Here is a 72,089-nt window from a genome sequence, read left to right on the forward strand (position 1 = left end):
CGGTCACGGAATCTCGGACCAAAGTAGGACATGCTCTACTTTGGATCAAAATGGAGCAACGGGACCGTCAAAAAAACTGAAGTGTGCATGGCCCCATTGAAATTAATTGGTCAGGGTGCTAGCCGTCAGAAAAACGGCAAGCACCCTGAAGAAAAAGACTGCAGTGAGGATTGTAGACTCATGGTGTCACATTCTAATCAGCTAATCAATATAAAACACCTGCAAATGTTGCTCAGTGGTCCAAAGTCCTGTTTTCAGATGAAAGTAAATTTGAATTTCATTTGGAAATCAAGGTCCCAGAGTCTGAAGGATGAGTGGAGAGGCACTCAATCAAAGTTGCTTGTGGTCCAGTGTGAACACATTGAATCAAGAAATCTCTTCCAAACTATTAATTCCCGTAACCATCATTGCTGGCAAGATGTCCCATCAGGTCTCCGCATATCTGGACTCCAGCTCTGCAGCCAACTTCGTCTGCCAGGACCTTGTGGATCTCCTACAGTTGCCTACTATCCCGCTTGAAAGGCCGCTGATCGTTGCCTCAGTGGATGGACTGCCATTGCCGGACCCAGTTGTGTCCGTAACCAAGCCATTGAGACTCCAAGTGGGAGCCCTTCATGCTGAACTCATCTCCCTGTTTGTTCTGTCCAAGTCTGTCAACCCCGTGCTGCTGGGTTTGCCTTGGCTTCGTCTGCACGCCGCCGTCCTGGATTGGAACTCTGGAGAGGTCCTCCAGTGGAGTCCGAAGTGTCTTGACCGCAGTCTGGGCTATATCCAGTCGCCACAGCCTGCTCCTCTTCAGTCTTTGACAGGGTTGCCTTCTTGTTTCTCCATGTTCTGCGATGTCCTTAATGAAAAGGAGGCTGAGACCTTGCCGCCACACCGGGCATCTGACTGTCCGATCGACCTGGTTCCGGAATCGTCTCCTCCTCGTGGTAGAGTGTACCCTCTCTCCCTGCCAGAGACCCAGTCCATGTCGGCCTACATTAAGGAGAACCTGGAGAGGGGTTTCATTCGTAAATCCTCATCCCCGGCCGGAGCGGGGTTCTTTTTTGTTAAAAAGAAAGATGGATCGTTACGTCCTTGCATTGACTACCGAGGCCTAAACCAGATCACGGTGAAGAACAGATACCTCCTGCCTTTGATTTCTGAACTGTTTGATCGCATACGAGGGGCACATTTTTTTTCTAAACTGAACTTGCGGGGGGCCTACAATCTGATTCGGATTCGTCGAGGTGACGAATGGAAGACTGCCTTTAATACTCTTGATGGGCACTACGAATACTTAATTATTCCCTTCGGCCTGTGTAATGCCCCCGCAGTATTTCAAGAATTTGTCAATTACATTTTTCGTGATCTCCTTTATGTTTGTGTTGTGCTGTATCTCGATGACATTTAGATTTTTTCCCCAGATCCAGTAACTCATCAGTCATGTCCGCCAGGTGTTGCTCCGTCTAAGAGAGAATCGCCTTTATGCCAAGTTAGAGAAGTGTGTTTTTGAGAAGTCTCTATCCTTCCTGGGCTATATTATCTCCGATCAGGGCCTCAAGATGGACCCCCAGAAGGTAAAGGCTGTCCTGGAGTGGCCACGCCCACAAGGTTTAAGGGCCATACAACGCTTCGTAGGATTCGCCAACTTCTACCCACTGTTCATCCCCAACTTCTCATCTTTGACTGCTCCTATCTCCACCCTCACTAAGAAGGCTATGAATGCCAAGATGTGGACTCCGGAGGCTGAAGCCGCATTTGAATCCTTAAAGAAAGCCTTCACGTCTGCCTCCATTCTGCACCATCCTGATGTATCCCTACAGTTTTCTTTAGAGGTGGACGCTTCCTCGGTTGGTGCTGGTGCACTGTTGTTCCAGAAAAGATCGAAAGGCAAGGCTGTGGTATGTGGCTACTATTCCAAGCTGTTTTCTTCCGCAGAGCGCAACTACTCGATTGGGGACCGGGAGTTCTGGCCATCAAGCTGGCTCTGCAGGAGTGGAGACATCTACTGGAGGGCGCGGTTCATCCTATCCTGATCTTCACGGATCACAAGAATTTTACCTACCTACAGACGGCCCAGCGGTTGAATCCTCGTCAAGCCAGGTGGTCATTGTTCTTTGCTCGGTTCCGGTTCGAACTCCACTACCGACCCGCCGACAAAAATGTGAGGGCCGATGCCTTGTCTAGATCTTTTGAAACCGAAGATGCCATGGAATCTCCACAGAATATTATTGACCCATCCTGCATCTTCTCTGTGAATCCCCTGAAAGTTAGAGACATTCCTCCAGGTAGGACTTTTGTACGTCTGGCTGACCGAGGAAGAATTCTTCGCTGGGGTCACAGTTCAAAGCTGGCAGGTCACGCGGGTGCTCGTAAAGACCCAAGATCTAATCACCCGTCAGTTCTGGTGGCCCACGCTGCCCAAAGATATTATGGACTTTGTCTCCTCATGCACCAGACCTGCTGGCCTGCTCCAACCACTGCCTGTGCCCGTTACCCCGTGGCAACATGTCGCTATGGACTTTGTCACGGATCTTCCTTCTTCTGCGAGTTGCAGTGTGATCTGGGTGGTGGTGGATCAATTTACCAAAACGGCTCACTTCATCCCGTTGACCGCCCTGCCGTCTGCTACGCAATTGGCTGACCTCTTCATACAGCACAAGTTTTGGTGAGCACTCTGCGGCCTCCTCGGTGTAAAATTGGACTTCCCCAGTCTAATGGGCAAGTCGAGAGAGTTAACCAGATTATGGAGACCTATCTATGTCACTTTGTTTCCAGGCGCCATGATGATTGGGTGCAGTTCTCTTATAACAACCACACCAGTGAGTCAACCACTTCCAGTCCATTCTTCATCGTCTACGGCCAACATCCTCGGATACCTCTTCCTGTTTCTACTATGTCCTAGGTGCCTGCAGCCGATTCTACCTTCAGGGACTTTCTACAGATATGGCAACAGACCCAATCTTCTATCCTGTTGGCGGTGGACCGCATAAAGTCAAAAGCAGATACAAGAAGACGGGCGCCTCCGCAGTTCCTTCCAGGGACTAAAGTCTGGTTGCCTTCTAGGAATATCCGGCTGAAGGTGCCATCGTGCAAATTTACTCCTAGGTTCCTCGGACCCTTCGAAATCCTGCTACAGATCAACACGGTATCCTACAAGCTGCGGCTCCCCCCTACCCTCAGGATTCCTAACTCCTTTCACGTCTCCTTGCTGAAACCTGTGGTCCTGAACCGCTACTCCAGGACTCCTATCTCCACAGCGGCCCCTGGCGGCTCATCGGGGACTTTCGAAGTAAAGGAGATTCTGGCTACCAAGGACATTATATTTAGTGGATTGGAGGGGGTTCGGCCCAGATGAGAGGTCTTGGGAGCCAGTGGAGAACATCGATGCTCCTGTCTTCGTGAGGAAGTTTCTCTCCCGCTCTGGTCCCAAGATGAGGGGCGTAAGAGGGGGGATTCTGTAACGTCTATGGCCACGGTCCGTCGTTCAGTCGTTAACCTCGACGGCCGTGGCCATGGACATCTTACCTCGCTGCAGTGTCGTCCTCCTGTGAGGCGCCGGCACTCACTTCCGGACCTCGTGTGTCTCCGGCGGGCGCGCGCGCCCGTGCATGGCCTTAAAGGGCCAGTGCACGCATTTTTGCAGGAAGTCTGCAATCCAGCCCAGGATGAGCTGGGCTAAAAAAAGGACTCTGTCCTTTTGCTCTTTGCCAGAGCGTTGTTTGTTACCCTTCGTTTGTCATGCTTATGGTCTCCCAGTGTCTTCCAGTTTCCCAGTGTACCTTGCTCCTGTATCCTCTTTCCGTGCTGTGCTATTGCCGTGCTGTGCTACAGTCTATGCTTGATCTGCTACGCCTCACCTGATGACTTCCCGCCGCCTGGTCCTGGATGTGCCTGCCTCGCTACTGCCTACGATTGCCTCAGGTACCCTCGCTGAACTAATTGAACTCTGTACTTACCTGTTTGCCAGCTGTCATCCCGCTACACGGTACGGCCCAGTTGGTCCACACCCCGCATCGTGACACCTATCTGTAGGCAGCATGTTATAGAGCAGGAAGAGCTGAGCAGATTGCGAAGATGAAAATAAGAAGGAAATAAGATGAGGCCAGACTAGATGGACTATGTGCTCTTTTTATGCTATCAATCTTCAAGGTTTCTAAATGCAAAGGTGCAAATGTGAACATACCATTTATGCTCAGGAAATAAATAGCCTAGTATGTTTAATGTGGGCATCAGTTGCACCTGCACAGTAGGCATTGTTTCCTGGTCACTTGGTATTTGTGTATCTCTTGAGTTCACCAGTTCACATCTATTATTTAGTCTATAAGTAGATATTGTGACAAACTCATTACATATTTATATAAAAACATCATGTGTAAATGAGTAACAAGATACTTTGTTCCTTGTCTTATTTTGGGTAGTAATGAAACTTCTTTATTTCCAACAACTTCAAGACAAGTAGACTTTTATAAAAAAAAAAATAATAATAATAATGTTAAAAAATGTCAGGCCTTAATCTATGGCAGATTGTAATTCCTTTTATGTTTTTTATTAAAATATAATAAACTGCATAATGATCCTGTCAGATGCTTTCCTTACCCTCAACCATGCAAGGAGGTATGGACTTTGCCGGTAAGATTCCAAAGTTACGGTCCCCAGGATAGTCCTCAATAGAAGGTCGGGCTGCAGATGGCTGGTATGAAGTTTTGTGGCTAAACAGGTCCAGGTCAGTAACAGGTAGGAAACGTCAGCTCCAGTAATTAGTATCAGGAAGCAGGGTCAGGCCAGAGTTCGGTACACAGATAAATCGGATCAAGGAGAGTCAAGACAAAGCTGGGTAAAACACAGGGAATGACCAGGAACAACAGGAAAAATGCCAGAACACTTACTACTAGGACTGATAACCAAGCACTGACGGGCATTATTCTGATGCATATGCCTTTTTACGGCGCTGCATCAGGATAAAGTAAACAGAGCAGGGAGCCGTCAAATCTCCCTGCTCTCAGCTGCCAGAGGCAGCTGAGGGCTGGGGGCGTCCCTGCTCTGCCGTGTGAGATCGATATAAGTATCGATCTCACCCGTTTAACCACTCAGATGCGGTGCACAATAGCGAGCACCGCATGTGAGTGGTTTTGGAGAGAGGGAGGGAGCTCCCTCTCTCCCACCGACACCCGGCGATACGATCGCAGAGTGTCTGTGTCTCCAATGGCAGCCGGGGGCCTAATAAAGGCCCCCAGGTCTGCCTGGAGCGAATGCCTGCTAGACCACGTGCTTTTCTGTTTACAAACATCCAAACAGAGTGTCATTAATGATGGCGGCTGCGTGAAAAGCACGCAGCCGCGCACCATATGAACATGACATACAGAGCTGTTAAGTGCCTTTTGCGCACGCAAAACGCTGAATTTTTTGCGTGCGCAAAACGCACACGCTCGTGTACATCCGCCCTGAAGCTGTCATGAAGTGGGTTAGTGGACCCACTAGGCCGTACCGCCGTAGCGCGGAGGCAGCTGGCCAAACAACAGGAAACCCCGGCAATACAATGTCCTGCACAAGGGTAGCTGGATAGTCCAGACAGTGGCCGCAGCTCTGGCACTGATGGAGATGGGTGCAGCAGATAACGCCAAATGTGGCGGATGACACAGGTGCCACAGGTTGCGCCAGACCTGGCGGATTCCTCCGGACGTGGCAGATGACACAGGACGTGGCGGATTCCTCCGGACCTGGCAATTGACAGGACATGGCGGATTCCTCCAGACGTGGCAGATGACACAGGACATGGCCAGACTCGATACTATAGGCACAGCACGGGAAACAGGAACAGGTAACTAGGCACGGGTAACAACTGGTACGGGAAACACTAAGGGACCATTTGCAAGACAGATTGGGAAAACTAACAACGCTCAGGCAAGGATCAGAAGGCCTGGTGCCTTCTTATAGACCAGGAAATCATGGCAGTTGATGATGATGACGATTTCCTTTGTGCGCGCGCTGGCCCTTTAAGGCCGGGCACGAGCGTGCGCACCCTACGGGACACAGCAGACCGGAGCGGAAGTTAACGCTGGCATCTCCTAGGAAGGAGATGGGGACCAGCGCTCACGGATCCATGGCTGCGGGCGTCGGGAGGTGAGTAAACCCAACGGCCCGCGGCCATGGACGGTACAAAAGAATCAAAGTAGTAAAGAATAAGTGTCCTTTAAAATTCAAGAGATACATTTATTTATATAATTTATTAATAATCAAGACATAATATTTTGTAACATGATGTTCCAGAGGCAAATCACTAGCCAAATACATAGTAATATTGTTAGTATGCACTGCAGTGTTGATCCGGAAGAGGGCAAAACAACTCCTATGAGGTAGTTGCCAAATTTCCTCATCTTAAGGAGAAAAAATTCCACCTTGAATCCAAATATGGCAATTAGAATAAAGTCATGGTTGAAGGATTGATCTTAAATAATCTAGTACATATCATTTTTAATATAATTACTTTCAAGAAAGACACTCTTAAACTCTTGAACTAAATGCATGATGACTACATCCTGTGGCAGAGTTCAATAGTCTTACTGCTCTTAGAGTAAAGAAGTCCCTTCTATACTGATGGTGAAACCCTACTTTCCTCTAGATGTAGTGGATGCCCCCTTGTAATAGTTAACTCCTGGGTATAAAAAGATCAATAGACAGCTCTCTGTACTAACCTTTGTTATATTTATACATAATTATTAGATCACGCCTAAGCCAATTTTTTTCCAAAGTAAATAACCCCAATATTGATCTATCTGTACACCGTGGTCCTCCTATTTAATTTAGAACTTTGTTTGCCCGCCTCCAGCTCTGCTAAGTATTGCTTTTACACTATTGCCTAAAACTGCACACAATATTCCTGATTAGTGATTTAAAAGGAGGTAAAAATATGTTCTTGTCATGCGCATTTATACCCTTTATCATGCATCCCATGATTTTATTCAACTGGTCACCAGCTGCCTGGCACTGGCTGCTACAGTTCAGTTTACTGTCAACTAATATCCCTAAGTCCTTTTCTATGTCAGTTATACCCAGTGAAAGTTAGAAGAAGTATGGAGCGGGCTCAGGTGTGGAGCCCGCTTTATACAATGAGTGTGTCAGCTGTATATTAAAGCTGACACATAGTTCTAACAGCCGGGACCGGAGATAACTCTGATCTCGGCTAGTAAACCACTAAGATGCTGCGGTCAGTAGTGATCAAAGATTCTAAGCTATTAGACAGTTGGGGGCTCCCTCTGTCACCCCATCGCCACTCCCCGCGATCGCTCGAAAAGAATGGCTTGTCATGTTAGTTGGGGGCCTAGTGAGGCTGGGCTTAGTAGAAGAATGCAAAAAGCACAATACACTGCAATACATAAATATCAGGTTCCCGACCGCTGGCTGTATTTATACGGCCAGCGGTCAGGGTCTCTGAAGTCCGCCGTATAGATTATTTACGGCGGCCCTTCAAAGACTGTGCACGCGTGATCGCGTGCACACAGCTCTATGCCCTGACTGTTGCTAACAGCCATGGGCACTGGGCAGAATGTCAGGGGTCAATCTTTTGGCCCCTGAACATGTGATCGCTGTGACAACCAATCACAGCGATCACATGCATTTCTGCATAGAAAACAGTGTGCACGCGATCGCGTGCACACAGCCCTGTGCCCACGCTGTTACCAACAGCTCTGGGCACTGGGCAGAGTATCAGGGACCAATCTGATGGTCCCTGAACATGTGGTCGCTGTGAAAACCTATCACAGCGACCACATTTGTTTTATTTTTACTTTTCTGGCAGTAAATCTCCTGCCTCTTTTCTTCTCCTCAAACATTGTTTCAGTTTGAGGAGAAGAAGAGACTCGGGAGAATTGCTGCCAGAAGATTACAGTTACAAAAAAATACAGTTACACTCTAAAACATTCTCTGTATAGATAGATTTCTATCTATCTATACAATCTATCTATCCATCTATCTTATTTTCTTTCTATCTATCTACCTTTCTTTCTTTTATTCTATTAGAATAGGCAGGTAGGGAGTATATAATTATATATATATATATATATATCCACATATATATATATATATATATATAATATATATAGCAATAGCGGTTTATTTTTTTGTTAGCGGTAGTGTATATATATATATATAGCAGTTAGTTTGTGTGTTTTATAAAAAAAAAATAAAAAAAAATAAATAAATTTGTTTAGTTAGTGTTACGTTATGGCGAGGAAGTTGTTTAGCGCCGAGGAGGCATACGCCATGCTGTGGTCCGAGTCGGAGACCGCATCCGAGATGGCGTCCGAGATGGAACCTGTTTTAGGTAGTGACGATGACAGCGTCACTTCAGGTTCATCTTCAGGGGACGTTGTCCCTGATGCAGTTGAAACTGCAGAACATGAAAGCGCAGGGCCAAGTAGCGCTGTAGCACAGGACAGCCTGGTCCCTTCAGTCCAGGCTCTTGTATGGGCACCTGCCCCATCTTTTGGGCCTAGAATCCACGGATTTACTGCCACTCCTGGCATAACCGTGGACAATACAAATTTTGTCCAAATGGATTACTTCCATTTATTTATAACGAACGACATCCTAAATCAGATTGTCCACGAAACAAATTTATATGCCACGCAATATATAAGGCAGAAACCTTCATCCACCCATGCCAGAGATTGGACGCCCACCAATTTGCAGGAATTAAAAAAAAATTTGGGGCTCACCCTAAATATGGGTATTGTCAAAAAGCCCTCCATTAGGTCTTACTGGTCAACAAGACCCGCCCAAGCCACCCCAGTATATTCTGCAGTAATGCCCAGGTCTCGTTATGAGACAATTATGATGTTCCTCCACTTCAATGACAACACACAGGCCCCCCCAAGTACCGATGCAAACCGGGATCGGTTGTTCAAAATAAGACCGCTAATAAATTCCCTGAATAATTTATTTCTGCAACTCTACACCCCTGAGCAGAATATAAGTGTGGACGAATCCCTCCTCAACTTTCATGGCAGACAGCTTTCGCCAATATCTACCTTCCAAAAGGGCAAGATATGGCGTTAAGCTTTACAAATTGTGTGAAAGCGGGTCAGGATATACCACCGCCTTCAGGATTTATGAAGGGCGGGACCGCACAATAAATGTTCCTGGATGCCCCCCTGATCTTTCCACCAGCAGTAAGATCGTGTGGGAGATAATGCAGCCTCTGCTTCACAAGGGGTACCACCTGTACTGTGATAATTTTTATTCGAGTGTGCCCCTGTTTAGGCATTTGCATGCTGCAAGGACTGGGGCATGTGGTACCAAGCGCAAAAACAGAATTGGTTTTCCACAGCAATTAGTGGGGAAGCCCATGGTAAAGGGGGACTCCTGTGCTTATGCATCTGAAGAATTGCTGGTGGTCAAGTTCAGGGATCGCAAAGATGTGTATGTGCTAAGCACGATTCATACTGCAGGAACAGTGGCAGTGAGGGAAAGAGGGGCAACATCGGACAAGCACAAACCAGTGAGCGTGTCCGAATATAACAAGTACATGGGGGGGGGTGGATTTAAGCGACAAGGTTTTACAGCCCTATTTAGTAAAACGCAAAACTAAAACCTGGTACAAAAAAGTGGCCATTTATTTGTTACAGGTGGCCATCCACAACTCATTCGTGCTCTACAAAAAAAACAGAGGCAGAGACACATACCTGGATTTCAGGGAAAAAATTATTGAAGGCCTCATATTTGATGTTCAGGACACCAGAGAATGCCCCCAGTCTGAGGATGTCACGCGACTGACTGAAAGACACTTCATCAGTCGGATTCCCCCAACAGCAACCAGAAGCAACCCCCAGAAAAAGTGCCGCGTCTGCAGAAAAGACGGGCACCGCAAAGATTCCCGATATTTCTGTCCCTCACAACCAGGCCTGTGCATTGAGCCATGTTTTAAAAAATACCACACTGTTCTGAATTATTAGATTTTAGTTAATTCGTTGAAAATATATTTGCCCTACATTACATTTTTATTTTTCCCCTGATTTTACTCCAAGGGTGAGGGAGGGAGGGGTGGGGGGTGGATGTCCTGTTTGATGTTTTCTAAAGTTCATCTGCTGGAGAGCTCCATTTGCATAAACCTGCAATTTCTTATTTTCGAAAACCCCAAAAAATAAATTCCCATTATACCCCTAGATGAATATTTTGGGATTTCTGCTTCAAGAGCAGATATTTTGGAAGTGTTATAGAAACTCTGTTGAGTTTTGTAAAACCAGCTTTGAAAAAAAGCGATTTGTGAAATAAGCTTCTTCTATCGTCCGCCCTCCTACTTCTCTATGTGATAAATAAGACACACATATTTGGTATCCCCATGCACGGGAGAAGTGGAAGAATGTGAAAGGAGATTAATTTTGGCCGTGGTCTATGCCGTGTGTGAAAAATGCTGATATAAACTGACGCATTTGCTAAAAAATTGCTAATTTTATTTTGATCCATCTTATTCAAGAAACTTTCAGAAGAAAACTGGACTGTCTAAAACTATGATAAACCCCTTGAAGAAAACCTTGTGGGGTCTACTTGCGTGAATGAAGTCATTTATGGGGTGATTCTAATCTTTCAGCAGCATCAGGCCCCCCAGAAAACAGTATGCGGCTATAAAGTCAAGTGCAGAATTCCTGGACCGAAAAGGCGAAAAAGCCTGCTTTTATGCCAAGTCCTGGCACATGCCCGTGAATAAAGCACACATATTTGGTATCCCCATGCACAGGAGAAGTGGCAGAATGTGAAATGGGATGAATTTTGTCCGTGGTCCATTTTGTGTGTGAAAAAGCTAGCATAAACTGACGCATTTGTTAAAAAAAAAGCTAATTTTATTTTGTTCCATCTTATTCAAGAAACTTTCAGAAGAAAACTGGACTGTCTAAAAATATGATAAACCCCTTGAAGGAAACCTTGTGGGGTCTACTTGTGTGAATGAAGTCATTTATGGGGTGTTTCTAATGTTTCAGCAGCATTACACCCCCCAGAAAACAGTATGCGGCTATAAAATCAAATGCTAAATTCCTGGACCGAAAAGGTCAAAAAGCCTCCTTTTATGCCAAGCCCTGGCACATGCCCGCACAGTGAATAAGGCACACATATTTGGTATCCCCATGCACGGGAGAAGTGGAAGAATGTGAAAGGAGATTAATTTTGTCCGTGGTCTATACCGTGTGTGAAAAATACTAGCCTAAACTGACGCATTTGCTAAAAAATAGCTGATTTTTTTTTGTTCCATCTTATTCAAGAAACTTTCAGAAGAAAGCTGGACTTGCTAAAAATATGATAAACCCCTTGAAGGAAACCTTGTGGGGTCTACTTGTGTGAATGAAGTCATTAATGGGGTGATTCTAATGTTTCAGCAGCATTACGTCCCCCAGAAAACAGTATGCGGCTATAAAATCAAATGCAAAATTCCTGGACCGAAAAGGCCAAAAAGCCTCCTTTTATGCCAAGCCCTGGCACATGCCCGCACAGTGAATAAGGCACACATATTTGGTATCCCCATGCACGGGAGAAGTGGAAGAATGTGAAAGGAGATTAATTTTGTCCGTGGTCCATACCGTGTGTGAAAAATGCTAGCATAAACTGACGCAATTGCTAAATTCTTGCATTTTTTTCCAATTTTGCCCACTTTAGAGAAAAAAATAAAAATGATATATACTGACAAATGCCACTAAAACAAAGCCCTATCTGTCCTTTAAAAAGAGTGTAAAATTCAAAGATGAACTTTATTCACCTGCAGAGTTGTAGTCATCTAAAGAAGCGCATAGCAAAATTGTGAAATTTGCTCTGGTCATTTAGCTGTAAAACAGCCTAGTCCTTGACCGGTTATTGCAGTGTCTTGTGCAAGTGGTCCAGTGATCGTATTTTCAAGTCCCGTAGTAAGATTTAAAAAAAAAATAATCAAATTAGTTTGATAACGTTTTTAATAATATAAATGAAAAAATGTAATGTAATGTAAATAATAAAAAAATAAAAATAATTGGTATTGCAACAACCGTAACGATCCGAACTATTACAATATAATGTTGTTCATCCCACATAACGAACCCTGTATAAAAAAATAAATAAATCCGTAATTGCTGTTTTTTGCTCACTTTATCACCCCCAAAAAAAATTATAAATAGTGATCAAAAATTCGTATATACCCCACAAAACTAAACGTCCAAATACACCCCCTTACTTTAACCCCTTGAGTACCCAGCTCATTTTGGCCTTGAGGACCAGACCCATTTTTTCAAATCTGACATGTATCACTTTATGTGGTAATAACTCCGGAATGCTTTTACCTATCCAATTGATTCTGAGATTGTTTTCTCGTGACATATTGTACTTTAGTTTAGTGCAAAAATTTGGTCGATAAATTCATTGCTTATTTGTGAAAAACACCAACATTTAGCGAAAATATGAAGAAATTATGATTTTTCCAATTTTAAATGCATCTGCTTGTAAAACAGATGGTAATACCACACAAAATAGTTACCAATTAACATCTCCCATATGTCTACTTTATGTTTGCATCGTTTTTTGAACATCCTTTTATTTTTCTATGACCTCACAAGGCTTAGAACTTTAGCAGCAATTTCTCATATTTTGAAGAAAATTTCAAAAAGCGATTTTTTCATGGACCAGTTCAGTTCTGAAGTGGTTTTGAGGGCCCTATATATTAGAACCCCCCATGAAACACCCCATTTTGAAAACTGCACCCCTCAAAGTATCCAAAACAGCATTCAGAAAGTGTTTCAACCCTTTAGGCGTTTTACAGGAATTGAAGGAAAGTAGAGGTGAAATTTACAAATTTAATTTTTTTTTACAAAATTCATATGTAATACATTTTCTTCTGTACCACAGAAGGTTTTACCTGAGAAACGCAACTCAATATTTATTGCCCAGATTCTGCAGTTTTTAGAAATATCCCACACGTGGCCCTAGTGCGCTAATGGACTGAAACACAGGCCTCAGAAGCAAAGGAGCACCTCTTGGATTTTGGGGCCTCCTTTTTTCAGAATATATTTTAGGCACCATGTCAGGTTTGAAGAGGTCTTGTGGTGCCAAAACAGTGGAAACCCCCAAAAGTGACCCCCATTTTTGAAACTACACCCGTCAGGGAATTTATCTAGGGGTATAGTTAGCATTTTGACCCCACAGGTATTTTGCTATATTTTCTGGAGTTAGTCTGTGAAAATGAAAATCTACTTTTTTTCTGGAAAAACGTAAAAATTTCTAATTTTTGCAAGAAATAAAGGAGAGAAAGCACCCCAACATTTGTAAAGCAATTTCTCGCGATTACGGAAATACCCCATATGTGATAATAAACTGCTGTTTGGACCCACAGCAGGGCTCAGAAGGGAAGGACCCCCATTTGGATTTTGGAGCTCTGATTTTACTGGAATGGTTTTCAGTGCCGTGTCACGTTTGCAACGCCCTGGAGGGACCTAAACAGTGGAATCCCCCCAAAAGTGACCCCATTTTGGAAACTATACCCCTCAAGGAATTTTTCTAGTGGTATAGTTATCATTTTGACCCCACAGGTTTTTTGCTGAATTTATTGGAATTAGTCTGTGAAGATGAAAAGAGACTTTTTTTTTGGAAAAAACACAGAATTTTCTAATTTTTATAAGGAATAAAGGAGAAAAAGCACCTCAAAATTTGTAAAGCAATTTCTCCTGATTACGGAAATACCCCATATGTGGTAATAAACTGCTGTTTGGACCCATGGCAGGGCTCAGAAGGGACGGAGCACCATTTGGATTTTGCAGCTCAGATTTTGCTGAATTGGTTTCTGGGGGCCATGTCGCATTTGCAGAGTCCCTGAAGTACCAGTACAGTAGAAATTCCCCAGATGTGATCCCAATTTGGAGACTATACCCCTGAAAGAATTAAATTAGAGGTGTAGTGAGCATTTTGAGCCCTCAGGTGTTTTATAGATTTTATTAGAATTGGTCCGTGAAAATGAAAACATTTTTTTTTTCCAATAACCTGTAGCTTTAGCTCAGAATTTTTCATTTCCACAAGGAATACAGGAGAAAAGACACCCCAAAATGTGTTACACAATTTCTCCTGATTACGGAAATACCCCATATGTGGTTGTAAACGGCTATTTGGACATACGGCAAGGGTCTAAACGGAAAAAGTGCAATTTCGTTTTTGGAGTGGATATTTTACAAAATTTGTTTTTGACGCCATGTTGCATTGCGCTGAGGTACCAGTACAGTGAAAACTCCCGAGAAGTGACCCCATTTAGGAAACTACACCCCTCAAGGAATTCATCTAGAAGTGTAGTGAGCATTTTGACCCCCAAAGGTTTTTCAGAAATTAGTGCACAGTGGATGTTGCAGATATAAAATTGACATTTTCCACATATATGCTATTTCAGTGCCCAATGCGTTGGGCCCAGCTTGTACCACCGGAGACATACGCCCCATAAATTGTTAAGCGGTTCTCCAGAGTACGGTAATACCCCATATGTGGTCATAAACCGCTGTTTGGGCACATTGCCAGGCCCAGAAGAACCGCCATTTGGCTTTTGGAGCGCAGATTTTGCTTGGTAGTAGTTTTGTTTAGTGTTTTACTGGTGTTTCAGTTTATAATGTGGGGGCATATGTAATCTGTGCGGAGTACATACATTTTTTGCGTGACACACTGTCGTTTTTATTGGTACCATGTTTGGCTACGCGCGACTTTTTGATCACTTTTTATTCCATTTTTTTGGAAACAACGTGACCAAAAAAGGAAATTCTGCCATTGTTTTTTATGGTATTTTTTTTACGGTGTTCACCGTGCGGGATAAATAATATGATATTTTTTTAGGTCAGGCCGATACGAACGCGGCAATACCTATTATGTCTAGTTTTTGTCTTTTTTTTTCTAATTATAAAGGGCTTGGTCAGGGAAACAAGGCGATTATTGTTTTTATTACGTAAAACTTGGATTTATTTATTTATCTAAAACTTTTTTTTCACTTTTTATTTTACACATACTAGGGGACTGGAAGATCTGATCTTCTGATCCCCTGCACAATACACTGCACTACTTCTGTATGTACTGATGTAGTGCAGTGTATTGTAACTGTCACTTTACAACTGACAGTTGAGCCTATTACGTCCTGCCTTGGGCAGGACCTAATCGGCTCCCGTACCTGGCAACCAGGAAGCCGTTGCTAGGCTTCCTGGTTGCCATTGCAACCATCAGAACCCCGCGATTTTTCGCGGGGGGGGGGCAATGGGGTGCAGAGGGAGCCCCCTCCCTCTGTATCAATCACTTAAATGCCGCTGTCGCTATTGACAGCGGCATTTAAGGGGTTAAACTACAGCGATCGGAGAGGACAGTGATCGCTGTAGTTGCAGTGGGATGTCGGCTGTATATTACAGCCGACATCCGATGAAGATGGAGCGAGCACAGCTCCTGTGCCCGCTTCATCCTCAGGGCGTTACTATACGCCCATTTTCGGGAAGGGGTTAATAAAAATAGTGTTTTGTTTTTTTACACCGCTTTCTCTGATCTCCTCACGTATCTCACAGAAGTGAGGAGATCAGAGAAAGTGACAGGAGCTTTCTCCTGCAGAAAACGTCACAGACGGCTGTGATTGGTCAGTCTTCGGAGACTGACCAATCACAGCAATCGCCGGCATTGGGGACTGCTAATTGGTCCCCAGGCCGGTAGCAGAGACGGTTAGCTGTCAATGACAGCTGCCGCCGCTGTTCTGTCACTATGTGATTTCACATAGTGACAGTTTATTCCTGCGCCGTAATAGTACGTCGAAGGTACGCTGGAATAAGCGGCCAGCGACGTACTATTACGTCGAAGGTACGCAAGGGGTTAAGAAAAAATATATAAATAAAAAAACAAATACATAATTGATATCACCGCACAGTGAACGACAAAAAAAAAAGTCATATATAGTACTCTGCTTTAGGCAGTTGTGTAAAAATGTTGCAAAGAATGCTTTCAAAAATAGAAGCGTTAATAGTTTTTTTTTTATCAATTAACAAAATGCAAAGTGACTGAACAGAAGAGAAATCTAAATCAAATCAGTATTTGGTGCGACCATCCTTCACCTTCAAAACAGTATCATCCATTCTTCTAGGTACAGTTGCACAGTTTTTGAAGGAACTCGGCAGGGATGTTGTTCCAAACATCTTGGAGAACTAACCACAGATCTTCTGTGGATGTAGCCTTCCTCAATTCCTATCTCTTCATGTAATCACAGACTGAGTCGATGATGTTGAGATCAGAGCTCTGTGGGGGCCATATCATCATTTCCAGGGCTTTCTGTTCTGCTTTACGTTGAAGACGGTTCTTAATTACATTGGCTGTATGTTTGGGGTCATTGTCCTGCTGCAGAATAAATTTGGAGCCAATCAGACGCCTCCCTGATGGTATTGCATGATGGATAAGAATCTGCCTGTATTTCTCAGCATTGAGAACACCATTAATTCCGACCAAATCCAGAACAATACTTGCTAAAATCCCGCCCCAAACTGGCAAGGAACCTCCACCATGCTTCACTGTTGCCTGTAGACACTCATTATTGTACACTCCAGCCCGTCAAACAAACTGCCTTCTGTCACAGCCAAATATTTCAAATTTGGCTCATGAGTAAGAACCTGTTTGGTTCAAAAAGCGTAAGCGTCCTATCTAGGAAAGTTTTTAATTTCTTTTTAGAGTGAATTAAAGTTTTGGATTTTATTTTACCGCGTGCTGGACATCCCTTTTTTTTAACATTATTTGGTATTATTCACTAACTGTATGGGGATATTATTCAGTCACTATGTGGTTATGGTGTGGCGGTATTATTCAGTAACAGTATCGGAGTATTATTCAGTCATAATGTGGTTATGGTGGGGCAGTATTATTCAGTAACAGTATGGGGGTATTATTCAGTCACTATGTGGTTATGGTGTGGCGGTATTATTGAGTAACAGTATGGGGGTATTATTCAGTCACTATGTGGTTATGGTGTGGCGGTATTATTCAGTAACGGAGTATTATTCAGTCATTATGTGGTTATGGTGTGGCGGTATTATTGAGTAACAGTATGGCGGTATTATTCAGTAACGGAGTATTATTCAGTCATTATGTGGTTATGGTGGGGCAGTATTATTCAGTAACAGTATGGGGATATTATTCAGTCACTAGGTGGTTATGGCGTGGCGGTATATTTCAGTAACAGTATGGGGGTATTATTTAGTCACTATGTGGTTATGCAAACTAAAATAGGAAATAAAAGGAGACACGGCGCCACATAGTGCAAAGTAAAAGCAAGATGGGGCAGAGGAGCAATCTTGTTTGAGAAAACGCTCACCTGGCCCAAGGACACAAAGGTAGTGGTGGTAATGAAGCTGCTGCCTCCAAGTCCAAATCACAACAAATGAGGTTTGTTGTCCCGAGAATATTTGTAAAAAAATATAAAAATAGGACCATCGGCGCCGATGGTCCTATTTTTATATTTTTTTACAAATATACTATGTGGTTATGGTATGGCGGTATTATTCAGTAACAGTATGGGGATATTATTCAGTCACTATGTGGTTATGGTGGGGCAGTATTATTCAGTAACAGTATGGAGGTATTATTCAGTCACTACGTGGTTATGGCGTGGCGGTATATTTCAGTAACAGTAAGGGGGTATTAGTCAACAACTATGTGTTTATGGTGTGGCGGTATTATTTAGTCACTGTGTGGTTATGGTGTGGCGGTATTATTTGGACCTTATATTTTGTTATTATTGGTAATATTGGTCTTATAATAGTGAGTTGTGTTCAGTATTAGTATGCAGGTAATATTTTATCTGTTATAGTGTATGATTTAATAACTGTATATGTATATTGATATTTTTGTGTGAGAGGGGGTACATATGCTTTGGGGCTTACAACACTCCTAGATGCGCTAGAAATCAGCAATGCAGTATTGTGTTTGTAACATCTGGGCGTGTATTGTGTTTGTCAGCATCATACACTTCTATTCACAACGCCCAGCTAGTAAAACAAGTAAACACGCCCAAATGTTACAAACACAATACACGCCCAGTTGGAAATAAGAGAAAACACGCCCAGTTGTCCATTAGAAAGGCTCATTTGCATAAATATAAAATTGCTCATAACTTGGCCAAAAATTATCGTTTTAAAAAAAAAAAAAAACGTTACCGTTATCTACATTGCAGCGCCGATCACATGCAATAGGAGATAGGGATTTGATAATCTGGTGACAGAGCCTCTTTAAGTGCTGTAGTTTCCCAAATGGAGTCATTTTTGGGGGGTTTCCACTGTTTTGGTCCCTCAGGGGTTTTGCAAATGCGACATGGCACCCGAAAACCATTCCAGCAAAACTTGAGCTCCAAAAGCCAAATGGTGCTCCTTCCCTTCTGAGCCCTGCCGTGTGTCCAAACAGCAGTTTCTTACCACATATGGGGTATTTCCATAATCAGAAGTAATTGCTTTTCAAATGTTGGGGTGCTTTTTTTCCTATATGCCTTCTGATTTCTAAATTTTATTGGGTCAGTCTAATTTCAGCAAAAAACCTGTGGGGTCAAAATGCTTACTATACCCCTCTATAAACTCTTTGAGGGGTGTAGTTTGCCAAATGGTGTCTTATTGGCGGGGTTTCCACTGTTTTGGCACCACAATACCTCTTCAAACCTGACATGGTGCCTAAAATATATTCTAATAAAAAGGTGGCCCCAAAATCCAGTAGGTGCTCCTTTGCTTCTGATGCCAGATGGGCCGGTAAACAGTGGGATGCCTGCTGGCAACCCAAACAATTCGTGTCGGACAGTGTCGGAGGCCCGCTGCCTCTCTGAGGGGGCAACAGGGGTTGCACTAAATTGAGCTATATTTGTGCTGGTGCTGTATTTATGTACGGAGCGTGGTTCTGGTGTCGTATATATGTACTGAGCTTTGTTTTGGTGCTGTATATATGTACTGAGCTTGGTTCTGGTGCTGTATATATGCAGGGCAGCCATCAGGAATTTCTGTGCCCCCCCCATTACCAGGGTTGGGCAACGGAAAGTGTGACACTCACGTTTGTACGTTATACGCATTAACTGATTTTGGTGCGGCTGTCAATTACAGTGAACGAAACCATGGAGCCGGCAGTGACCGGTTAATGCTATGAATTTTGATCTATTTAGCAAAACATATCCGACTGTATGGCATACAGTGGGATACGTCGCCCAAGGAATGGCCCTGGGGAAACTCCTGAAGTCACTGTCCATGAACAGGGCTGGCGCCTTCTACTAGCGCTCTGCCCAGGGACTATGGCGCTGTCCCTGATGTCCATATACGCAAAGTGACGTCCGAAGCTTTGCAAAGCCGGAGTACACAGCCGGAGCGTCGGCAACGCTCTGGCCAGAGATTTCGGCCCTGGAGAATCCCCTGACGTCACTTTACATATATGGAGAGTGATGTAAGGAGCTTTCCCAGGGACAAAGTCCACAAGTAGAGCACTTGGTATTGGGAAGCTCCTGACATCACTGTCCACATACTAATGTCAGGAGCGGTATACGTTTTTTTGTGGAATCTCTCAGGATGGAATAGCAAAGTCTACTACACTATTCCATCCTTCAAAAATAAGGTCTACCAGCCCGACGTAGGCTAAAAGGACGTAATGGAGACCTATGAATTATCGTTTACGTTGCTTATAGTGTGCGTTAGGAGATTTCCTGATGTACACGATAAACTTAGGGCAACAACATGATGTGAAGGGGGCCTAAGGGAGGGGGAAGCGCTTGTGAGCATGTAAGGAGCACTAATGCTCCGCTCTTACGTTGCCATTAAAGTTCAATGTGTTTTTCAACAGCAAAAATCTGAGGCTTTCCCTTTGATTTCTGACGCAGATGGGCCACAAGGGTGTAGCAGATCCGCACGAGAAGGCCCTGTTCACACAGAGTTTTATGCCACATTTTTTGCAGCGGAAACTGCGTTGGAAACTGCGGCAAAAAACAGCCAAAATCGCCTCCTATTGATTTCAACGGGAGGCGAAGGCCGGAGGCAGAGCTTCAAATGAGTGGAAAGATGGCAGACCTAGGGCTTTCATTAGGGCCCCAGGCTGCTATAACAACCATTTTTAACAGCCGATCGTGCTGCAGGGGGGTTATGATGGCTTGTTTCAGGGGGCACCTCCCTGATTCTAACACTTTAAATGCCGCGGTTGCGATTGACCGCGGCATTTAAGGTGTTAAACGGGCGGAATCAAAGTGATCTTTGATTCCGCCCGTCGCAGTGAGGTGTCGGCTGCATAACACAGCCGTCACCCATTGTATATGGAGGGAGCTCAGCCCGTGAACTCGCTCTATACTTCCCATACATATCTAACCCTTATCACGTACAGTTACGGGATATTGATAAATCAGCACCACGCCCTAAATTCCATGCAGATTTTTATTCTGCTGCAAGTGAATGGGTTTTGACAAACCCAATACACATGAGTTAGGGCTTATCCAGACTAATGTGTTAATCGTCCGTGTGAAGGACGTATTTCTTAATGGCCGTCACACGGCTGCATGTATTTCTATGTGGTTACTCACATGGTCGTTGCTTTAACGGACGTGTGAAGGGCCTGTAAAAAAATAGGACATGTCCTATTTGTGTGCATTTTCATGGATCCCTCAATAGAGTCAAGTCTCACAGCTGATTTCACACACGATCGTCTGAGTACAGCCTTATATTGTAATTTATAGTGAATTTTCAGTGCGCAATCCACGCCAAAAATAGGAGACAAGTGGCCTTATTCAGACGTCCATGTTCAGTCTGTGATATACGGACCGTGTATCGGTCATATTTCCCGGACCGACCACAGTTCAGGGAGCCGGGTTTCTAGCATCACAATTATCTATAATCATAGGAGTCCCTGCCTCCCCGTGGGAACACTGTCCCCGGTCCCGTACTGAAAACATCATTACAGTATGGGACAGTATTCAAGCGGAGAGGCAGAGACTACTAGCAGCATTGATAACTGTGATGCTAGGAGTCCGGGTCCATGAATTGTGGTCGGCCTGGAAAATACGGCCGATATACGCTCCGTATATCACGGACCAAACACGGCTGTCTGAATAAGGCCTTAGCCTAGTTACACAGTGCGGTCAAATTCAATTTTTTTTGCCACAATTTTTGCAAAATCGCAGCAAAAATGTGATTTGACTGCACTGTGAGAATATAGCATAAGGCCTCATTCACACGACAGGGTTTCCCGGCCGGGTGTCGGCCGTTCATAAATCGGCCGGCACCCGGCTGCATTAGGAATAATAGACCCCTAATGGGGCTATTCACACGACCGATTTTTTGACGGCCGGTAGAACCGGCCGTCAAAAAGAAGGACATGCTCTATTTTCGGCCGGGTAACCGGCCGCCCGGCTCCCATAGAAGTCTATGGGGCCGGTTAATACACGGCCATCACCGGAATGTGTCCCGAGTGATGGCCGGGTTTTCCGTCGCTTGCGCTCTATCTCCTCCTCCTCCTCACAGCACAGAGTGCATGTGAGGAGGAGGAGTTGATGCCATTCGGACGAATGGCTGTACACTGTGTGGCAGGGCCGGGGTGTACAGCAGGTGGAGGGAGCGCTGCGCTGGCTCCCTTCCCCTGCTTGTTTTAAAAGCCCTGGCCCGGCGACACCTTCCATGACACCGCTAGCAGCTGCTGCGGCTGCTACTACTGTAGCGACGCCACTATAGCAGAGCAGGTAGGTATCTCCCCGCTCTGCTATGTGCTAGCTCCATTTTAGCTCCCTGAAGGAGCGGAATCCCCGTGTGTTCGGGGATTCCGCTCCTGGACAGAGCGCTTGATGTCTCTGTCCATATCTGGGCAGTGACATCAGGGGAAACTCCTGAAGCGGAATCCCCGAACACATGGGGATTCCCCTTCAGGAGTTGCCGCTGATGTCACTGTCCAGATCTGCCCGGTCCGGATGCAAAATTAATGCAAACCGGCCGGGAAAAATGGCCGATTTTACCGGCCGATACTCGGGCTCGGGCGGGACCCGGTCGTGTGAATCCCGCCTTACAGCACTATTTTTTCATGTTTTGAATCCTATTTTTTATGAAATTTTCGTAATCGCGGCACAAATCACACGGTTTTGCCACGATTTTTATGTAATCGCGGAAAAACTGCACCATAGGAAAACTAAAAAAAACAAAAACATACTTTATATATTCTACAAATGGGGTCAGGAGGAATGGGAAGCAGGATGCAGAGGAGGCGACACTCACCAGCCTGCACGTCCAGTCGGCTGTGTAGAGAAGGACATGCCTGCGGGACGGGATCTCCATACGGAGCTTCTGCTTCTCAGGCTGCATCTTGCCCTTCTGTTATTCCTCTACGATGCTGAAGTTGGTTTCTTATTCGTCCAGTTTGTGAAGTTACAACAGGTCTGCAGGGGGGGGCCAAGAGCGTTGCGAGAGGGAGGCTGTGAGGGGGCTCGCGTAGTACTGCCCTGATGGCGTCCCTGTATATATGTACTGAGCTTGGTTCTGGAGATGTATATATGTACTGAACTTGGTTCTCCAGTGACATGCGGCGAGTGCTACGCTGTGGGCTCTTGCTGAATGAATCTAGGACAGCCACTGATGTTTCTTCATTAGTGACAGTTTTCATGCGTCCACATTTGGGCAAATCCAACACTGAACCAGTTTCACGAAACTTGGCAAGCAGTTTGCAAACTGTAGCATGGGAGATGGGTGGTCTCGTAGGGTGTCTTGCATTGAAATCTGCTGCAATGACCCAGGTACTGCGTTCACCAGACATCAACACAATTTCTATCCGCTCCTCACGTGTTAACCTCTGCGACATGTCAATGGCTGTAAACAAAGAGAAGCTTGTAAATAACTCATGAAAGAATAAAGTAACGTTAAAACCAAGCACACCATTGTTTTTCTTGTGAAATTCTCGATAAGTTTGATGTGTCACATGACCCTCTTCCCATTGAAAAAACTAAAGTTGGATACAAAATGGCCGACTTCAAAATGGCCGCCATGGTCAACACCCAGCTTGAAAAGTTTCCCCCCTCCCATATACTAATGTGCCACAAACAGGAAGTTAATATCACCAACCATTCCCATTTTATTTAGGTGTATCCATATAAATGGCCCACCCTGTATATTACAAATGGATTTACATTTATAAATTGCAAGCATTAACAGTCATTTTATCTCGGACAACCCCTTTAATAGTGTGTTCACATCACCGCTGAGGGGTTCCGTCGGTGACAGACGGAAACCATTAGCTAGGTTTCCGTCACCATCGAGTTCATTGGTGAGGGAAATGGAAGCAGAGGTTTTCGTTTCACTTTCCGCTGAGGAGTTAACTCGACGGAAACCTCAGACGGAACCCCTCAACGGAAACGAACGGTGATGTGAACAGGCCCTAAGTCATACAATTACTGATTGTATTCTACTAAGTACACGATGAACCATGTAAGGTTACATTAAGGTCTCAACAAAAGACGGCCATTTTATGCAAAATAGTATAACTGTATAATGCCTGGGTGAATGAATAGTATTATAATGGGAAGCAAACAAGTAATATAATGGTCAAACACATTACAGCATGTTCATGGAAATTATGTAGCATGTGGTGTAATAGAAGCGTGATACTTCATGTGAGATTTGCATAACGTGTGTGTATATGATAAAGCGTCACATGCAAAACTGCTGAAGATAGAAGTAAGAATTCTATGCAAATCATGAATAGTGTTTCCTTCCTGTCACCAGAGGATTACATAGGGATAATATAGCTCCAGAACAGCTAGGACGTCCATACACAGAACGTCCTGTATTAAGTTGCGCTGGGTTAATGCGATGATGTATTCTTTACACGAGCAGGAATTTGATACACGACTCCCTCTGTGTGGACCTGCAGGTCAAACTACAGCTCATGTCTCCCTCTATTCTGTGCGTTGTCTTTGTCTCTCGCTCTGTGACTGGCACATCCATAGTACGTGTGACAGCAGGATGCTACTGCAGAGACCTCTCCTCCATTCACGTCTCCTCTTCTCCCCCCACCCAAACACGCTCTTATGAATGGGAGCGCTGGCCCGGCTGCTTGTCCAGCCCTGCTTTCCTGGTGACGTCACGTCTCATTTATGGCGCGTACTGCTGCCTCCCCTGCGCCTTCATTCAGTAAAACGAGGGAAGAGGGGCACGTCCAAATTGTTGTAAGAGGAGGGGCGACGAGCACACGAATTATATGAATAGCCCTGAAGACAAAGAGGTTTCGTTGTAGACAAAGGATAAGCACAGCGTTTGTATTATTATTATAATAATACTCTATAGCCATACAGCGTTATAAATACAACATATACAAGCATGAATACTATGCCATATACTCATATAGGTGGAATACTAAGACCATAGCTGTTCTCCATGAAGTGTCTATCGTAGTGTTCTTGACCTCTTGTGTCAAATACGGCGTACCTGAGGTAGACGCTTTCAGTGCAGCGTATCCGCTAAAGCTGGGTTCACACACCCTATTTACGGACGTAATTCGGGCGTTTTAGCCTCGAATTCCGTCCGAAAATACGACTCCAAAGTGTCTGCCCATTCATTTATGATGTTGTGTGCCGACAGTAATTTTTTTACGCGCCGCTGTCAAAAGACGGCGCGTAAAAAAGACGCCCGCGTCAAAGAAGTGCCTGTCACTTCTTGAGACGTAATTGGAGCTGTTTTCCATTGACTCCATGGAAAAACAGCTCCAATTACGTCCGTAATGGACGCAGAGAAAAGCGCCTGTACATGCCATTTCGTCTGAAATTCCGGAGCTGTTTTCTCCTGAAAACAGCACCGTAATTTCAGACGTAACGGAGGCTGCCGTGTGAACATACCCTAACAAGGCACCGTCTGTTGGTAAATGTGGAGAACATTAATGAATGATGCCTGAAATGTTTCATAAATCCGTCACACATGTGGAGGGAGATTTATCCATGCAATGCTTCTAGGGGAGAATACCTTGAAATATGGACTGTGATCGAGCATTACCAGCGACACATTAGAGCAGTGGCTCCCAAACTTTCTGGGGCCGGGACCCACTTTTGGCCAAGACGTTTGTTTGGGACCCCCCACTACTATACTTCGCCCCATTCGAAAAATAAGTCCCTGCAACATCACAAACAACGATAATTGTATTCAAAACCAGAGAATACCACGCAAAGAAGGTATTCTCCCTCTAGTCCGCTTTTCATCTGTATTTGGCCTCCATTCTGCTTTTCATCTGTATTTGCCCTCCATTCTGCTTTTCAACTGTATTCAGCCTCTATCCTCCTGTATTCAGCCTCTATTCCGCTATTCAGCTGTATTTGGCCTCCATTCTGCTTTTTGGCTGTATTCAGCCTCTATCCTCCTGTATTCAGCCTCTATCCTCCTGTATTCGGCCCCTATCCTCCTGTATTCGGCCCCTATCCTCCTGTATTCGGCCCCTATCCTCCTGTATTCGGCCCCTATCCTCTTGTATTCAGCCTCTATCCTCCTGTATTCTCCCTCTATTCTGCTTTTTAGCTGTATTCGGCCCCTATCCTCCTGTATTCTCCCTCTATTCTGCTTTTTAGCTGTATTCGGCCCCTATCCTCCTGTATTCTCCCTCTATTCTGCTTTTTAGCTGTATTCGGCCCCTATCCTCCTGTATTCTCCCTCTATTCTGCTTTTTAGCTGTATTCAGCCTCTATCCTCCTGTATTCTCCCTCTATTCTGCTTTTTAGCTGTATTCGGACCCTATCCTCCTGTATTCGGCCCCTATCCTCCTGTATTCTCCCTCTATTCTGCTTTTTAGCTGTATTCGGCCCCTATCCTCCTGTATTCTCCCTCTATTCTTCTTTTTAGCTGTATTCGGCCCCTATCCTCCTGTATTCGGCCCCTATCCTCCTGTATTCTCCCTCTATTCTGCTTTTTAGCTGTATTCAGCCCCTATCCTCCTGTATTCTCCCTCTATTCTGCTTTTTAGCTGTATTCGGCCCCTATCCTCCTGTATTCTCCCTCTATTCTGCTTTTTAGCTGTATTCAGCCCCTATCCTCCTGTATTCTCCCTCTATTCTGCTTTTTAGCTGTATTCAGCCTCTATCCTCCTGTATTCTCCCTCTATTCTGCTTTTTAGCTGTATTCGGCCCCTATCCTCCTGTATTCGGCCTCTATCCTCCTGTATTCTCCCTGTATTCTGCTTTTTAGCTGTATTCGGCCCCTATCCTCCTGTATTCAGCCTCTTTCCTCCTGTATTCTCCCTCTATTCTGCTTTTTAGCTGTATTCGGCCCCTATCCTCCTGTATTCGGCCTCTATCCTCCTGTATTCTCCCTCTATTCTACTTTTTAGCTGTATTCGGCCCCTATCCTCTTGTATTCGGCCTCTATCCTCCTGTATTCTCCCTCTATTCTGCTTTTTAGCTGTATTCGGCCCCTATCCTCCTGTATTCGGCCTCTATCCTCCTGTATTCTCCCTCTATTCTACTTTTTAGCTGTATTCGGCCCCTATCCTCCTGTATTCAGCCTCTTTCCTCCTGTATTCTCCCTCTATTCTGCTTTTTAGCTGTATTCGGCCCCTATCCTCCTGTATTCGGCCTCTATCCTCCTGTATTCTCCCTCTATTCTACTTTTTAGCTGTATTCGGCCCCTATCCTCTTGTATTCGGCCTCTATCCTCCTGTATTCTCCCTCTATTCTGCTTTTTAGCTGTATTCGGCCCCTATCCTCCTGTATTCAGCCTCTTTCCTCCTGTATTCTCCCTCTATTCTGCTTTTTAGCTGTATTCGGCCCCTATCCTCCTGTATTCAGCCTCTTTCCTCCTGTATTCTCCCTCTATTCTGCTTTTTAGCTATATTCAGCCTCTATCCTCCTGTATTCTCCCTCTATTCTGCTTTTTAGCTGTATTTGGCCCCTATCCTCATGTATTCTGCTTTTCAGCTGTATTCAGCCTCTATCCTCCTGTATTCTGCTACTATTCCGCTATATTTTGACCTCTATTTTGCTTTTTAGCTGTACTCTGCTCTGTCCTCCTGTAAACTGCCTCTATACCTGTCCTCTGTTTCTGTTCTCCCTCTATTCTGCTATCTATCCTCTGCTACTTTGAAAGGTACGTATTCATGGTATTCGTGAAGAGCAAGAGCCAAGTTTATTTTCTCTTCCACACTGGACGGCGGGAGGGACCTGTCACGATTGGCGCTTAGTGATGCATAGGGAGTGGGTGGGCTCAAAGTAGCCTGTTGCTGAGGCCCGGCTATGACCGCTGATGGTGGGTCATGTGACTGGACCTCTCGATATCCGGACCACAGCGCCACACAGCATATCGGTAAATGGCTCACTACCTCGCAGGGGGTCTGGACCCACAGTTTGGGAAATACTGCATTAGAGGACCATGCACTTTAATAGTAGCCCTGTTATGGCTTCATACAAAACAGCCGTAAGGGTGCAGTCACACGCAGGTTTTGTTGCAGAAGTTTCTATACTGTAAATTACTTCCATTCATCTGAGTGGAACTTGCAGAAATCCATACACCTGCTGCAGAAATAACCGTATTCAGATGAATGGAAATTTCTGCAACAAAATCTGCCGCATGTGACTACACTCCAATACGGCGTGAGCATGAGCCCTAAGGGAGGAATGTGTGCCTAGTTGTTCCAAATTTATTATGCTGTGTGTGCCACTTTTACAAAGTTAGTGTAATTTGTGCTATTTCTTCTGACATTGTAGTCAGACCTAGAACACTACTGATACATTTTCACCATTTGGGGAATGTGCCTCTAGATGACCTGTGAGCAACTGATTTATCAATGTTTTGCGCCACTTTTCTATCAGAGAAAAGTGGCTCTGAACAATGCCGGTGGGGTAACTTGTGCATGCCATATTCCCCAACATGAAACACTCAACTTTCATACTGGAGTAGCTGGAAAGCTACTTAATGTTTTCACCAAGACAAACTCTACAATGCTTTTTTTAAGTCATCAAAAGTCAGTGGAAATGCTGGTTGGTTTTTATAAATATGGCTCAAGCAATAAACATTTTTTTAAAGGCAATTATACCAAAAAACGTGTGTATTTATATTTATAGATTCTCCCATACTTCCTGCGTCAGTCTTAACGACATTGCAAAGAGAGGAGCAGTTGCCCATAGCAACCAATCAAATGACTCGTTTTATTTTATAACTGCACTTAAAAAAATGCAAGCTGGAATCTGATTGGTTGCTCTGGTAACTCGCTCCCCGTTGTTGTTTTTTTTAAATAAACGAGGCTGTACGTCTGTGATGAGGAGCCGTGTGACAAGGCAGGATGTGTAAAGGGCGAAGGTTCAAGCGCACTATACTCCCCCTTTCTGTTTTGTTTCTTGCCCTCCCCCCTAACAGCCATAGAGCCGTCACAACTGTGGGGCGGGGAGAAGGACAACGTGCAGCAGAACCGTCTCACTCATTCGTCCGCGATGCAGACAACACGTCAGTGACAGCGCTCCATACACCGGCGCAGGCTTGTGTGAGCGAGTACTCGTTGTGCTGGCTGCCTGCACAGTATTATGCTGATCATGGAGGAGCTGAGGGAGATGGATTGTAGTGTGCTGAAGAGGCTGCTGAAGAGGGAAACCATGCATCTGCACAGGAGTAGCAAGCACCATACTAGTAGTAGCTCCGGCAGTGTGGGTGTGGGGGGCACCTGCCTGCTCCTGGACTGCAGACCCTTCCTGGCGCACAGCGCAGGTTTCATCCAGGGCTCGGTAAACGTGCGCTGTAATACCATTGTGAGGCGCAGAGCCAAGGGCTCCGTAAGCCTGGAGCAGATGCTACCAGCGGGCAGTAAGGACGAAGAGGAGGTGTTGACCAGGCTGCGCTCGGGACTCTACTCCGCGATCATCGTGTACGACGAGAGGAGCCCCAGAGCCGAGTCCCTGCGGGAGGACAGCACCGTGTCCCTGGTGGTGCAGGCTCTGCGCAAGGACACTGACAGCGCTGACATCTGCCTGCTGAAAGGTAATGCCTGCCAGGCGATGTCCTCCTCCGTGTAGATCTACTGGGTTGTCACCGAGAACCGCCTGCTCCCATTGATGGCTGTGTGTGATGTGCTCCCAGCATGCCCTTAAAATAGTGCAACAAACACAATGGCCGCACACTGGAGTATGTTTTGCTATGTAAAATCCCTAAATGCTTGTAGCTACTCATCCGAATATCACAACTTCGTGGATAATTTATTATTAGACTAATGAATGATAGCAAGGATCTGGCAGGGCATCATGAAACTAGGGACCAAGAAGTGCATGGAAAATGTACAGTCCCTACAATGCACTTCACATATGCCAGCTGTTTAACATGGTGTATTAATGTGTGTGCCATGCCATACACGCCTAGCTATATATATCTATATCTCAGCACCTTACATACACTATTATATAGTGTTCTAGGCCGCAAGTAACAATCCCATAGGTTAACGCTTAAAATCCTACCTAAAGATCTGTCCAATGTATAACTGCAGTTTGACATTGCTGACTTCTACATCGCTATGTTTATCTTCATTTAGTTTACTTCCGGTGATATAAATCTATATTATATGTAATTCCTATTCCTTGTACCTGGTTCCCACTTGTGTAGAGTCGGTTTAGGGGTCACATTTACCTGCAAAGATGGCTGACAGAAATTTTGTCTCATTCTTTCCTGAATGGATTCACTAGGACTCCAAAACTGTGTGGCATTCATACAATAACCTACTTTTCTTCTAAATAGCTGTCATTTAAAAGCATTTGGAATGTCATCCGCTTCCCTACGTTGTTTGTTTGTTTTTTTTCATTCATTTTGCATACAAAAACAATCCTGTCACATGACCTAATATTAAAAAAATGTTAATAATGGAATGGATCCAGCACTTTGCTAATGGGGCACATAACAGCATGCCAGTTACATATATGTACGTTTTATATTTTACATTATATAGATAAAAATACGTGTGTGTGTGTGTGTGTGTGTGTGTGTGTGTATACATATACATTAGATTATTGCATACGGTATATTCTATCGAATATGGTTTAATGCCTATTAGAAGGATTATGAGTTAAATATATTTGACTGAAGTGTTGTAATGACCACATTGCTTGCTAGCCACATCTTCCCAATAATACCGTGTAATCTTAACGTTACAATGCCTGCTTTTATTTTCTCGCCTGATCCTCATTTCAGAGGAAGGCTTGACCTTAGGTCTTGCACATTATGAGAAAAAGCTTCATGGGTTTGGGTGTTTTAGTTTTCAGTGTACCACAGTGCTGTAAAGCCAACTGTCAAATTCTACATTTTCTATTCTAGTATGGTTATAAAAATGTAGTGATTCATGGTAATTTTTACATTCATAAAAGTAATAACTGTGCACCACATCACAAATGTTCGCCACTCGGAAGGAACAGGTTTTTGCTGGTAAGGCAATGCTATATGTCTGTAGCCCTCTCCTTCCATTCATAACTTCTCTCAGATAACTAGTCGTTCCCATTCACAATTTCTAATCCACATACAGATACTATTGATCAAAATGTCGACCTATTCCGCCCCCCCCCCCCTCCATCACATTGTTTTTGATGAATCCTTCTATAACGTTGCCTTTTTACTAAGTGTTAAATATTTCACCCCTAAAAAAATTAATCGTTTACGGCTTTATAATTCCTGTCTTTTGTCTGTGAATGAGCATGAACAGCTCTTGACTACCCCCACTCCGTCAGCCTTGTATTTTCCAATGAAAATACACAGCGGCTGTTACCTTCTTGACAATCGAGGAAACCCTCAATAGCAATTAGCCTCCTCGTATTGTAACATGCAATTCTACATTGTTCAGGCTTCTCACTTTCATTTACTTATTTGAAGAATGAGTAGCAGTTTGGTGTCGCACAGGGTCAATATTCAGAAGAATGTGGGGATTGGCCGCCTTGATTTGAGTACTAAATTTTTTTTTTGTATTTTTTTTTTTTGGTGACTAAATACAGTGCTGGGAACAAAGAAGAAGCACAAATGCCTTATGATACCAGATTCAGTGTACTAAAACTATTCTATCCCTATATTGAATAAGTGTCTAATATATATTTTATTTTTATTTTTTTTTGTATTCGGGTACATTGAGATTGTAGTATTTTGTCATTCTGTATATGCATGGTGATTTAAAGAGTGTGTTCTCTATCTATCTATCTATCATATATGTATATTATATAGAATTTGTTATACATTTTTATAGGCATGGGATTCGCTAATCCCCTTTGATCATCTGTAACAGACGTTAACTGTAGAATAGGCTGGAGAGTTGTCATGGGGCTAGTAGCAGCGGTGAACCACTTCCTTTCTGGTCTTCCTTTCCACATTCCATAAATTTTTTTATATATTTTTTAGTTAATTTTATTGAACTAAACACTACAGAATTTCTGTCTGGATTTTATGTGCAGAAAATTCTGTGGCATATTACAGGAGCATCAAATTGGATGAGATTTGAAAATATCATTCTGCGAAAAAAAAAACGTAGAAAACGTGTGGAAATTGCCCCGCGGTGCAGATTTTTTATTTAATGCATGTCAATTTATTTTGCAAAAACGCTGCAGAATTTTCACATACAATTCCGGACCGAAATTTCTGTGTCTAAGCTGTGTGTAGACGTACCCTGAGGCTGGATTCACACGTTGAGGATTTGATGCAGATCTTGCCCTTTTGCATTGCAAATGGGAAAAATCTGCGATGAAAATGCGCGACAAATCTGAGACGGAAATGCTGCGGATTTTCTGCATCCTATCCACAGCATTTCTGCAGCGTGTTTTCATCAAAATATACACGTTTTTAGGTGCATACTTTGCTGCAAATTTCACTCCTACATTGAAAAGGCTGAAATCCACAGTGAAAATCTAGGACAGAATGAACATGCTGCTGTTTTAAAACAAAAAAAACACTGCATGCTGTTGTTTTCATCTGCAAAATATTCAGCCGCATGTGGAGGAGATTTGTTTAAATACATGGCTAGAACTGTAATCAGCTGCAGATTTTCTGCACGGAAAATCTGCTGCATTTCCTTCCTGTGTGAATCAGGCTTAAAGGAACAGTGTCATCACAAATTATTTTTTTATATGTTAAAGATGTTAGTGCTTTATTAAAAACGTTCATATTTATTTGTGTGTTTTGTGTTTTTACTTTTTCTTATTTTTACACTTTTTCTTCCCTATGGGGGCTGCCATTTTTTGTTCCATTTCTGTGTGTGTCGATTAACGGCAGCCACAGTCCCATAGGGACTGCGAACGGCTCCCGTCCCATTCACTTGTGTGTACGGCGTCTGTGTGGGAACTGCGCATGCGCCGCTCCCACACAGTCCAATTTGAAATTGGCGCCGTCCGGCGCCATTTTCCTGTGGACCGGAAGTCGCGGCCGGACAGTAATATTACTACTTCCGGTCGCGGCTTCCGGACTTGTGCACTTGGACCAGCGGCAGCAGACGGAGCGGACGGGCCGGAGGGAGCCGCGGCGGCAGGAGCAGGTAAGAGATTTATATGTATGTTCGTGTTTGTTTACGTTTACTACTGTATGTAAACCAGACTGTATGTAAACACTGTGTGTTAGCTCAAAAAATGGCGACACACAGTGTAGGAGGTTACACCGTTCAAACCCCTCGTTTATCCCGGCACTAGCCAGGATAAAGGAGGGGGGGGGATGCTGAGCGCTCACTAGAGCGAGGGCTTTTTACCCAATTTTGCAATGCTGCAATTTTGGGAATAGCTCCATCTAGTGACCAGAAATGGGTAATATTATAAATTAGAATTAATTTATAATATTTCCTGACTCGTGAAAAAAATAAAAAAAATTTGAACAATGTTTAATCACCCACACACTAAATGTTTAATTTAAAAAAAACAAACATGTTTTTCTGGCAACACATTCCCTTTAAATGCTGAAATAAAAAAAAATAAAAAAAACCATTGAATTTCACTGAACGTTTAGGGCACTTGAATTCCATTTCAGGTGACTTTTCATTCAGAATAAGCTGTCGTATGTGTGTACATGAGGAGTAACACTATTTCAGGGTGTTATATGACTTGTATTCTGCATTTTTATAGTCTTGCAGGCACTATCTCTAGTCTGGTTGTCTGAGCTAGAGGGTGGAGTCTAACTGCTATCATGTCTTCTATAAATTGCACACATAGAAGAGGAGAATCCTGCTCTCCATCTCTATCGCACATAAATATAGAAGCTGCAGCAGCATGGAGGATGTTATACTGCAGTACCGAGTAGTGTAACTGAGAATCCAGCACTGGGATGACATAGGATTCTTACCAGCAGGCTGTGTCTTTCTCACTCTGCTCCTGCTTCCTCTCTCTGCTCCCCCCTTTCCGTAGACTTGTGTACAGTGTGTCTCTTGCACACGCTCGTGTAAATCCTCCCTAAACATGTATGTCTGGATCTTTCGCTAACTAGAGAAAAAAGTGATGTGAATGGTGCATTATGTGTATTTTACCTCAGGTCTAACTGTTTTCTCCTGCTGCTAATATATGCGCCACGCCATATATACTGTACATTGTATACTGGCAGTGTAATATTTACCCTTTTTTTTTTTTTTTTCAATTTATTTAACAAAAATCTGAAAATCAAGATTGGCAAAATTGCCCAGCCCTACTTCTCCCCTATAATTATTTATTATATTTTTTTTAATTTTATTGTATGTATTTTTTTTTTAAAACATTGTGTATTTTGACTACTCAGTGAACAGTATACTGATGGTGTTTTTTCCCGTTTTTTCTCCCAGCAATAATATGTAAGCCGTTTTAGTTTTATCAAGCTGGCATAATATCATGGTAGGTGTTGTATTTTGCGTTTCTTATTTGGTTTGACCAGTCAGCTGGTGTTGGTTTGTTAATTTTCTGGCAGTTGTACCACAGCCCATTTGCTAACCTTTGAAACAAGTATTTAACCCCAGCCCTTTTTCAGATTTTCATTTTCGTTTTTCCTCCCCACCTTCCAAAAGCCATAACGTCTTTATTTTTCCGTCGATATAGTACTATATAGCACCATTTATTTTGCCATATAATGTACTCGGAAACGGGGAAAAAATTATTTGTGGGGTAGAAAATGAAAAAAAACAGCGATTCCTCCATGTTTTTTTGCGTGCCGTTTTTACGAAATTCACTGCAATTAACACAACGTGTTAACTTTTATTCTGTGGGTCAATACGATCACGGCGATACCAAATATATATTGTTTTTTCTATATTTTACTACTTTTACAAGTAAAAACCTAAGTGTAAAAAAGAGAATTTATTTTGTCACCAAATTCCGAGGGCCATAACTTTTTTTTATTTTTCCGTCGATTAGTGGTGTGAGGGCTTATTTTTTTTGCAGGATAAGCTGTAGTTTTTAATAATACCATTTTGATGTACATGCGACGGTTTGATCACTTTTTATTTCATTTTTTGTGGGAGATGAGGTAACCAAAAAATAGAGATTCTGGCGTTATACAATTTGAAAAAATTTTTTCTTACGGCGTTCACCGTGCGGGTTAAATTATATATAGTAATAGTTCAGACTTTTACGGACGCGGCGATACCAATTACGTTTATTTATTTTTTATGCTCTAGGGGGGAAATGTTGTTTTTTGTGTTTTTTTAATTTTTTATTTTTTTTTTACACAAATAAAACTAACTCAATTTTTACTTTTTTTTTTTTTATTAGTCCACGATAGTATTGCAGTATATCATGATTCTGACAGGCATCTATTAAGCCCTGCTGGAGGCAAGGCTTAATAGGTGTACAAAGATGGCGGACCTGGGGGCCCTTATTAAGCCCCCAGGCAGCCATATCAACCATCACCCCCCCCCCCCCTGCGATTGCGTTGTGGGGGGCACGATGAGCTGTTAGAGGGGGGTCACCCCCCCCCCTCTTTCTGACAATTTAAATGCTGCGGTCGGTATTGACCGCAGCATTTAACGAGTTAAACGGGCTGGAGCGCGATGCCGCTCGTTACTCTGAAGAGTCGGCTGTAACAAACAGCCGCCACCGGCATTGTATGGAGCGAGTTCACTCCGTGAGCCCGCTCCATACTTCCCCTACCCGACTTTGGCGTATGGATACGTCAAATGTCGAGAAGGGGTTAAGCCTTTTAAAACAAGGAAAGTATTCTCTGAATTAAGACACCTGACTATTGTCTATTATCAACACTATATAATCCTATTCATTTCCACTAATTGTCTTATGGCAGACTTTCTTGTTTGAGTGGATTTTCTGGTGACTGATTACAGAGCGCGCTAGCGGTCTCCCTAAGGCTATGTTCACATCGGCGTCAGGGCTCCGTTCGGTTGGAGCTTTCCGTCGGAACGGAGCCCTGACTGACACAAACTGAAACCATAGGTTTTTGTTTCATCACCATTGATTTCAATGGTGACGGATCCGGTGCCAATGGTTTGTTTGTCTCAGTTGTGCATGGGTTCCGTTGTTTTGACGGGATGAATACCGTAGTAGACTACGGTATTCATCCCGTCAACACGACGGAACCCTTGCACAATGGAGACAAACTGAAGCCATTGGCACCGGATCCGTCACCATTGAAATCAATGGTGATGGAAACGGAAACCTATGGGAACGGAGCCCTGGCGCAGATGTGAACAAAGCCTAATTGAGATCCTACCAGTTGTAATTATTTTCATCAACTATGGACTGTAATCCATATCTGCTTTACCCTGGGGGATCCCTCAGTGGCACGTTAAGCGCACTACTGCCTCTGTTGGTGTCACCAGTCAGTGGCTTACAATGAGTAATTCATAGTGGATTCTTCACAGTGAAAGAAGAGTACCTGTTTCCCTTCAATGCTGTTCTCTACTTGCATGTATGTCCGGCACAATTCAGTGGACAGGAAGGTCCGAGTTCAGCTCATCCACGGTCAATGATCGTATCCTGTAGACAAGCAATAAACAGCTACTCTTGCTTAATACTGCATGTGCAAGTTGAAATAAGATTGCATTAACTTGAATATCCTGCTGAATGAGTGACTGACTAGTGACCTTATTCTCCATATCCAAGTTTTGAACGTTTTAATAAAAGACCCTTTTCAAAGCAAAAGGTATTTCTGCAGCTTTCTTTCTTAAGGATGATCTCTCTGCTCTCCTGACATGTCTATTTTAGTAAATACTTGTATTCGCCAACAAATCACAATCCTGGAGCAACTTTTCTTAGAACTGTTGTGCCATTCCCCTGTTATTCCTCCTAGAAATGTATGCATAATAAATTGACAACTAGGTGTTACCAGTTGGGGGGGGACTAATCTTTGATACGTGTGGAAACCATGCTTTCTGATATATTAATAATGTCTAAAACAGCTGTCAACTAGTCTGTCCTTTGCATATTTTCTATAAACCAATGGCAGTTGCATGTTGGATATAAGCTACATTAACAAATAAAACGTTACAACGCCCTGACATCTTAGTGTTGGCCAACACCCGAAATTGACTATAAGATGCATATTTACAACTATTTTATTTAGTTGTGCTAGTAATACAGTACAGCCTGGGAACGGCCAGTTATTTTTACACTGCAATGATTACAAATGATAGGGTTTTTTTTTGTTGTTTTTTTGTATGATCAATTTTCATCGATGAGCATTACTTTTACTGTTGGTCAGTTTGTGCATTTACACTGGGTTATTTATAATATGCTTTAAATTGTTCAAATCATATTGATAATTGCTACACATAAATGGGGCTACAGAGGCATAAACTATTTTGTTTTGTCTTCACCCACTCTCTTCTTTAAAGGGGTTGTCTCAGTACAGACATCCCCTCTAATTAGCCTCCTTACTTTACCCCTTCTCGACATGTGCTGATGATATACGTCTCAGTCTGGAAGTGGTTCCCGCAAACCATAGTATAACTACGTTGAAGTGATGGTACGGGCTCAGAAGCTGTAATATACAGCAGACACCTCTCTGTAACGGCCAGGACCGGAGCTAGCCTCCAATCCGGCCGACTAATCTCTCAGATGCCGCGTTCAACAGCGACCGCAGCATCTGAGTGGTTTTTAACCGATCGGCACCCCCACGACGCAATCACAGACCGTGTTGCTGGTTGGTATGCAACCGGAGGCCTAACAATGGACTCCTGGTCTGCCAGGTACGAAAGCCTGTTAGGACTCGCCTCCGGCAGGTCCTGATTGGCTTGCTGACACTGACCGCTCTAATACATTGCCCTGCCGTGTGTCCAAACAGCAGTTTATGACTACATATGTGGTATTTCCGTACTCTGAAGAAATTGCTTTACGAGTGTTGGGGTGCTTTTTCTCCTTTATTCCTTGTGGAAATGAGAAAAATTTTAACTAAATCTACATCTTATTGGAAAAAAATAAAAAATTTTCATGGCCCAATTCTAATAAAATCTATGAAACACCTGTAGGGTCAAAATGCTCCCTGAACCCCTATATGAATTCCTTAGGGTGTAGTTTCCAAAATGGTGTCTCTTTTGTGGTTTTAGTTTTGGCACCACAAGACCTCTTCAAACCTGACATGGTGCCTAAAATATATTCTAATAAAAAGGGCCCCAAAACCCACAAGGTGCTCCTTCAGACCTGTCAAGTAGCACACTAGGGCCACATATGGGATGTTTCTAAAAACGTCAGAATCGAGGTAATATTGAGTTGCGTTTCTCTGCTAACACTTAGGCCGGATTCACACGAGCGTGTGCGTTCTGCGCACGCAAAAATGCGGCGTTTTGCGTGCGCAGAAGGCACTTAACAGCTTCATGTGTCAGCCCCGTATGATGCGCGGCTGCGTGATTTTCGCGCAGCCGCCATCATTATGACACTCCGTTTGGATGTTTGTAAACAGAAAAGCACGTGGTGCTTTTCTGTTTACATTCATAGTTTGACAGCTGTTGCGCGAATCACGCTCGTCCTACGGAAGTGCTTCCGTGTGGCATGCGTGATTTTCATACGCCCGAAGAACGGACATGTTGTGAGTTTTTTGCAGCGGACTCGCGCTGCGTAAAAATTACGCAACTGTCTGCACGGCCTCATAGACTAATATAGGTCCATGCGAGACGCGTGAATCACGCACGTTGCACGGACGTATATCCTGTTAGTCTGAATAAGCCCTAAGGGTATGTGCACATGATAACTGCATTTACGTCTGAAATTACGGAGCTGTTTTCAGGAGAAAACCGCTCCTGAATTTCAGACGTAAATGCATGTACTGGCGTTTTTCGCCGCGTCTTTTACGGACGTAATTTGGAGCTTTTCTTCATTGAAGTCAATGAAAAACTGCTCCGATTACGTCCCAAGAAGTGTCCTGCACTTCTTTGACGAGGCTGTTATTTTACGTGCCGTCTTTTGACAGCGACGCATAAAATGACACGTCATCGGCACAGTACATAGTAAGACCCATTGAAAGTAATGGGCAGATGTTTGCCGACGTATTGGAGGCGTTTTTTCAGACATAATTCGAGGCGTAAAACGCCTCCATTATGTCTGAAAATAGGTCGTGTGAACCCTGCCTAACTGTGCTAGAGAAAAAAAATGATTAATAATGAATATCTAGAAAGAAAAAATAAATACAAATTTCACCTTATACTTTGCTTTCATTCCTGTGAAACGCCTAAAGGGTAAAGAAACTTTCTAAATGCTGTTTTAAATACTTTTGAGGGGTACCGTTTTTAAAATGGGGTGATTTATGGGGGTTTCTAATATATAGGCCCTTCAAAGCCACTTCAGAACTGATCTGGTCCCTAAAAAACAATTTCTCGAAAATTACTGCTAAACTTAAAGCCTTGGGCCAGGTTCCCACATAGCGTAAACGCTGCGGAATTTCCACAACAGAATTGTGTGTGGAAATTCCGCAGTATTTACAGTAGCGAAGTGGATACAATTTTGTTAAGCTCATGCTCACGCTGCGTTTATTTAAATAAACGCAGCGTAAACCTTAATAAATTGACCTGGGGTGGGGAATTTAATTCTGCAGCATTTCAATTTATGCAGGTTTTCCCCATTGAATTCAATGGGGGTGCAAAACCTGCAACAGAAAGCCAAGTGTTGCGACTTTTGCGGCGTAATCGCAACAATTACCTCGGAAAAATAAATCGTACTTAACCAGAACGCTCTTTCTTTCTGCAATCCGGCCGCCTGGGATGACGTGTTATACCATTTGACCGCTGCAGTGTCATGTGACCTGCATCATCATTGTAGGAGGTCGGACATTTTTGTGTTTTTTTTTTTTTGTGGGTTTTTTTTCCAAGCGCTGCTTCCTGCAGCTGAAACTTCCCCTGAAAAACTGCACCAGTGTGGTGTGATTTTTTTCAGACTGAAGGTGCTACAGGTCAGGTCTGATGCGCTGCAGTTTTTATGCAGCGTATCCAACCCTAGAGCCTTAATGTCCTAGATAAATGGATGTTTAAAAAAAATGATGGCAACCTAAAGTAAACCTATAGAAAATGTGTGTGGTATCTGTCTTACAAGCAAATACATTTAATCTTCGAAAAATTATAATTTTTCCAAATTTTCTCACAATTTTGGCGATTTCACAAATGAAGACAATGTATCAACCAAATTTTACCACTAACATAAAGTATAATGTGTTACGAGAATCGCTTGGATAAGTAAAAGCACTACAAAGTTATAACCACATAAATTGACACGTTAGATTGGAAAAATGAGGCACTCTGGAACGTCAAAACCGGCTGCAGCGGGAAGGGGTTAAAAATAGTAACTTTCTTATCTGTTTTATATATGAAAAAAATATGCATGGGTGACAAGTTATAAGTGTCAATGAGGCACCAGTGTATTCTTTTGTAGTCATGGGTTACATACTCCAGTTGTACACTTCTAAGGCCTCCCACACACGAGCGTGTTTGGTCCGTGATATACGGCCTATATGTCGGCCACATTTCCCGAACCAAACACACTACAGGGAGCCGGGCTCCTAGCGTCATAGATAACTATAGGTGTCACTGCCTCGCTGTGGGACAACTTTCTCGTACTGTAATCATGTTTTCACTACGGGACAGTAGTTCCGCGGAGAGGCAGTGACACCCAGTGTCATAGATAACTATGATGCTAGGAGCCCGGCTCCCTGCACTGTTTGGTCTGGGAAATGCGGCTGACGTACGGACCGAACACGCTCGTGTGTGAGGTTCCTAAAGAGGATGTACGTGTGCAGATTGTGTACCACTGACCTCTTATTCCTTAGCCTGTTTGAGCAGCTGCATGAATGTTACTGTATGTGCCTTCCATCTTGCTTTTCATATACTGACTGGACAGCTCCTGACTACTGGAGCTGTACAGTGTATTTGACTCCTGAGCTACTGGATTATAACTATGAGCAGGGTGACTCCTGACTGCTGCTGTCCTGCACTTCTCTACCAACTCTTATCTGCAAACCCTCTCTGCGCTTGGCTGGGGAAGAGAAAAGGCGCAGAGAGTTTGGAGCGAAGTCCCTAAATGTTCATGCCAGGGCTCAATCCTCTAATTATATATTACTATAGGCATATGGTCAGGAAATGCTGTAGCAAAGCTTGTATAATTTTTTTAAATATGAACTAGCCCGTGCAGGCTTATGTCACAGCGCCGCCTTTTCACAGCGTTGTGGGACAAGTACCCTTAATTGCTGCTGTGAAAAGGCATATGGGTTAAGGGGTTAAAATGAAGAGCTGTCATGAGACAAACCCCTTCCTGACATCCGTCGTGTGTATGTATGTACGGCGTAAGTTAGAGAATGTTGCTACTGTATGTTACTACGGATGCCATGCTTTTATAGCTTGGATTAAATAGAACTGTCACCCCCATCATGCCAATGGGTTGTCATTGCAGCCTAATGAAGGTCCCCGGGTCTGCCATCTTGGTACTTATATACGATACCGCTAAAAGGACAATACACTGCAATATATGCGTTTTGCAGTGTATTATAGAAGCAATTGAATGTTCAAGTCCCCTAGTGGAACTGTGAAGAAAATGTTCTAAAATATTATTTCCCTCCCCGTGTCACTACTAGAACTCGGTACTACCTACCTATAATGTATGGAGAAATGCAATACCAATTCTGATGATTCACGACCTTAAGGCTGGATTTGCACTTCGGCTGGATTCACACGAGCATGTCACGTCCGTAAAGGACGGAACGTATTTTGGCCGCAAGTCCCGGACCGAACACACTGCAGGGAACCGGGCTCCTAGCATCATAGTTATGTACGATGCTAGGAGTCCCTGCCTCTCCGTGGAACTACTGTCCCGTACTGAAAACATGATTACAGTACGGGACAGTTGTCCTGCAGCGAGGCAGGGACTCCTAGCGTCGTGCAAAACTATGATGCTAGGAGCCCGGCTCCCTGCAGTGTGTTCGGTCCGGGACTTGCGGCCGAAATACGTTCTGTCCTTTACGGACGTAACATGCTCGTGTGAACCCAGCCTTAGCGTTTTGCTTTGGTTTTTTATTTTTTTTTTTTTTTTCCCTCCAAGTCTAAAATATAAAATGCACCACACACAACTGTTTTGGTTTGTGGGTTTTTTTTCTGGCAAATTTGTGCTCAGTGGAGTATTTTTAAATGCAGCATGCCGTCCCACCCACAGATCCTGAGAATAAAGGGCCCTTCTGGGTAAGGCCACTTGGATCGTCCCTGACAGGGTCCCGATGCGGCCAACAACCCCGCCGGCACCATTTTTTGACGCGTTTTTTCAAATAGCCTTTTTAATGGCTGTGTGTTATTGCGGGTAAAACAACCCTTGATTTAATACGCCCTCTATGACCTCACTATTTTGCAGGTAAAGGGCTGTTTTACCCGTAATAACGCCCGGCCGTTAACAGGGTATTTGACAGCCGTGCCAGAACAGTTGTTGGCTGCATCGCGACTGTGTCAGGGCTACTCTGTGCGGCCTTACCCTTCCGGTTTTTTCCTGCACAGCGGCACTCCCGGCCACCCGCTACGTGGAGAACTGCAGCACATCCCTATTCACATTTTCTTCCAATTATCGTATTAAACTATATTCCGCAAGCAGGACCATGGCTGACTATTTGCATTGAATAAACACGCTTCCTTTCCATGCTCACTTGGTCCTGCCCCTTGGAATCCGTGTTATAGTAATGCTGATATATACTGCCTGCTGCCATAGAAACCGATCTATGTGATTGGTATATTCATTGACATTGTCACATGCAGCTTCGCCACTAATGTGAATCATTTCAGTGTCACAGATAAGACTGTCAGCGCGGCTCCTCGCTGCAGGCCTGCTGATATTTAATGGATGTGGGTAGGCTTTTCTTAGATGCAGTTGCAACCTGGGTCCATTCAGAAAATTCTGAGCCACCCATGGGAAATTAAAACAAGGCAGCTGCTCTCCGCTTCCTTCCTGAGCTTGTTTCCAGTTGTAGCTGAGGTTTTAATCTTGCCTCCCACTCAGATTTTCCCTACGGTTCATTCACAAATGTGTGCACCGTTCTCCCCTGCTTTATCTGCAGCTCAGCATTTATTAGAAGCCAAACAAACCCTTTTTGGGTATACTGTACAGTAACCTAGTGCTTGGTAGTGCTAAAAAGGCGATTCCTAGTCAAGAAATACATGACCAAATTGTTATTGTGTGACAGATGTAGTTATGAATTATTTACTAAAATAGAATAATTAAAAAAATTAATTTTTTTAAAATTGTGTATTCAAACTGGGCACTACTTCCCATGTTTTGAATAAAAAATAGGGCCACTAGAGGTAAATACACTTTTGATTAAAACATGTTCACACCTTGAGACTATATGACTGAGACAGACTTATTTATGTCTCAACTTCAAAACTGCTGTAGTTTAAATTTTGCCATGGTTTTTTGACATGGGTGACAATGTCCAAAGTTGGAGTTTTGTCTTGAGGCCCATAAAGCAGACCTGTGGGTTTTAGAACAATCTTTACTAGTAACAACATTTGCGTTGCTGGTGCTGTAATGATTACCCATCAGTTTCACTTCTAAAAATCTCTGCAGCCCCTTTGTTTTAGAGATTAGTATAGGTCATGGATGAGTCCTGCGTTGCACTTATAGGAGATTTCCACTATTCATAGTCCCCAATCACATTGAGCCACAAGATTTTCCAGAATAGCAAAGTGCTATGGAAATCGATGACTTTTCCAACGTTGTCTGGATTTGGAGCACGACCGTGTACGTAACCCTTCTTTTACTCTGTGGGAGTTCTGCTGGAGATAGTTGCAATATATTGATAATGGTCATGTAGAAGCACAGAATTATCATTGGTATACATTCTGTTCCTTTTGTGCTATTGCTTAGCATATGGATCTCTTGGGAGGACTCCATGTTAATGGATGTTCTCTGTATTTAGCATACAGCAGTGTTTGGTATAATTTGACATTTGTAATTTGTGTTGGTATACTTTTTCCTCGTCAAAGGACAGCCAGCTCTGTGTTCCGAGTATGCTGGGCTAATAAAATCTCAATGTGTGCACATTGTCATGAACTAGTCTTCAAATTGATTCAACCAATGATCTTGATCTCTTCTATATATCCAATTTCTGAATGCTTGTGATGTTGTTTTTTTGTTTTCTTTTATATAATTTTTGTATTCCGCTCCTTTTACACTTTCCACCAATTATGCATGTCAGATTGATTGCTGGTCTACCACTTGACATTTTGGATTAATAATGCTGGTACTGTAACTTCATTATCATTTTCTAGTGTTACATAATTACAGATGAATTATACATCATTCATTGCTAGGTTAATTATAACCTTCAGTGCTATGTGTTCTTCGATAAGCATCTATACCTTGTTTGCATGCTAAAATAGTATAGTTTCTGCCATTGGGGTTGGGCATTCCGTAGTTCAATCTAAATATAATATGTAAACCAGCATTGACGCCTCAAATTTGATTTTCCTTTTGTGTTCATTTCTTTTAAACATTCTTTGTTTTGTTTTGTTTTTTTGCTTCAGGAGGCTATGAACGATTTCATTCTGAGTACCCAGAGTTGTGTGCAAAATCAAAATCCATAAACAGTATTTCACTACCTGCCACTACAAGCATTGAGTCTGCTGAAACTGGATACAGTTCATGTACAACACCATTACATGATCAGGTAACCGTGATGAATAATTTGAGTATGTACAAATGAATAATTAGAGTGTAAATTTTTCACCCGCGACCATTGAAGCTAATTCAAGGACCGCGGGTAAAAAAACGCAGCGAAAAACGCTCAAACGAGTGCCTCAGGTTTTTTCTGCCTCCCATCGATTACAATGTAAATGTAACCTGTTTTATTCAAACTAAATGTTCTTGAAATGCAACTTGTGAAACAGGTAAAAATGAGCAATGCACAGAACAACTCTACATTCCCTGAGGTGTAATGTATGTCCCTATTATCAAGTTAAATGTCAGTAATGGTGATTAGTATTTACTGGGCACACTTGTTAAGGGAATGTCGCAAGGAAAGTTTAGAGGTTAGACATTTGGCTGAAAAGTAATTTATGTACTATGTATTTTCTTCTCATCAAGTTACAATAGTTTTTTGTTTTTTTTCTGTGTTTTTTCTTTTGCAACAGGGTGGTCCAGTGGAGATACTCCCCTTCCTTTACCTGGGCAGTGCCTATCATGCGGCCCGACGAGACATGTTGGATGCCTTAGGTATCACAGCCTTACTGAACGTATCTTCTGATTGCCCAAACCATTTTGAAGGTCATTTTCAGTATAAATGTATACCGGTAGAAGATAATCATAAAGCGGATATAAGCTCTTGGTTCATGGAAGCAATAGAATATATTGGTAAGTATGTGTGTATTTGTGGTTTTCTTTGTTTTATTTTTAACATAGTCACTTGTTTATAAAAATGGTCATCTTTGGATGTTTAGATGCCATTCTTACAGCTGCATAAAAATGTTCTGAAGCTCAGTCCCATTTACTTTTATTTTTTTTCAATTAGCGGGGGTCGGTCCTTTAGGACCCCCATCGATCCTGAGAGTAAGGGAACCGCAGCACTGATTTTAGTGCTGCATCTCCTTCCCTGTTTTTTTTATTCTGGCACAGCAGTGCCTCAGCCATCCGGCTGCACAGGGAACTGCAGTACGGTTACATTAAAGTTTATGGGGGCGGCTCTGAGGATAAAGATTTATTCAATACCTATATCACCCATGTGAAAGAGTACTTGCCCCTAAACCTAATTACTGGTTTTGCCAACGTTGGCAGTATCAACTTTAATCCTTGAGAAGTTTCGATGAGTCTTTGACATCACTGTGGAGGACTTTTGGCCCACTCTTCTTTGCATAATTGTTTTAATTCGGCTTCATTAGAGGGTTTTTGCGCATGAACTGCCCGTTTAAGGTCTTGCCACAACATCTCAATGGGATTCGAGTCAGGACTTGCATTAATCTACTCCAAAACCTTAATTTTGTTGCCTTTGAGCCAATCAGAGGTGGGCTTGCTTGTGTGCTTTGGATCATTGTCCTTCTGCATAACCCAGCTGCGATTGAGCTTTAGGTCACGATCTGACGGGCGAACATTCTCCTTCAGTATTTTCTCAATTATGGCAAGTTGTCCAGAAACAAAAGCAATCCCAGAACTTCACACTACCACCACCATGTTTGACTGTTGGTATGATGTTCTTCTAGTGGAATGCAGTGTTAGCTTTATGTCAGATTTAAAGAGATCCATGTCTTTCAAAAAGTTCCACCCTTAACTCCTCAGTCCACAGAACATTATCCCAAAAGTCTTGGTGGTCATCTAGATGTTTTTTGGCAAATGCGAGACGAGCGTTTGTGGGGGGGGGGGGGTTTTCACCGCACTTTGCATAGAAAATACATAGAATTAGTGATGAAAGTTCTAGCTTTACATTTAGACCTTGTTTCTACTAATGATTCAAAGTGATTTTGTTTTATTTTTTTCAGATTCCGTCAAGGATAATCATGGACGTGTACTTGTACATTGCCAAGCTGGCATTTCTCGTTCTGCCACCATTTGCCTGGCCTACCTAATGATGAAGAAAAGGGTGAAACTAGAAGAAGCCTTTGAGTTTGTGAAGCAGCGCAGGAGCATAATCTCTCCTAACTTTAGCTTTATGGGGCAGTTGTTGCAGTTTGAATCTCAGGTCTTGACCACTACGTGCGCTACAGAAGCTGCTAGCCCTTCAGCTACTCTTTTAGAGCGAAGTAAGAATTCCTCTTCACCCACAACTCCTTTTGTCTTCAGTTTTCCAGTATCGGTAGCAGCTACCAGCAGCCTTCCTTATCTTCATAGTCCCATCACAACTTCGCCCAGTTGCTAAAAGTGTGCAAAAAGAGAACCAACTGACTACCCAGTTTTGGCTATTTTAGGCCAAAAGATCTTTATATGGAAAGCTGAACTTTTATCAAGAAAAATGTAAATTCTGAAATAATGAAAAGGGTAAATCCCAATAAGCAATAATAATAATAACTTAAGAGTTTTCCATCTCCAAAGCCATTTGAGCTGTAGTGTCTGCTTTTATTTATATATTTTACTTGGCTTTCTTTTTATTTTTTGCTTTTATAAATATTTATATATTAACACTGATATTTCATGTTCAACTTGTATTTATTACTTTTTTTATTACAAAGTGGCTTCAGGGCAGCTTATAGTTTTAAGCAAAAAAGTTTGGGAAATTTTGTAAGTTTCCCAGAGTGCCTATTTTTTTATTTTGAGATAATTTTTGTTGTTTCCTCCTACGTCTACTTACAATTTTTAGTTTTGTTTTTTTTTGTATTTGAACACCGTCCTACAAGGTATCAAAATGCAATAAGAGCAAAAGCAACATTTCTTGAACAACAATATTTCTATATAATCTAATAAAGAGCACAAGAAAAGGTTAGTTTGAACTTTTGCCATTAACCTTCATCCCTGGACACAAGATGACAGCAATTTACTGTTGTGTAGACGTTCTTTAGGCACCATTATAGTATTTCTAAATTATGGAGATTTCTTGATGTTCTTGGAATGCTTTTACCCAGATACCCAGGGTATTTCTTGGGCTTGAAATATTGCACTGGATTTATTATTCTCATAAAATAAGCTTGCAGTATACAGATTTAAAAGAAAAATGTACCGTATTTTTCGGACTATAAGTCGCCGTTTTTAGCAAGAATAAATCTTGCTAAAAAGTCCCTGCGTCTTATAGTCTGCAGTCAGGGGGCCCTGCACTGCCCTGACCGCTCCTTACTTAACCCCTTCCCGACGCGTGTTGTGCCAGCACATCATGGAGCGGGGAGGGGATGATGTATGGAGCGGGCTCACGTGCTCCATACACTGCAGGTGTCCGCTTCTGACACGCTGCACTAACTGCTAGGAACAATGAGGGCGCTGTTCCTGGCCGTTTAGTTAAATGCCGCGGTCAATAGTGACCACGGCATTTTCTATTGTTTTTCCTATGAAGGACATTTGACATAGCCATATGATATGTCATAAATGTCAGATAGATGCAGGACCCGCATCTATCTCTAGAACGGAGCCCTATCTTACCCGGCTCCGCTGTCTTCCGGCCACTTCACTTCCTAGTTATATGGTCGAGTTACGCAAACAGCGTAACTCTCTGAGCTCTGCAGTTTCCATAACTCCCATAGAACGAAATATTAGTTACGGAAACAGCCTAGCATGCTACGCTGCTTCTGTAACTGCCATTCACTACTATGGGAGTTACGGAAATAGCGTAGCTCAGCGAGTTACGCTGTTTCCGTAACTCATCCGTGTCTTGTACCAGCGATCTAATGATTGCTGATTCAAGTCCCCTAGGGGATCTAATAAAATGTGTGTAAAAAAATAATAATTAAAAGTTTAAAAAAAAAACCTTTCCCATTTTTCCCCAAGCACAAAGTAAAAATGACAAAAAAATTGGCATCACTGCATCCATAAAAGTCAAACTACTGAAATATTGCATTATTTGACTCACACAGTGAACGGTGTAAAAAAAAAATATATATTTTAAAACCCCAGAATTGTTGTCTCTTGGTCACCATAGCGCTAAAAAGAATGAAATAAAAAGTGATAAAAAAAATCGTATTTCCCCAAAAATGTTGCTAATAAAAACTACAGCTCGTCCTGCAACTAAATATGGCTTCACACCGTACAAACAATGGAAAAATATAATTTATGGCTTTCAGAATGTGGTGAAACTGAACAAATTATTTTTTTTAACCAATAGTTAAAAAAAAAAAAAAAAGTTAAATATGATTTTTTTTCTGTTGTCTAAAACCTGGGTACCTCTTATAGTCCGAAAAATACGGTATTTAAACTTTAGCCAGCTGAAAAACATTGGTTTTGACCCCCTCCCACTATACAATGTTATCGTATTTGTCAGTGCATTATTTTCTGATTTAAACATTCCAAGTTACGTAGGATTGATCTTCGTATTCAGGTGACCCTAATAATGCCTCCCTTGCCAAGGGCATACAAGGTGGTAATGTACATTAATGTTGTGAATGTAGACATCTATCAGATTCAGTATTCCATGTAAGAATTTGCAGTCTGACCTGTAACTATCCTCCTAGAGTTTAGTGTCACACTTAAACCCAGTATGGGTTAGTGTTGGCAAATGGGCATTGTGTATTCATAATGTGGCATTTGAATGCCTCAATATAGTCTCTCCGTTTTATATATTATTGATAGTGATGCAAATATATAATTCCAAAAGCTTGCAGAGGATTTTAGTCTACAGTCTAAAAAAACACAAAAAACTCCCAGAGCCTCCCATGTTCATTGATCGGCACTTCTATTAAGTTACAATATATATTTTGTGAAGTAGACTTGTGTTCTAATAATTCCATAGTGAGGGTTATATAGCAGTAGTATCTTTTTGTTTCACTATTTAATATTCTGGAGAAGATATAATAAGGTCACCGTTTTAAAATGCAGTAAAATGTAGCATTCTTACATGATAACTATTCTATATAGGGCTTATTTATAATAGACGCATCTCTTTCATTGGGTATATGGTCACATATTGATTTTACCTATTTATAGCCATGCAACTGCACATTTCCCACCAGTGTCAATCCCGTTATATAGCACATACGCTGATATGTGCAATGTGTACTACTTGTACAGTACACATTACTGGCCATTCACTGCAGTTCAGCAAGGTATATTCTACAGTTATACTTAAGCTGGCCATACTTTAGTGATAGGAGAACTTTTTCTGAACGACTTGTTGTTTTGGATGACCGCTCCATAAGTTAAAATGTCAAATCGCCGATTTGATCTTTTCCCTGGACTTGACTTCTAATGACGGGATGCAGATCTGTCTTTTGATATGAACGACTCTCCAACGGCTGCACCCGACAGCCAACTAAAAACTCCAGCACGACAAATCAACTTTTCCATAGATCTGACTTCGGTCGGCATCTGTAACGCTTGTTCGCCTCATGAAAATGTGCAGCAAGTCGGCAGAAAATAGTCTAAATCTGACTTTTCTAGTGTCCAAAATCACTAGTGCATGGCCAGCTTTAGCTTCAAAATTGGTCATGGAAATGTGATCCCATATAAGCAACTCCACTGTAGAAATTATCTTTATTGATGTTTTTTGGGAGCGTATCTGCCACAGTGTTAATGTTTTGAATGTATTCCCATCCACAAAAAACATCAATCCAACCTAGTTCACCTAGTTGATGGACCATCAACTACTATGTTAAGAAAATAAAAAGATTTGTTTACATTTATTGGAACGGATTTATATCTTCCATGGTTCCTCAATACATTGTGCAGGCACCTGATTACTTTGTCCAGTTACAACTCAATTCACATCAGTATATGTTTGTAGATGGTGAGCGCACATTTAACAGGACGCTTCGTGACTGCTTTAAACGTTGACTTTAACGTCCATGTACATCCTAGTCGAAAAGGGAGACTTATGGCGTGGGCTCAGGAGCTGAGCCCATTCCATATTCAGCAGCCTAACTCGAACCACCGCGACCATGGCATCTAAGCTGTTAGACAGAGGGGGTGAGCCCATTTGTCATCTCATCCGCTGCAATTTGATTGCGGGCTGCCGATGAGTTTGTCATGGTATAACATTAATCGTTTTAAAAAAGCCCCTGTATTTCACAAATTATTTTTTTTAACAAACAATTGGTATAGCTGTGTACGTATCTGAATTATTAAATTATAATGTTATTGATTTTGCCTGGTGAATGTCACAAAAGTCAGAAGCACATTTTTTTTTTTTTTTGAGCACCTCTTAATTAACATGTCATTTTACTGCCCGTAAATCAAAAACAATAAAACAATGGAGGAATTTTTGGTAAAAATACATGGTAACGTTAAAAACGACAGCTCTTCCAGCAAAAAAACAAGCTAATAAACGGCTATGTCAACTGAAAAGTAAAAAATAACTAAAACTGGCTTCGGTGGGAAGGAGTTAGGCCCCATGCACACGAACGTGTTTTTTGCGGCCGCAGTTCACCTGCAAATCTGCAGGCGAGTTGCGGTCCCATTCATTTCTATGGGCCCATGCACACGACCGTGGTTTCCACGGTCCGCGCATTGCCTGGGAGCCTGGACCGCAAAAAGATAGGACATATCTTTATTACGGACGCGTTTTGCGGTCCAGACTCATTGACATTAATGTGCACGGCCCGTGATTTGCGGGTGGCCTGCGGGTGATGCTCTGTGTCCATCCGAGCTGCAAATTACAGCCGTACACACCACTGTGTGCATGAGACCTTAATGGGTCACTCCAGTCAAAAACTAAAAATAAGTCCTGGAGCTGTACAAGCGCCCACAATTTAATTTACCTAATAGGTGCCATTATAGAGATCCCCTGAAGCCTGTGCAGGCTGTAACAGAGCAGTGCTGTCCTGAGCCGCTTCAGGCAGTATAGGAAATCTACACGTTCTACAATGACTATATCCCTGATCTAATGATTATATCCCTGCAGGATACTAAATAGGACACCAGTGATGATGGATGACGTTAACGTGTATTCTGTCACAGACTCCATGACACATTGTTTTTAACTGACCGTTTCATTTTTTTCAGCCTGGGAGGAGCTTAGTTGTGTGCAGCCACAATTCTATCTATATAAGGAGAGGTAATGAACATGCAGCTGACTCCATTGTCATGGGGATTGCAGCCACTTAATGCTGCAATGTAGAAAATGTGTAATAGCAGCAAAAAGACCAGAAGCACAAATACTATGCACTGAAAGTGCTGGCTGGTTTTTCAATTTTGATCCGAGTGATCCTTTAAGTTGTCGGTTCCACTGTTGCATTATGATAAATGATGTTTCCCTCAAACATTCTATGTTTTGTATATTTAAATATAATGGTTAATGCTGAGTCACAAGGCAAGTAAGTTCTTTCAGTTGTGGCTGAGACCTAAATCTTAGTGGGTATCTGTGACACGATTCGCATAATTTTGTCTTCCGGTTTCATTATGAATTTTGCTTTCATTTTGACAGCACTCTGTTCAGTAAGCTGACAAATATAACTACAGAATTTATTTTGGAAATGCCGGAGGAAGCTTCTAAAGCATACAATTAAGATATTAATCATTCATTCCAGTTGACATGAAAAACTTTGCAGCTTTGTTTCCGTTATGGTAACTGCATTTACTGCATTGGTTACTAATACTCTGAGCAGCCCAGTAGAGGCAGTAGAGTTCTTATTGAGGTCTATCATTGGCGGCTACAGCCAAACTTCAGAACTACTTCCTCAATCGGGCTAAACTAGGTCAGTCTATAGTGACTAGCCTACACCCTTCCTTATGAAAGCACAATGCTGTTGTCTTGACGTCCCTGATGTAGAAATCTACTAATCTGATAACACTCCTTATTAAATGAAAGGCAACAGTAACTGGCTTGTGCATGGGCTTCCATTTTTATTGTTATATTCCAGTCTTTGAAATTAGATTACAGCTATTTGGCATATTCTCTCCAGTTTCTAAACTTTCTGTATTGTAGGTCACCTCAAACATAGTAACTATTGTCACATTGGCAGGACCTTTTCCAATATATTCTATAAAACCTGGAATTCTCAGAGAAAAGGCCCCATGTCTAGCAATCAATTGATGGAAGTTGTAAACTTGCAATATGTGAATCCATACATAATTTAACAAATAACTGAGAATTATAGTATGAATATTCTAAATTTGGGAATTAGAAATATTTGATCGCATTTGTCATCTATTGGGGAGCATGGGATTTTTTTTCTCTGAACCAACCACCCGTTACAAATAAGCATCTTAGTAGTTTCGTTTTAGACAATGTAATCTAGTGTATCTTTGCTTAGTTTTCCCCCAACTTAAGTAGAAGGATCTATTATGCATCACAACATTATGACTTACATTAGTGGGGGGGGGGGGGAATAGTCTTTACTACTGGAAGTGTGACAAAATCAATGCAATAGTGTATTACTATAATTTTTATTGTAAATATCCTGTCATCATTTTGAAGTGGTTTATTTTATTCTGTATGAGGGCATTTGTATGTTGTATATGTTTTCTGATATTTAAAATGTTTAATTTATTGCCTGAGGGATTGATCGAAGAATAAAACAATGGAAAAAAAAATGAATCTTATTGACTTTATAACTAAACCTCTTCTAAATATTAAAGGATATATAATTTTTTTTACATTTTTATTTTTGAATTTGGGTTTTATTTAAGAAAAAACAAACCCTTTTTGATATACAGCTTCTATGTATCCTGAATACATAAAAGCTTTATCTTCTTGTCAAAGCCAAATCCATCAGGTCATTGGGACTGACTGCTTCGGTGATTTCATGAAGTTAGATGTGATTGATAATAGCTGGATCTTGACTATCAAGGTCTGCATCACTTGGAACTAGCTTTTTGAAGCAAATAAAACTCTTGGGCAATTATGGTTGATTTTTATCTGATTGGGGAGGGTGGGGGACTAAATTCATTTGGACTCTGCAAAGACCGTTTTATATAAGTCTACCTGAATCCAAATAAATATAACCCTGTGCCATTCGGCATAAGGTAAATGTCTAGACCTTTGTTTATAATGCCATTATGGTGGATTAAAGAGTGCCCTTCGTTAAAAAAAATTAATAAAACACACTCCCTCCTTGCTTAATAGATGTATATTAGAAATAGATGAGAAAAATGTCTTACTGCAGATTCTGGGCCTTTTTCCTTCCATCTGCATCAATTCTGTAAATGTAAATTTTTCTCTGTGCTTGTTGAGTGTGCAGGTTTTTCCTGGTGTGGAGCTGTATTGTGTGCTCTGAGCTAATCGTCTGCCTTTCCCCTGCTGCTCCATCTCACATACACTGCCTGAGGCAGAGATTGCAACATACCCCTCTCCTCTACCCTCCTGGTCTTCCCTGTATATTTAGCTACTGAAGACCTAATATAGTTCTAATAGAACACTGCTGTTGGGGCTGGTATCTGCGCTCTCTGCTCTCCTCCTTTTTATCAGTGTTGGCAGCAGAGTGGGGGGGGGGGGGAGATGAGATCCAATTGTTCATAGAAGGCAGATCACACCGATTGAACTGTACCAGAGTGTTATAGGTAGGAAAGCAGAGAAGGGGTCACTTAGTGTAAAGAGAAAGCCGTAGAGGGATGTTACTGTGCTAATCTGAGAGCTAGAGAAAGCAGCAGCATCCTGGATTTACAGACCTCTCATCCAGCATATATTATTTGGAGGGACACTTCCACATGAGAAATAGGAGCGGGTTGGAAACTGCATATCGGGGTGGTCTGGAAATGAAGATTGCAGGATGAAGCGTTGTGCAAATTTTTCACTCCAGGTAACCACTAACCATATATGAAAAATATTTTTCTAGCAGGAAAAAAAGAACTCCAACCACTATAAAGATATCTTAAGAAATCCACATTTTTAGGCATTTACATTAAACCCAAAGGCTAGTTCTGATAGTCATTCACTTGTTGCCAATGTTCTTGACGGAGCACCTCCTCATCCTTTTCAAGTACTTTACACCTCAGGCAGGAATATAGGTGATACCACAGAACAGGAAAACCTCTTCTTAGCCAAAATGTTAATCGATTTGGCTCCCTTTTCCATTAACAACCATTTGGAAAGGATGGAGCCTAAGTGGTGAGCAGAGGTGGTTGAAAGTAAAGGAATAGGCAGTGGCGTGGCACTGAAAAAACTTGAGATCAAGGGTGGATGAACTGTTCCAGTTTATCTGAGGTGGATGGTAAGGAAGATTTAGAGATGAAGTGTTGATCAAAGCAAGTAGAGATGCACAGGAACAAAAGTCCATAAACACAAGAGATCAGTCAGATGAGATGTTACCAGCATTGCTTCTGGCTCTCCGGTTCCAAGCAGCCAAAAGCTGTAGTGGCAAGAGCAATGACACATAACGTTTTGGACCCGCTTTATGTGCTTCCTCAGGGTCTAAATTTATCTTTTTTGTTTTTTTTTTAATGTTTTCTTTGGGGGGGTTTTTTGGAGCTGATTTTCCATTGACACTATGAAAAACACCTCAAAAGAAGCGTCCAATGGAAAAAAAAATCAACCACTTCATTATCAGATTTAAAAAAAAAAATCGATCAGGGGCGGTTTTCCCTTCAAAACAGCTCTGTAATCTTCAGTCACTTTTTCTATGTGTGAACATATCCTTAGAGTTGGGACTGTATTTTCTTTATAAATGCGAATGGGGGCCATATACCTGGCTTCCAATAGGGAAGCCAAACTTTTACACACTATCAAGCTACATTCTGCAGCTAGCTAGTGGAAGCATTCCGTGACCCCAAAGGAGGTGAACCTAGCCTCATGGAACAGGGGATAGGAGCCGTGCATATTTATAACTCTGGGTTCACACGTTGCAGTCAAAATGTGTCTTGACAGCCAGTGCCAGGAAAACCCGGCCTCAGGCCGGGTTCCCATATAGCGTAAACGCTGCGGAGTTTCCGCAACAGAATTCTGTGCAGAAATTCTGCAGCATTTACAATAGCAGCAAAGTGGATGAGATTTAGAAAATCTCATGTGCACGCTGCAGAAAAAAAATGCAGTTTAAATGTTAATAAATTGACCTGCGGTGCAGAATTTTTTATATGAATTTTTTTTATTGCTGTTGATATGTAATTATGATATATTTTGTTAACTATAACAAAAAAAAACCTAACCAGATGTTCAGAGTTAACATTTTTTCAAACAAAATATTATGCAGTACAAACACTATCCCAAAAGTCAATGCTGGAAAATCGACAGTCCCCTCCTAAAACCCTGGAAAATATTGCATGGGGAGGGGGGAAGAGTGAAAAAAAAACATTACTCAAACAACAACTAACACATTTTAACCCCTTAGTGACCACCAATACGCCTTTTCACGTGATTCACTAATGGGCTTTAGGCTAGGCTGACGCCTTTTCACGTCAGCCTAGTCTAAGTCCTGCACGGGTCTCCCGTGCAGGCAGGAGCCGGGGCTCTGCTGTCCGATGACAGCTGAGCTCCTGTTCCAACGCCCGCGATCGAAGTTTACTTCGATCGCGGCCGTTTAAAGCGTTAAATGCCGCCGTCAATAGCGACCGCGGCATTTAACTTTGTTTACAGAGGGAGTGCGCTCCCTCTGTCACCCATCGGCGGCCCGCGAATGCAATCGCGGGTCTCCGATGGGGTGTCATGGCAGCCGGGGGCTTGATAAAAGCCCCCAGGTCTGCCCTGGACATATTCCTGTTAGGACGCGCCGGAGGCACGTCCTAACAGATTGCCTGTCAGATTTACACTGACAGGCAATAATGCTCTGGTATACGAAGTATACCAGAGCATTATAGCAGCGATCGGAATATCGCACAGTAAAGTCCCCTAGTGGGACTAATAAAATCAGTCATCAAAGTGAAATAAAGATTATTAATAAAAAGTACTGTAAAAAAATAAAACCATTTTTTTTTCCATAAAAAGTGGTTTTATTTAGTAAAAGTGTAAAAAAAAAAAAAAAGTACACATATGTGGTATCGCCGCGACCGTAATGACTCCATTATAAAGTTAATAGGTAATTTAAACCGCAAAGTGAACACCGTAAAAAAAAAACGCAAAAAACCATGGCGAAATTGCAATTTTTTCCCCCAAAAAAGTCATAATAAAAATGAATCTAAGTCCCATGCACCCCAAAACAGTACCATTCAAAACTACGTTTTGTCCCGCAGAAAACAAGCCCAAAAAATCACTACATTGATGGAAAAATAAAAAAATTACGGCTCTTGGAAAGCGACGATGCAAAAGCAAATAATTTTAGTTCAAAAGTGTTTTTATTGTGCAAAAGTCGTAAAACATAAAAAAAACCTCTACATATGTGGTATCGCCGTAATCGTACCGACCCATAGAATAAAGGTAACATGTTATTTACGTCGCATAGTGAACGGCGTCAATTTAAAAACGCATAGAACAATGGCGGAATTTCAGTTTTTTTTTTTATAATCCCCCCCCCCAAAAAGGTTAATAAAAGTTAATATAAAAATTATATGTACCCAAAAATGGAGCCATTAAAAAGCACAACTAATCCCGCAAAAAACAAGTCCTCATACAGCTATGTAGACGAAAAAATAAAAGCTATAGCTCTTTGAATGCGACTATAGAAAAACGAATAAAATAGCTTGGTCATTAGGGCCTAAAATGGGCTGGTCACTAAGGGGTTAAACCAGCACTAAGGTCTTTCTGTTCGGGGGATAATTCCATTATCCATCTGTTCCAGATCTTATAAAAAATAAAATAATTCCCTTTCCTTTTTACTTCGTGTCAAGTAATACTCTATTCACCTTATGATGCCATTCTACTTCCAGTGGGAAGTCTTTTGAGATCCATTTATAAATGATAACCAATCTTGCCAGAAACAAAATCTTTCTAATTAGTTTGCTACAACCAGTGTCTTTCAAAGGACCGGAGATGCCAAAAATAAATCGCATCGGTTCGATTGGAACCTCTTTCCAAATGAATTTAGAAATAGATGCTGCTACTCCACTCAAGTATCTAGGTAGCTTGGGACAACGCCACAACAAGTGGATGAGATCCACTTGATGTATACCGCGTTTCTGAAAATTATTAATCCTTAACCCCATAACCTTTAAAAGCTTCGCTGTATAATAAAGTTTGATTGATCATAAAACAAATCGGTGATCGTGATTTAATGATGCTTCTCCGATAGGTTTATAAACTAACCAATCGATCCTAATCCAAAGATCCTTATCCCGTTTTCTTTATGATTTTTAATACGAATGCCTTCATCCCCTAAAAGGAATTTTTTATAGAGTGAGGACAAAACAAAAGTCCTTTCTTACTTTTTAAACATTGATTGAAAAGGTGTAAGAACAAACCGTGATTTATATTTAATGGCCAAAAAGGGCGTGTTTTATTTGAATTATCTAAACAGAGCGTAATCCGGGACCTTGTACAGTCTCTGCAGTTCCGTAAAACTTTAGTTTTGCATTATTAACCCGTTAGTGACCGGCCCATCGTGTTTTTACGTCGGTCACTAACGGGAGTTATTCCAATGCCATAGACTTTTTACGTCGCGGCATCGGAATAAGTAAACAGAGCAGGGAGCTGTCAAATCTCCCTGCTCTCAGCTGCCAGAGGTAGCTGGGGGCGTCCCTGCTCTGCCGGGTGAGATCGATATTAGTATCGATCTCACCCGTTTAACCCCTCAGATGCGGTGTACAATAGCGTGCACCACATCTGAGTGGTTTTGGTGAGAGGGAGGGAGCTCCCTCTCATCTCACTGACACCCAGCGATACGATCGCCGAGTGTCTGTGTCTCCAATGGCAGCCGGGGGCCTAATAAAGGCCCCCAGGTCTGCCTGGAGCGAATGCCTGCTAGATCATGCCGGAGGCATGACCTAGCAGATGCCTGTCCGTGTTAAACGGACAGGCAGTAATACACTGCAATACAAAAGTATTGCAGTGTATTATAAATGCGATCGCAGAATCGCATATTATAGTCCCCTAGTGGGACTAGTAAAAAAGTGAAAAAAAAGTTTAATAAAGTTAATAAAAAAAAAAATGAAAAACTTAGCTTTTCCCCTTACAAAATGCTTTACTATTAAAAAAACAAAATAAAGTTAAAAAGTTACACATATTTGGTATCGCCGCGTCCGTAACGACCCCGACTATAAATCTATTACATTATTTAACCCGCAAGGTGAACGCCGTAAAAAATGTAATAAAAAACTATGGAAAAATTGCTGTTTTCTGTGAATACTGACTTTAAAAAGTGATCAAAAAGTCGCATCTACTCCAAAATCGTACCAATAAAAACTACAAGTCTTCCCGCAAAAAAAAAGCCCTAATACAACCGCATCGGCGAAAAAATAAAAACATTACGGCTCTTCAAATATGGAGACACAAAAACAAATTTTGAAAAAAAAAAGCGTTTTTACTGTGTAAAAGTAGTAAAACATACAAAAACTATACAAATTTGGTATCGTTGCAATCGTAACAACCTGCTGAATAAATTTGTTGTTTTATTTATATCGCACTGTAAACGGCGTAGATTTAAGACGCGAAAAAGAGTGGCGAAATTTCAAGTTTTTTTTCTATTTCCCCCCCAAATAAAAGTTAATAAAAGTTAATCAATAAATATGTCCTCCAAAATGGTGCTATTAAAAAATACAACTTGTCCCGCAAAAAACAAGACCTTATACAGCTATGTCGACGCAAAAATAAAAAGGTTATAGCTCTTGGAATGCGACGATGGAAAAACGTAAAAAATAGCTTGGTCATTAACCCCTTCCCGCTCCTTGACGTACTATTACGTCATGGCAGCTGTATCGTTCGCGCTCCATGCCGTAATAGTACGTCTCGGGAGTAACGGCCGTTTCGGCCGTCCTACCGACACATACAGGAGCTGTGACGCTGCTGTCTTGTTCAGCAGCTGTCACAGCTCCTACAGCGGGGACCGATCGCTGTGTCCCCGCTGATTAACCCCTTAAAAGCCGCGTTCTATAGAGATCGCGGCTTTTTAGGGGTTAAGCTGCCATCGCCGGCCTGCTACGCGATAGCGGCCGGCGATGGTGACTATGGCAACCGGACACCAAACAATGGCGTCCGGCGATGCCATAGACGGAAGCCTAGTGGGTCCTGACAACGTCAGGACCCACTATGCTTGCTGTCAGTGAGTAGCTGACAGTTCTAATACACTGCACTACGCATGTAGTGCAGTGTATTAGAATAGCGATCAGGGCCTCCTGCCCTCATGTCCCCTAGTGGGACAAAGTAATAAAGTAAAAAAAAAGTTAAAAAAAGTTGTGTAAAAATAAGAAAATAAAAGATTTAAAAGTATTAAAAGTAAAAATCCCCCTTTTTCCCTTATCAGTCATTTATTTTTAATAAAAATATATAAACAACCAAATTAACTATACATAATTGGTATCGCCGCGTCCGTAACGGCCTGAACTACAAAATTATTTCATTATTTATCCCGCACGGTGAACGCCGTAAAAAAAAAAAATAATAAACCGAACCACTATCACAATTCTTTGGTCACTTCACCTCCCAAAAAATGGAATAAAAAGAGATCAAAAAGTCGCATGTACCGAAAAATGGTAATGATCGAAACTACAGTTCGTTACGCAAAAAATAAGTCCTCGCACGGCTTTATTGATTGAAAAATAAAAACGTTATGGCTCTTAGAATAAGGCAACACAAAAAGTGAATGATTGTTTACAAAACGTATTTTATTGTGCAAACGCCATAAGACATAAAAAAAAACTATAAACATCTGGTATCGCCGTAATCGTATCGCCCCGCAGAATAAAGTGAATATGTCATTTATAGCGCACGGTGAACGCTGTAAAAAAAAACGAAAAAAAAAACAATCGTACAATTGCTGTTTTTTAGTCACCAAGCCACCTAAAAATAGAATAAAAACTGATCAAAAAGCCGCATGCACCCCAAGAAAACTACAATGGATTCCTCAAGGGGTCTAGTTTCCAAATTGGGGTCACTTTTGGGGGGTTCCCAATGTTTTGGCACCACAAGACCTCTTCAAACCGGACATGGTGCCTAATAAAAAAGATGCTTCAAAATCCACTAGGTGCTCCTTTGCTTCGGAGGCCGGTGCTTCAGTCCATTACCGCACTAGGGCCACATGTGGGATATTTCTCAAAACTGCAGAATCTGGGCAATACGTATTAAGTTGCGTTTCTCTGATAAATCCTTTTGTGTTATAAAAAAAATGGTATAAAGAGGATTTTCTGACAAAAAAAAAAATGTAAATTTCACCTCTACTTTGCTCTAAATTCCCGTGAAACACCTAAAGGGTTCATAAACTTTCTAAATGCTGTTGTGGATACTTTGAGGGGTCTAGTTTCTAAAATGGGGTGTTTGATAGGGGTTTCTAATATATGGGCCCCTCAAAGCAACTTCAGAACTGAGCTGGAACCTAAAAAAATAAATAAATGAGGCAATACTTCGCTTCTTACATTATACTGATAATGAGCCGTGCCCACCCCGAGATGACCCCAGTTTTGACCGTTTGTATAAACGGAGACCCCTATTAGACCGTTCCAGTGCCCGGTTTTCCCCAGCATACACCCCTGAGAAGTGTATTTCTATTGATGAGTCCCTGGTACATTTTAAAGGGAGGGTTCAATTCCGCCAGTACCTGCCGGGTAAGAGGGCAAGGTATGGCGTGAAGATGTATAAGCTGTGAGAGTGCATCAGGGTATACCTACAGGTTTAGGATATATGAAAGAAAGGCCACCCCCAAACCAGACTGCATCCTGGACTACAATAGGTACATGGGAGGGATGGACTTGTAAGATCAAGCCCTGAAGCCCTACAGCGCCATGCGGTGTGGTATAAGAAGCTGGCCGGGCACATCATACAGATGGCATTGTACAATGCGTACATGCTACGTCGATGTGCAGGCCAGACGGGAACTTTCCTGGAATTTCAAGAGGTGATTATCAAGAACCTAATCTTTAGGGACCAAGAAGGGGGGGCACCCAGTACTTCTGGAAGCGAGCCCACACGCATCGTACCAGGGCAACACTTTCCAGGAGAAGTTCCCCAAACTGGCAAGAAGGGAAAAAGTCAAAAGAGGTGCAAAGTCTGCTATAAGAGGGGGTAAGGGAGGACACAATATATCAATGTGACACGTGTCCCGAATAACCAGAGCTCTGTATGAAAGTGTTTTAAAATTTATCATACATCCCTTGTTTTAGAATTTACCCCAATTTTACTTACCCTGATGCACTCCACACAGCTTATCCCCCCTCGTCTTTCCCCTCTGGGCCCTGCTGTGTGTCCAGGCAGCTGATAACAGCCACATGTAGGGTATTGCCATATCCGGGAGAACCCACATTACAGTTTATGGGGTGTAGGTCTCCGGTCAAAATGCTCACTACACATGTAGATGAATGCCTTAAGGGTGTAGTTTTTAAAACGGGGTCACTTCTTGGGGGTTTCAACTGTTCTGGTACCTCAGGGGCTTCTGCATACATGACTTCGCACTAGAAAATCCCCAGTAGGCCAAATGGTGGTCCTTTCCTTCTGAGCCCTCCCATGGGCCCAAATGGCAGTTTATCACAACAAATGGGGTATTGCGGCCCTCAGAACAAATTGCGCAACAGAATGGGGTATTTTGTTTCTTGTGAAAATAAGAAATTTTCAGCCAAAACTACATATTATTTGAAAAAAATAATTTTGTTTTCATTCCCAGCCCAATTCAAATAAGTTCTGTGAAAAAACTATGGGGTCAAAATGGTCACAACACCCATAAATGAATTCCTTGAGGGGTGTAGTTTCCAAAATGGGGTCATTTGTGGTTGGTTTCGATTGCTTTGATACCTCTGGGGCTCTGCAAATGCGACATGGCACCCGAAAACCAATCCAGCAAAATCTGGACTCCAAAGAACACACAGCGCTCCTTTCCTTCTGAGCCCTCCCATGGGCCCAAACGGCAGTTTATCACCACAAATGGGGTATTGCCGCACTCAGGACAAATTGGGCAACAGAATGGAGTATTTTATTTCTTGTGAAAATAAGAATTTTTGAGCTAAAATTACATATTATTGGAAAAAATATATATTTTTTTAATTCCCAGCCCAATTCAAATTAGTTCTGTGAAGAAACTATGGAGTCTAAATGGTCACATTACCCATAAATGAATTCCTTGAGGGGTGTAGTTTCCAAAATGGGGTCACTTCTGGTGGGTTTCCATTGCTTTGATACCTCTGGGGCTCTGCAAATGCGACATGGCATCCGAAAACCAAACCAGCAAAATCTGTACTCCAAAGAACACACAGCGCTCCTTCCCTTCTGAGGCCTCCCATGGGCCCAATCGGCAGTTTATTGCCACAAATGGGGTATTGATGCACTCAGGAGAAATTGGGCAACAAAATTGAGTATTTTGTTCCCTGTGAAAATAAGAAATTTTGGTAAAAAATTACATCTTATTGGAAAAAATGTCATTTTTTTAATGTCACAGCCCAATTGAAATAGGTGCTGTGAAAAAACTGTGTGGTCAAAATGCTAACAACAACCATAAATGAATTCCTTGAGGGGTGTAGTTTCCAAAATGGGGTCACTTTTGGTGGGTTTCCATTGCTTTGATACCTCTGAGGCTCTGCAAATGCGACATGGCACCCGAAAACCAATCCAACAAAATCTGGACTCCAACAAACATATAGCGCTCCTTTCCTTCTGAGCCCTCCCATGGGCCCAAACGGCAGTTTATCACCACAAATGGGGTATTGCCACACTAAGGACAAATTGGGCAACAAAATGGGGTATTTTGTTCCTTGTGAAAATAAGAAATTTTGATCACAAATGACATTTTATTGGAAAAAATGACATTTTTTTCATTTCAGAGCCCAATTCAAATACGTGCTGTGAAAAAACTGTGCGGTCAAAATGGTAACAACAACCCTAAATGAATTCCTTGAGGGGTGTAGTTTCCAAAATGGGGTCACTATTGGGGGATTCCTACTGTTTTGACACCTCAACACCTCTTCAAACCTGGCATGCTGCCTAAAATATATTCTAATAAAAAAGAGGACTCAAAATCCACTAGGTGCTTCTTTGCTTCTAGGGCTTGTGTTTTAGTCCACGAGCGCAGTAGGGCCACATGTGGGACATTTCTAAAAACTGCAGAATCTGGACAATACATATTTAGTAGTGTTTCTCTGGTAAAACCTTCTGTGTTACAGAAAAAAAAATGAATAAAATTGAAATTCAGCAAGAAAAATGAAATTTGCAAATTTCACCTCCACTTTGCTTTAATTCCTGTGAAATGCCTGAAGGGTTAAAAAACTTTCTAACTGCTGTTTTGAATACTTTGAGGGGTCTAGTTTTTAAAATGGGGTGTTTTATCAGGGTTTCTAATACATAGGCCCCACAAAGCCACTTCAGAACTCAAGAGGTACCTTAAAAAAAAGGCTTTTGAAATTTTCTTAAAAATATGAGAAATTGCTGTTTATGTTCTAAGCCTTGTAACGTCCAAGAAAAATAAAAAAAATTTCAAAAAACAATGCCAATCTAAAGTAGACATATGGGAAATGTGAACTAGTAACTATTTTGGGTGGTATAACCGTCTGTTTTACAAGCAGATGCATTTAAATTCTGAAAAATTCAATTTTTTCAAAATTTTCTCTACATTTTGCAATTTTTCACCAATAAACACTGAATATATCGACCAAATTTTACCACGAACATGAAGCCCAATGTGTCACGAGAAAACAATCTCAGAATCGCTTGGGTAGGTTTAAGCATTCCGACGTTATTACCACATAAAGTGAAATATGTCAGATTTGAAAAATGGGCTCTGAGCCTTAAGGCCAAAACTAGGCTGCGTCCTTAAGGGGTTAAGGTTTAAAATAGGCTGGTCATTAAGGGGTTAAATAAATGTGCTATCCTTGTGATGTGATGCTTTTTCCAAAACAAAGAGTCCGGTAGGACGTCAAACTCGCCAATATTCTTAATGTCCCATAGAGGAGTGACATCAATAAAGTTTGACAGCATCCAAGACCTGCTGCTGGCTATCATAAATAGGCCCAAGCCCCAAATCGGGGGAATTCGGAACCCTGGCTTCTAGAGCTTGAAATATATTAGACCATTTGTACCCTAGTGTTTTTCAACAAAAATCTATTCGCTTGCAGCGCCCCCCCCCCCCCCCCCTCCCAGTCCTGAAACTGTTGGAACTGAAAAGCACTTCCTCCAATCAGGAAGGGCAAAGCCCGCTTTGGTAACTGGTAGGGGAAAAAAAAGAGTATTTAATGCAATATAATTTTTTTTCCTCCCCCGTTCCAAACTAAGTCATTAGAGATAGCTTCTAGAGTGTTAAAAAAATTTCCGGTAACCAAATCGGACAGTTGGAGAAAAATGTTAATATTTTAGGTTAAAAAAAACATTTTGATCAGTGCAATTTTTGCAGTTCTGGTCAATGGTAACTTATTCCATGCTTTAACTTTCCCCCTGAAAAATGCAAACCAACGTATTCAGTGTAATGTAGTCAGTGGGGTCCCTAGAAATTTTTACGCCTACATTTTCCAAACCCCCCCCCCCCCCCCTTAACAGAGTGCAAGGAGGAAATCTGATCAGGGTTAACCTCGTTTGAGATATTTAACAAAGTATATTTTTGACAATTAATTTGAAGGCCAGCCTGCTCATCAAACTCTTGGTATAACCGAATCACATGGTCGACCGAAGATACATCCCCTATAAACAGAAGAACATCGTTTGCGTATAACGAGATTTTATCGACCTTATTACCCATTTGAAAACCCACTATATTCTCAGAGGTTCTTGTATTCATTGCCAAAACTTCAATTACTAAAGTAAATGAGAGGGAATAGAGGACAACCCTGCCGCACTTCCCTTTCTAAGCTAAAGTAAGCTGATTTCTGACCATTCGTGCCTACTCTGGCCTGTGGTTGTCGATACAGTAATTTATTCCAATTTATGAATTTTTCCCCCAATACCAAAATAACCCAAAATCCTAATAAGAAAATGCCATTCAACTGTATCGAAAGCTTTCATAGCATTGCTTGAGAGGATAGCACCCTATGAACATTCTTTACCATAAACATGCCCGGAATAAACCCGGTCTGGTCCGGGTGAATTTTACTATTCATTACCTTCATCAGTCTTCCAGCCAGACCCTTGGCCAACAGCTTTACGTCAGTATTCATCATCGGGTGATCTAACATGTTCGTTATTAATATTTGGGAATTCCATTCCATCCACATAACTATGTGGTCTTGAAAAAACAAGTGGGGAAGGAAAAAGGGGGGGGGGATTCGGAGAGAAGAGGGGGGAAAAGAAAAAACAGGCGCTGCTCTAAGGTAATATTGTATGACCAGTTTGTATGAATTGATTCAAAAGACAGCAACTCATCAGCATGGGTGAGTTTAGCTGGTAAAATAGTTTACTCACCCTATGGAGTTGTGCAAAGTTCATCGGCACAACTTAACTTTTAAACTTCGTGGCATACAGTATGCTGGCTCTTGGAGTAAGCAGCAGTAGCAGGTAGGCACCTAATCCTCGAGTGAATGGTAATAGCCAATGGATTATAAAGAAAAAAAATCACTCCTTGTCGAGGCACTCCTGTATTTACGTGGTATATTTTGTGGTTCCCCTTCCGTTAGGTAAGGAACGATCCACTCACTTCCCGTTTGTGTAAAATGTTGAATTTATTCCATATATATGATGAAACGATAAAAAAAAAAAACGTGAACAAATACTGGTGTGCTACGTGTTTTGAGCCCGAACTTGGGTCTTCATCAGGCTTCTAAATAAAAACAAACAAATGCAATCCTTTTATGCTCACTCGGAGGAATTATTTCCGGGTCGAAGTTTCGGGTGAGGGATCAAAGTGGGAGTGGCAGGCTCTCGTTCCTCTGCCGGTGGTTAGTACTCGTAGATAAGTAAACATCGTAAAGAAGTTGCAAATACATTTAAAAACTGTAACTGTATAAGAAACACATACAATCAACTGAAAATGACGATAATCCATCTAATATACAATTATAAACGATGTTATGATTTTATGTGTTTTAATGTCATATACTAAAATATTTGACAGATATTACAAATATTAAAACAGGTATTGGGGGTTATTTTATGTTAGACAAATATGTGAAAAGGCACTCCAAGATATGCCCATGTAGATAGCGCCCCAGTTTACCCTATAGATAGTGCCAACACAATGCCACAGTACCCATGTAGATAGTGCCACACCCCCTGTAGATAGCACCACACCCCCTGTAAATAGTGCCACCACCCTGTAGATAGCAACATCCCTCCTGTATTTAGCAATATCCCCACTGCAGATACACCCCCCCCCCCCCGTAAATCGCACCCCCTTCCTGTAAATAGCACCACTGTAGCTCCCTATAGGAGCGGAATCCCTCTGTCCAAAGATTCCGCTCCTACAGGAAGCCCCTGATGTCTCTGTCCATATATGGACAGTGATGTCAGGGGTTAACTCTAAAAGCCAGAATGGGGATTCCGCTCCAGGAGTAGCCCCTGACGTCATTGTCCATATATGGATAGTGACACCAAGGGCTTCTCCAGTAGCGGAATCCCTGACACAGAGCGATCTGACGCTGAGGATTCCGCTCCTAGAGAGAGCCGCTGACATCATTGTCCATACATGGATAGTGACACCAGGGGCTTCTCCAGTAGCGGAATCCCCGGCCAGTGCCCTCTGACACCGGGGATTCCGCTCCTAGAGTCAGTTAAGGTGGTGCGATCTAAACCATGGGGGGTTGCTATCTGCAAGGGGGGTGGCACTATCTACAGCGGGGATGGAGAGACGGCGGGGGCTCCCTCTAGGAGAGGAATCCTTGACCAGAGCGCTGGCCGGGGATTCTGATGCTGGAGGGAGCTTAGGGGGAGCTATCTACAGAGGGTTTTGCGCTGCCTACAGGGGGTTGTGGATGGCACTATCTACAGTGGGGGGTGTATTCAGGGGCTCTCAAAACCCCAGCCGACAAGAGAGGGCAGTGCTGCACTCATTAAACCCGTTCCAGGCGGTCAACTTTTATACACGTGCTAACTGCACGGGGCATCGACAGCACGTATACAGCCGTATGGCAGTCGTGAAGGGGCTAAGAAGGGGCATTTTGGTTTCGATATCAAGTATTGCGAGACCACCTTGATCAAACATGACGAAAAAGGGGGGGCGTATACCACTGCAAGAACACAGGTTACTCCATCAAAACATCCATAAAGGATGATATACCTTCCTTCTGTATAATGGTGTCATAAATCTCAGCGTCTACTTTCATATATATTAATATGGAGACTCCCCTGGAAAAAGACATATATACCGAATGGTAAGACTGGGCTATCCAGCCTCTCTGAAAGCTGCAAATTTTATCTTTGACCAAATGGAGGAAGACTTATAATGGCGGGGAGGTAATTCCTAATTAAATGAAAGATAGCGTAACTCTTTAGTCTTGCAGCGGCCCCCCTAAAGTTCCATGACACTATTTTTAGCATGGTTCTTCACTATAAATGGCCAATAGAGGGGAAAAGAAGAAAGATCCTCTCTCTGCCCCGCCCACCAAGACCCCACACATAGTTCGCTAATGCACCAACTACCAGTGCACCAGAAAACTCCTCATCTATCATCTCCCTCTGCCATCTCTCCCCTCCCCTGCAAACAAAGGGAGATCAATTAGGACACCACTAGGGGACCCATAATAATGGTGAGAAACAAAAAAAAAAAAAATTGTAAAGTTCGGTCATTGCTGCCGCCCCCCTCACTAAGCGCCCATAGTGTCAGTAAACTATGGATTTAGATTTAGAACCCTTTAGAGTCCAGCAAGTAATCCGCCACCATTGTTGATTGGAAAAAAATATTTTGCTGGATATATAAGCGAATATTGAATATTTGCCTTGAACAATCTCCTTTTGGCCTCAAGAAAGTTCAGCCTCAGGTTATTTATTGCCATAGAGAAATCAGGATAGATAGAAATCCGAGCCTTGTTAAAAAAACAAATCTCCCTTTTTCCTCTTTTCCCGCATAATCACATCCCGATCCAGATAACATAATAACATAATAATTTTAACAAAATAGTCCTAGAGGAAGCACCCGCTGATCTAGATTTGATCTGGAGCTGTTGGGCTCGTTCTACATTTTTTTATTAGAAAGGATCCTATCTGTTCCAGAATCTATCCACCATATCGGTAACGTTATTTTGTTGGAGTTTGACATCTTGTTTAACCCCTTCCCGCCGCAGCCCTTTTTCAGATTTTCATTTTCGTTTTTTCCTCCCCACCTTCCAAAAGCCATAACTTCTTTATTTTTCCGTCAATATAGTCCTATGAGGGCTTGATTTTTGCGGGATGAGTTGTCGTTTTTCGTAGCACCATTTATTTTTCCATATAGTGTACTAGGAAACAGGAAAAAAATTATTTGTGGGGTAGAAAATGAAAAAAATAAGCGATTCCTCCATGGTTTTTTGCGCGTCGTTTTTACGGAATTCACTGTGCAATTAAAACAACATGTTAACTTTATTCTGTGGGTCAATACGATTACGGCGATACCAAATATATATAGTTTTTTCTATATTTTACTACTTTTACAAGTAAAAACCTTAGGCCTGGTTTACACGAGCGTGTGCGTTTTGCGGACTCAAAAAACGCGGCTTTTTGCGTGCGCAAAAGGCACTTAACAGTTTCGTGTGTCATCCCTGTATGATGCACGGCTGCGTGATTTTCGCGCAGCCGCCATCATTATGACACTCCGTTTGGATGTTTGTAAACTGAAAAGCACGTGGTGCTTTTCTGTTTACATTCAGAGTTTGACAGCTGTTGCGCGAATCACGCTGTTCGCACGGAAATGCTTCCGTGTGACCTGCGTGATTTTCACGCACCCATTGACTTCAATGGGTGCGTGATGCGCGAACAGCGCACAAATATAGGACATGTCGTGAGTTTTTTTCAGCGGACTCACGCTGAGCAAAACTCACGGACTGTCTGCATGCCCCATAGACTTACATAGGTCTGTACGACACGCGTGAAAAGCACGCGCGTCGCACGGACGTATATCATGCTCGTGTAAACGAGGCCTAAGTGTAAAAAATAAAATTTATTTTGTGTCGCCAAATTCCGAGAGCCATAACTTTTTTATTTTTCTGTCGATTAAGTGGTATGATGGCTTATTTTTTGCGGGATAAGTTGTAGTTTTTAATAATACCATTTTGGTGTACATGGGACATTTTGATCACTTTTTGTGGGAGATTAGTTGACCAAAAAATAGAGATTCCGGAGTTTAAAATTTGTTTTTTTTACGGCGTTCACTGTGCATGTTAAATAATGATATATTGTAATAGTTCAGACTTTTACGGATGCAGCGATACCAATTATGTTTATTTATTATTTTTTTACTATGCTCTAGGGGGAAAATGGGAAAAGGTTTTTTTTTTAACTTTGTAATTTTTTTTTTACATAAAAAAAAACCTTTATTTAACTCATTTTTACATTTTTTTTTATTAGTTCCCCTAGGGGACTTCAACCAGCGATCGTTAGATCACTTGCACTATATACTGCAATACTAATGTATTTCAGTATATCGTGATTCTGACAGGCAACTATTAACCCCTTAAGGACGCAGCCTAGTTTGGGCCTTAAGGCTCAGAGCCCATTTTTTAAATCTGACATATTTCACTTTATGTGGTAATAACGTCGGAATGCTTAAACCTATCCAAGCGATTCCGAGATTGTTTTCTCGTGACACATTGGGCTTCATGTTCGTGGTAAAATTTGGTCAATATATTCAGTCTTTATTTGAGAAAAATTGCAAAATTTAGAGAAAATTTAGAAAAAATAGCATTTTTCAGAATTTAAATGCATCTGCTTGAAAAACAGACGGTTATACCACCCACAATAGTCACTAGTTCACATTTCCCATATGTCTACTTTAGATTGGCATCGTTTTTTGAACATTATTTTATTTTTCTTGGGCGTTACAAGGCTTAGAACATAAACAGCAATTTCTCATATTTTTAAGAAAATTTCAAAAGCCTTTTTTTTAAGGTACCTGTTCAGTTCTGAAGTGGCTTTGAGGGGCCTATGTATTAGAAACCCCCATAAAGCACCCCATTTTAAAAACTAGACCCCTCAAAGTATTCAAAACAGCATTTAGAAAGTTTTTTAACCCTTCAGGCATTTCACAGGAATTAAAGCAAAGTGGAGGTGAAATTTGCAAATTTCGTTTTTATTTCTGAATTTCAATTTTATTCTATTTTTTTTCTGTAACAAAGAAGGTTTTACCAGAGAAACACTACTAAATATGTATTGTCCAGATTCTGCAGTTTTTAGAAATGTCCCACATGTGGCCCTACTGCGCTCGTGGACTAAAACACAAGCCCCAGAAGCAAAGAAGCACCTAGTGCATTTTGGTGGTGCTTTTTTATTAGCATATATTTTAGGCAGCATGCCAGGTTTGGAGAGGTGTTGAGGTGCCAAAACAGTAGGAATCCCCCAAAACTGACCCCATTTTGGAAACTGCACCCCTCAAGGAATTAATTTATGGTTATTGTTACCATTTTGACCCCGTAGTTTTTTCGCAGCGCGTATTTGAATTTGGCTGTGAAATTAAAAGAATGACAATTTTTCCAATAAGATGTAATTTTTGATCAGAATTTCTTATTTTCACAGGGAACAAAATGCCCCATTTTGTTGCCCAATTTGTCCTGAGTGCGGCAATACCCCATTTGTGGTGATAAACTGCTGTTTGGGCCCATGGGAGGCCTCAGAAGGAAAGGAGCGCTATGTGTTTGTTGGAGTCCAGATTTTGCTGGATTGGTTTTCGGGTGCCATGTCGCATTTGCAGAGCCTCAGAGGTATCAAAGCAATGGAAACCCACCAAAAGTGACCCCATTTTGGAAACAAAACCCCTCAAGGAATTTATTTATGGGTGTTGTGACCATTTAGACCCCACAGTTTTTTCACAGAACTTATTTGAATTGGGCTGTGAATTTTAAAAAAAAAAACTTTTTTCCAATAAGATGTAGTTTTGGCTCAAAATGTCTTATTTTCACAACGAATAAAATACCCCATTTTGTTGCCAAATTTGTCCTGAGTGCGGCAATACCCTATTTGTGGCCATAAACTGCCGTTTGGGCTCATGGGAGGTATTAGAAGGAAAGGAGCGCTATGTGTTCTTTGGAGCACAGATTTTGCTGGATTGGTTTTCGGGTGCCATGTCGCATTTGCAGAGCCCCAAAGGTATCAAAGCAATGGAAACCCACCAGAAGTGACCCCATTTTGGAAACTACACCCCTCAAGGAATTCATTTATGGGTGTTGTGACCATTTAGACTCCACAGTTTTTTCACAGAATTTATTTGAATTGGGCTGTGAATTCAAAAAAATGTAATTTTTTCCAATAAGAGGTAGTTTTGGCTCAAAATTTCTTATTTTCACAAGGAATAAAATACCGCATTTTGTTGCCCAATTTGTCCTGAGTGCCGCAATACCCTATTTGTGGTGATAAACTGCCGTTTGGGCCCATGGGAGGGCTCAGAAGGAAAAGACCACCATGTGGCCTACTGGGAATTTTCTGGTGCTAAGTCGTGTGTGCAGAAGCCCCTGAGGTATCAGTACAGTTGAAACCCCCGAGAAGTGACCCCGTTTTAAAAACGACACCCCTTAAGGAATTCATCTAGAGGTGTAGTGAGCATTTTGACCCCACAGGTATTGTGTAAAAGATAATGTGCAGCAGTTGGTGCAGAGTGAAATTTGCAATTTTCTATACATATATGCCAATTCAGTGTCCGATATATTGTGCCCAGCATGCGCCACCGGAGATATACACCTCATAAACTGTAATGTTGGCTCTCCCGGGTACGGCAATACCCTACATGTGGCTGTTATCAGCTGCCTGGGCACACAGCAGGGCTCAGAGGGGAAAGATGAGGAGGGGTAAGCTGTGCGAAGTGGATCAGAGCGAGTAAAACTGGGGTAAATTAAAAATAAAGGGATGGATGATAAATTTGAAAACACTCTTTCATACAGAGCTCTGGTTTTTCGGGACAGGTGTCACATTGATATATTGTGTCCTTCCTTATCCCCCTCTTATAGCAGACTCTGCACCTCTTTTGACTTTTTCCCTTCTTGCCAGTTTGGGGAACTTCTCCTAAAAAGTGTTGCCCTGGTACGATGCCTGTGGCCTCACTTCCAGAAGTACTGTAAGGCTTCAGGACTTGATCTGACAAGTCCACCCGTCCAATGTACCTATTGTAGTCCAGGATGCAGTCTGGTTTGGGGGTCCCTGTACTGGTACCTTGTACAGGTACATGGGTACTGGTGTGGCATCTCC

The 72,089-nt window shown here is 42.2% G+C and overlaps 1 protein-coding gene across 1 annotated transcript; it reads left to right on the plus strand.

The window, feature by feature from the left end:
• The first annotated feature begins 28,214 nt into the window (after positions 1-28,214).
• On the plus strand, positions 28,215-52,383 carry DUSP4 (dual specificity phosphatase 4). The gene is made up of 4 exons (XM_075862233.1): positions 28,215-28,916; positions 43,834-43,976; positions 44,440-44,659; positions 45,778-52,383. Exons 1-4 carry the CDS (start codon positions 28,466-28,468, stop codon positions 46,152-46,154), a joined length of 1,191 nt encoding a protein of 396 aa, XP_075718348.1. The 5' UTR covers positions 28,215-28,465; the 3' UTR covers positions 46,155-52,383.
• Positions 52,384-72,089: the final 19,706 nt, after the last annotated feature.

This window comes from Rhinoderma darwinii, chromosome 1 (genome assembly GCF_050947455.1).
Source record: "Rhinoderma darwinii isolate aRhiDar2 chromosome 1, aRhiDar2.hap1, whole genome shotgun sequence".
NCBI classification, from domain to species: Eukaryota; Metazoa; Chordata; class Amphibia; order Anura; family Rhinodermatidae; genus Rhinoderma; species Rhinoderma darwinii.

Coding starts and splice junctions, on each gene's coding strand:
- DUSP4 (XM_075862233.1), top strand. CDS start 28,466: ATGCTGATCATGGAGGAGCTGAGGGAGATGGATTGTAGTGTGCTGAAG. Junction 28,917..43,833: donor TGACATCTGCCTGCTGAAAG/GTAATGCCTGCC, acceptor TTTTTGCTTCAG/GAGGCTATGAACGATTTCAT. Junction 44,660..45,777: donor GGAAGCAATAGAATATATTG/GTAAGTATGTGT, acceptor TATTTTTTTCAG/ATTCCGTCAAGGATAATCAT.